Source organism: Salarias fasciatus, chromosome 22, assembly GCF_902148845.1.
Source record: "Salarias fasciatus chromosome 22, fSalaFa1.1, whole genome shotgun sequence".
Taxonomy (NCBI): Eukaryota; Metazoa; Chordata; class Actinopteri; order Blenniiformes; family Blenniidae; genus Salarias; species Salarias fasciatus.
This window is the reverse complement of record NC_043765.1, coordinates 24604136-24676224: the sequence shown is the minus strand read 5'-3', so window position 1 is coordinate 24676224 and position 72089 is coordinate 24604136. Positions and strand designations below refer to the sequence as shown.

At 42.6% G+C, this 72089-nt stretch overlaps 3 protein-coding genes across 5 annotated transcripts in view; 1 reads left to right on the top strand and 2 right to left on the bottom strand.

The window, feature by feature from the left end:
- Positions 1–2001, bottom strand: part of LOC115409272 (hippocalcin-like protein 4) — a 23137-nt gene extending 21136 nt beyond the window's left edge. Inside the window, exon 1 of the mRNA XM_030120374.1 lies at positions 1856–2001. The gene's annotated coding sequence lies outside the window, so the exon portion shown is untranslated. The remainder of the gene's footprint in view (positions 1–1855) is intronic.
- Positions 2002–22556: 20555 nt separating this feature from the next.
- On the top strand, positions 22557–52864 carry LOC115409269 (PQ-loop repeat-containing protein 1-like). Of its 3 annotated transcripts, XM_030120369.1 has the most exons (5): positions 22557–23135; positions 23864–23997; positions 25364–25414; positions 35575–35791; positions 51873–52864. In XM_030120369.1, the coding sequence occupies exons 1-5, from the start codon at positions 22933–22935 to the stop codon at positions 52081–52083; spliced, it is 816 nt and encodes a 271-aa protein (XP_029976229.1). In that variant the 5' UTR covers positions 22557–22932; the 3' UTR covers positions 52084–52864. The 3 variants fall into 3 exon arrangements, with proteins under 3 accessions (XP_029976229.1, XP_029976230.1, XP_029976231.1); XM_030120370.1 differs by lacking the exon at positions 25364–25414; XM_030120371.1 differs by lacking the exons at positions 35575–35791; positions 51873–52864 and adding an exon at positions 27977–29065.
- A 10159-nt stretch (positions 52865–63023) lies between these two features.
- Positions 63024–72089, bottom strand: part of LOC115409262 (potassium voltage-gated channel subfamily G member 2-like) — a 26386-nt gene continuing 17320 nt past the window's right edge. Inside the window, exon 2 of the mRNA XM_030120353.1 lies at positions 63024–63882. Coding sequence (XP_029976213.1) covers positions 63055–63882 — 828 coding nt within the window. The 3' untranslated portion in view covers positions 63024–63054. The remainder of the gene's footprint in view (positions 63883–72089) is intronic.

The following is a 72089-nucleotide window of genomic DNA, read 5'->3' as shown; positions in this document are numbered from 1 at the left end:
TGACGGGCGGGACCAATCACATTTACATCCGGTTTCAAATATTCAATGTGGAGACGTCCTGCTGGACTCGCTTGTAGTCTTCAGAACGGCGGTTGGGAACTCTATGGGTGACGTCACGAAAGGTCTGTCCATTTATTTACTGTCTATGGTTTTCACCTAAGTGCTAAACATGTTGCTGCAAGCTAACATTAAAGTTATTCCTATTTTAATATATTAATACACAAAATTGTTGACATTAGCCATATTAAATTCGGGTCTAATTGATTAACGTGTGGATTTTCAATTAAATAATGTGATTAATAAATTAGATGCTGGTAATTAATTAGACTTTTTCCAAGTCGAGTGTCACTACTAATGAAAACCTTATTAATTAAACAACAATTTTAAGGAGATTGTAACCTCAGTGGTGACAAAAATAGGTCTGAATATCCTGGAGGGAAGAACCGGCATAATCAGGCTCTTCTGTTCAAGATGAATTTTGAATAAAATGTGAAAAACAAACTTTAAATAGGATAAAATGAAAACAGCAAGCCTTATATTGTGGAAAAAGTAGCAAATAATGACATATTTTTTGAGAAAAGCAAAGAATTAGTGTAAAGTAAGTGTTCTGTGAACTAAATCTGCCTCTAAAATGTCTTCGTATGGAGAATTGAGCAGGTTTTTATAGTTAGCCTGGACTGACCTTTAATATGTATCATGCTGTGTTTACATAATGGGAGCTGTGACTCATTGGGCTTCACTGGAGGTACCAAATGCAAAAGATGTCTGAATGATAAAGTGTAAGAGCTGTGGGGCTTTATGGGAGCCTGTTTGTGGCACAGCTCCCTCCTGAGATGTTCGAGACACTTGAGACGACCTGACAATTACCCGCAGCCCACTGAGGGGGTGAGAGTGCGGCGGCGGCGCTGCAAGGAAAGCAACAAACACAGATAGGAGCCTAGAGGTGACCGAGCGGTGAACTCTCAGGGAAGGAGCCGCCGCCGCGACCACCTGTCAGATCTGAGAGAGACTGGCCATTTCCCGCCTCTTCGAGTGGATCAATGAGCTTGTAAATCTGGACGTGACGCCGCGGCTCATCCCCGACGACGGCTCGGCGTCGCCCACAGGCCGCCCGCTCATCGGCGCTATTGATCGCGTTGGGTTCCCGGTGGCATCCAGCCGCACTGGATTATGCAGATGGACCCAAACCAAAACCAGCAGTCCTCCTCCTCCTCCTTCGCCGCCTCCTCCTCCTCCTCCTCCTCCTCCTCCTCCTGCTGCACTCACACAGGTCAACCAGGAATGACTTTGAAGGCGACAGCGGCATCGAGTCCTGCCCCTGTCTCGAGGTGAGGGCTACCACCGGCGCTCAGTGAGTCCAGTTGTGCGCCAACGCAGGCGGCTTGCATTTTATTTCCCTCATCCTGTAATTGCTCCAAAAGCATGAAGGGCATTTTTAGCTCTGACCCCCTCCGCCAACCACCACCACCACCACCACCACCACCACCTGCACCTCCACCTCCCACCTTGCAGGCTGCGTTTCCACATCCCTGCAGGACGATAAGCCACCACAGGTAACCCATGCAGGGGGGAACTTCAGATTGTCCTTGAGGGAAGCGCCGAAGCCTCCTCATCTTCCTCAGCAGGACACTCCACGACTACTAAAACACGCACTAGAGCCGTCACACTGACCGGGCTCTGAGTTGGATTCCCCCCCTCTTTTAATGCAGGGAAAAAGGGAAAGAAAAAAAACCCTCCTCAATCATTGTTTCGGTTGAGTTAAGAATTAAGCCACACATCTGACTCATTCCCCAACACACACACACATACACACACTAGTACACATTAACACACTGTTTACATGCCCTTCACTTACCCCTGTAATGTTTGGCAGAAGAATTAAGCTCCCTCAAGCTGGAAAAACAAGGCTTATCTGTTTCTCTGGCTTCCCAGGTTATTTATCAGCAGTGTTTCTCCCACAAACAGGTGAAAATAAAAAAAAAAAGACAAAGCCACCTCGGTAACTACTCACCTCTCTCTCTCTGTGGAAGAAGATGAATGAAGCGCTGCGTCTCCCCTGCCAACACATTAGCATAGGACACGCCCACCGAGCGTGGCGATTGGTCCGCGGGGCGGTCGAAGGCGGGCTCTCCTCCTCTGATTGGACAGACTGGGGTGTCAATCAAAGAGCCCCGCCCCCAAGCTCGCTCTAAAGGGAGATAGAGAGAAGGAGGAGGAGGAGGAGGAGAGCAGCAAATGGAAACCAACAGCAGTAAAACACCAAATGAAAGTCTTTTAATTTTTTTTTTTAATCCAGATATAAGACAGTTTGAGGGGTTTTTTTTTCCAAAGGTGTGAACATTCTCACTCACTCTCGCATTCATCTTTCACTTTAATATTACACCTGTTCAGGAGTGTTTCACAATACTAATCTGCATTAAATGAGTGACTGAGGTGCCATCTACACGATGTTTTAACAATAGGAGTCACAGAGTTTGCCATGGACAGTCGACCCAGCTGGATTGTTCTTACAGTCCCAGGAGAATGTGGACCTGGAGTCATGACGCCCACACGTTCCTAATGTCCAACTGCTGAGCATGTGCAGAAGAAGGATTTAATACTTGCACCGGCACGACAGCAGCATCTAAAGCTGTGGTTCTGCTGGAGGGTCTTCAAAAAGTTCCACCGTGGTAGCCATTTTCAAAAAACTGCATTTTCAGTGGCTCCCCAAAGCGCAGTAAAGTTTTTTGATTTCCTGTGTTAAGAAACTCTACAGGATCCAGATAGTTGTTCACTAAATTAGAATTCAAAACTGAACAGCACACACTGAGAAGGGTAACATTTTCTGCTCTTGGTCAACAAGGCTTTGCACACCTGATAATGTGGATGTTGGGAATTACAGGGGAAGCTCTTTGAAAAAAAGGCTTTAATGGAGGCTTTACCCATCCATCTAGAGAAGATGTGATTTTTATTTTCACATTTAACTTTTGAATATCATTAATGAGTAGCCTTTGCTTTTCTTTAATCAATCAAATAGAATGATAGTATTTAATGGGATTTTGCCCATTCACAAAAATCCATTGAACATTTCAATTATTAAATTCTCACATTTCTTTTTGGATGAATTATGTTGCTGTTTTGGCCCAGTGGCACAAAAGTGTTTGTATCGAGGAGCGTTGGGGTTCAGATCCCTCTATCAAAAGGTCTCCAATCTATTTTCATGAGCAAGGCCGTCAATCCCCCAGCATCCTCAGGACGGAGGGAAACGCAGAAATTCACTGTTCATCTGGACGTCCATTAAGTGACTCATTAAGTGACCTTGAGTCTGCATCAATAATCCAGCATAGCAGTTCTTACACGGAGATGAACTTCTGGGACACAATTCATCAAATCTACATGATTTTTCAGTTTTAGTGAAGTTTCATATTCACACATTTTTCATGAAATGTTAAAATTGTTGTCATTTGCATTTGGTGCTGTGTGTGTGTGTGTGTGTGTGTGTGTGTGTGTGTGTGTGTGTGTGTGTGTGTGTGTGTGTGTGTTCTTGTATTTCTATCCTTGTCGGGGCCAAATGTCCCCACAAGGATAGCAAAACGTGGAACGACGTGCCTTGTGGGGACCTTTTTCCAGTCCTAAGTAGGAGAAACAGTGTTTTCTTGACCATGTTGTTGTTACTGAAAAAAGTAAAAGTGCAAAAACATTTCTTTAGGGTTAGGCTATGTTGTGGTGTGGGTTAGGGTTAGGGTAAGGGTCAGGGTTAGGGGCTAGACATGAATGGGAGTCAATGGACGGTCCCCACAAGGATAGAAATACAAGACTGTGTGTGTGTGTGTGTGTGTGTGTGTGTGTTTTATAAAACCATAAAGGTTATACCCACACTCATTGATGAGTAAGATATAAATATTGAAGCTGCATTAGGAAAATGTCACAGCTTATGCCGATGATGGTGTGATAAATGGCAGCAGATGCTACCTTCATTAGAACAGCTGTTTTGATTGATCCGCTCAAGCACTGACATAAAATCCCCTTGACTGAAACCATAGTGTGTTTTTGCAGTAAACTACAGTTCAAGAAATTGATTTTATCTTTTCAAGATGGAACATTGGGTCATTTTGAGAAGGATAAGCAGTGTTTTCAGAGACAATACAATGCTTTTGCCGTATAAATAAATATCTAAAACACAAAAAGAGCTTTGACAAAGCCCCCAAATAAAATTTGGTTTGACTAAAATCTGCATCCAGTGCCTAAAATAAATGTACCTTTTTATCTTTTCTCTTTTATTGATTTGTTTAAACGGTAACACTTTACTTGAAGCACCCGGTATAACACATTATAAGTAGTTATAAACACTCATAAATGATCACAATGCTTTATAACTCACTACACAGCATGGGGTTAGGGTTTGGGTTGGGATTAGGGTTAGGTCCTGATGTTATAAAGCATTGTGATCATTGTGAGTGCAGTTAACTATAGTTATACAGTGCTATAATATACTTAGAAAGTGTTATACAGGGGTGCTTCAAGTAAAATGTTACCGTTTAAACAGTAAAAAAAAAAATCCTTGTCTTTCATATTTACTTTTGAATTAATATTTTTTCTAATAAGTGAGAGAGAAAGGGTCAACTTGATCCTAAAATAGACATGAATCTGTCTTTCCTGATTCGCTCATGAACGGAAACGTTACTTCAAGTGGAAAACTGTGCCTGCAGAGAATTAGCTGGTCTTTTTTCTGTCATGGCAGGATCTGATAATGTCCTACATGGTTATATAATGGTTTCAGCTGTAGTGCATGTATTGATCCCTGTGGTTGGCAAATTGGTTTTACACATTGTTGTTATGAGCAGAACAAACTCTGGCCCCTGTTTTCAATTTGAGTCTACATACTTTAAAAAAAACCAAGACAAATGCACGGTCACCGATTAACAGAGGACACCTTTCAGCACTGCAGAAAAATGGAGTAATGTTCATAAGGGAGTAAACCGTGTCACGCTGTGATTAGCCAAGGTTAGCCGAGTTCTTTCAGAAGGAAAAATATAACCTTAAGCACAAGGTTAACGTCCATCACTCTGCAAGATCCCTGTAACCAGCACTTATTATATTCTGTGGGCATTGTGTGTGTGTGTGTGTGTGTGTGTGTGTGTGTGTGTGTCCTTCAGGCCAAGGTAGCCATTATTCACTCTGAAAGCGGCCCAGATAACCAGATTAAACAACCCGTCTCAGACTGAATGTATAGAATTACACCCTGACATGAAGGGTAAAAGGTTAAAAGAGCTTCAGAATTACAGAAACTGACTGTGATCTCCATGGCTCTGTATTAACAAACCGGTCCTGATCTGCAACAAATGACTGATGACACCTGGAAGGTTTGCTTTAACGGCTCTTGAGGAGAGCTCCATCTTTCAGTAAAGTGCTGAACCATTGGGTAGACTGACATATGAATAAAAATTGTAGATGGAGTCAGAATTTCGATTAAAACAACCAAATATTAAATAATAACAGACTTACAATTAGATGTCATTATAAAGACACATGTCAGTTGTTGTGTTTGAAAGAGAAGTCAAATTTGGGGTTATATCCCCCTCCTGTTCACTCTCATTTCCCTCCCAATATGGGAACATGTTAGCAAAAAGCACTCCATTTTTTATCACTGTAAATAAGCTATGTTTACCATAATAAAAACCTTCACCTATTGGTTGAATTAGATCACATGGGTTTTTAGTAAATAAATAAATAAATAAATAAATGTTCTTTCAGATTAATTCATTAATTAACCAGACAACAAGTTTCAACATTTGGACATAAAAGATAAATAAACCACTGTAAAACCAAAATAAACCACAAAAAAAAAAAAAAAAAAGTATCTCTTAGGGGTCCTATGGGGGTACTTTGGTAACAACCCCCCCTCCCCCCAACCGTGCCACCTATGCAACTGTCTCTGTTTTTCGGGGCGGCGTTTCCTCAGGCCAGCACATCCAGGTGATTCAGCACCACCAGCAGTGGACAGCTCCGGAGAATGTGTTCATGGTTGAATGGGGCGTTTGGCGCTCATGGTCAACATAAGGCTACATGACATAAGCACCTGGAACACCAACAAATAATATTGAAGCGTTACGACACTGAAGTAAATACTGGGAACTACTTTTTCTTTTGAAATCACTACGCCCAGACGCCATGTTTAGTAAGTAGTTCCATCTTAGCAATCTTCACATAAACAACTCAATCTCGTAATTTTGCATTAATATTTCACAGCGTAGTGAATGTGCGGATTATAACGTGTCCACCAAAGTGTTTTGGGGTTGTTGGATTGTGTATTTGATGAGTTTGACGAGGGGAACCAAAAATACCATCCACTTCCATTGTGTCCGTCCTGAAAACCTTCCCCGACTCACCTCTGAATAAACAACAGCTCACCCTCGCAAAAAAAGTAAGTATGCTGTTCGAAATGACTAAGGAATTGCGCTAAATGGGCCAATTTGCCAAAATGTTGAAGTATCCCTTTAAATGTGTGAATCCTAGTGCTTCAATGTGGCAATCGGTTGCTCAGTTCTTTTCAAGATCACAGTACAAACACCTCCGGCCCAAAACGTGTGGAGAAGGTGGAGTTCTTTGAAGGATGCAGCGTCTGGATTGAGACACAGTTTAGATTAAAACCAGTGGAGTCCAACTGTGATCCGGTTTACCTCACTACATTTTCATAGAAAAAACCTCTTGTAGTATTTGATGGTCTGTATACACAGCAGCAGTGCTACAAGGCAGGGAACATGCAACTTTTTGGAAATGCGTCAACCCCATATCCATGTAAACGGGAGGAAATGTAACTTGTTATCGATGCCAATACCGTCAACAAGTGACCTGACATGCGGACTACGTCATTTTGAGCATTTTGGACATCGTCTTCATAGCATTGCTGTGTCAACGGTGCAACTTTTCAGCAGAGATAACATAAAAACACTGTTTTCACTTGAAAAGTTGTGTATAAAGTGTCTCAGTCTTTCAGTATAAAAGGGAACAAAGTCTCGAGGGCAGGTACTTCTTTGCTTCCTTTCTCTATTCGTCTTGCCTCCGCCCTTCTCCTCCCTGTAATTTAAGGATGTATAATTGAAACCACATTAATTGATACGTAATGAATCTCCCCAGCCTCTAATTGAAATATGCTTCATTGAAAATGGCATGAATATAGTATGAACCTTTTTACTTCTATGAATATTCATGCGCTGGTGCTCGTGTGCGGCCGTCAGTAACAAAGGTTTGCCGCTGGAGACAAACCATCTCTCCTCTTCCTCTCTTCATCCCTCCAGTCTTCCATCTCCATCCATTACCGAGAAGCTCTTTCTCCAACTTTTCTATTTACACCACAGAGAACAAAGTCATCCTTTATGGGAGGGAAAGACAGAATTAGCTTGATTTGTTGGTGGAAAACCTGTTGTCAAGGTCATTCTCTAATAATAACAAGACAGACCTGGAGGAGTGTGAGTGACAGCAGTGCAGCTTACTCCCTCAGCGACGCTGATATAATCTTATTCATGCTAATTGATGGGCGAGTTGGCAGCCTGATAATGAAATTCAAGCTTCCATTCATGTGCCGGTGAGCGTCCAAGGCTGTGCGCGTGCGGTGTGTAATCTGTGCAGTGGCGGCGGCGGCCTGTAAACTGTCTAATGGACCTTTCCACACTCCTCCACCCGCATCCTTCCCCCCCGCCATTCCTCCCCTTCTCCTGTTTCCTCCTCCCTCCATTTCCATCCTCTACCCCGACACTGGCGCTCCTTCTGTCCTCTACTCTCTCCTCGCCATTTTTATCCCCGACATCATGTCAGTCTGTCAGTCATAAAATGCCACGGTGGTGAATGTGGTCTCGGATGATTTTTGCTGAATTTTCCCTCATTGCTGAAGAATGAGTGAATTGTTGAAGGACAGACAACTGTGTAAACAAGTAAAGACTGAATTTCTATGGATTCCCTCAAAATTCAAGAAATCTTTATGTCCGCTGTTCCCTCCTTCATAAAATTGGACTTTTCCATATTTGATCGTTAGATTATCCAGCATTCTTCTCAGAATGATCTTGGAGTGAGGAGTGAAGACGTTGATTTTCAGCATGTGCATGTGTATATCAAGGCTTTTTATGAGTTCTTCCTGCTTGACACCGCAGCCGTGGAAAAGCTTCATCCAACCTTTAAGTAAAATAATTGAATTTCAGCTGCTGAATTCTGGTTGTTTTTGGGGGGTTTTTTCATCTGAACCCAGACAGAGCACCTCACATTAAAAAAACAAACAAAAAAAAGTCATCAACACTTTTTCTGATCTTGAATTTTGAATGTTTAAGGTATTTGAAGAATCAGCAGGAACCCTGAGTTTCCGATGTTCAGAGTTTCTGCACTTACCAGGAGCAAAAAGGAAAGGCAGGACCATTTTATTCACGTAACACAGCTCAGGTGCAAAGCAGCTCCATGATTTGCATCAGTAAACATGAGAACTGTGATAAAAGCAAGAGTAGAGAGTAATGGCAAAGGGTTAGATGTGATGAAAGCTAATGTAATACAAAGTCAGATGGATGGATGGATGGACACTTCGTCAGGGCTGTCTTTGATTTGCTCTGACACTGTAGACAAATAGCATGTTTTAATCCAGCTCCTATAGTTTGGTGAAAAAAAGATGTGATTTCATATGATAAACGTTCACTTTGGATTAAAATTGTATTAAAAAGAGAGAATGTGCAGCAGCCTGTTTGAAAACAGCTTTCTCATGAGTCGCACTCTGGCGGTAGGTGTTGCTTTTGCATGTATCCTCTGTTGCACTGACGCCTGTGCTAGTTAGCTTAGATAACCAATCAACTGAGACTAAGGTGTGAGAATCATCAACACTTGTGTCAGAAAGTTGCAAAAACTCAAAACACCTGAAAAATCTGTAGAAGTGCAGTTTTTTTTTTTTATGTAGCTTCTAGGATTTACCTAATATAAAGAAGTCAAAGTCGAAACTTAAACAATGATCAGAAATTTCTCAGACACTGCAGGAGTCGGAGACAGAGCGGTTTATTCTGATCATAATTGTTATCCTCCTTTGTTTTCGCTCCAGTCCGTCGTTACCTCTTCCACCGTTTCACTCCACCTTCTCGTTTGCTGTCAGGGGTGACAGGAGTGTGCGAGGAGTAACGTGGAGAGGAAAGGAATCTGCCCTCGCAGCTAATTAGCAGCCGTGCTAATTAAACACAATCTGAGCGCCATGCGCGCGGATCAATGCGGCTCAGTCGGTCGGCTTCACGCCGTCCTTCCACCGTCAGCTCCATCGTATACCGAACGCCGCCCCTCTCCCTCTCCGTTCTTTCTCTAATCTCGGTAATGAGATTAGGGGAAATGTCTTGAGATGACCCCTGCATCACAGGTCAACATCTGCCATTTGGAGGGTAGAGAGACCCGGAGAAGCTGGCGGCCTCGGGCAGTTTCAGTACTCCGCTCAGAAGTCCCAGAGCTGCGTGAAGCAGGATTTCAGTCCTGAGTTCAATCCCATCGTTCCCGAGCGGCAGGAGGACCGAGGGAGACGTTTTAAATGAGCCGACAGAAATGAGAATCTGCAGTCAGATAATCAGTCGTCTGATGAGATGATTCGTTCCAATGAGGCTTATTTGTCTCCAGTCTGCAGGAAAACCTACCATCTAATTACCAGGACAGTACTTTTGAGCTATCGTCCCAACATATCTTGCAACGTAAGGCACATTTCATCCACAGATATACTTTAATTGTGTAATTTCTGTACTCTTTACCCTTGAATTTAACATCTGTAAGCATGTTAGAAGAAGATAATGCTCACTGTGTCCGTGGGTGACCGTCGCCGATCATACCCATGATGACAAACGTGATGGAAGTTTACTATATTTTATCAGTTGTAAAAAGATTTGTTACGTGTTCCTGTAGAATGAAACCTGACGGATGACTGTCTTTTCACTTAGTACCATCAGGAATACTTGGAAATAGCCTCTGAGGTCAGAAACAGGCCGAACACTTTCTTGCAATAAACTGTCCATTAAAGCCCTGCTTCACCCTTCCTCTGCTGGTATGAACTTTGTTCTTTTTTCTTTTCTTTTTTTCCCCCAAGCTGCTAACGACTCTCACCTCTCAAGATGGAGTTCACGGGTGTTAATGGCCTTGTCTTTAGGCAGACCAATGGATGTACCACCTTGGGCACTCAAGCGCTTAATCATGAGGGGGACAAAAAAAAAAAAAAAAAAACGGGAGCCGACAGCGCGGGGAGATGAATTGAGGTGAAAAGGACGAGGAGGGGAGGGCAACTGGGGAGGGCTTGGTCGACTGTGACGATCACCCTGCGAGCGGACAGCGATTCCACTGCAGCGACTTCCTGCGGAGGGAGAAAAGTGCGAGGAAGAAAGAGAGAAGGGGAGAAAGTAGTGACGGGTCTTTAATTAACTGTACTAATGAGAAGTGAGGCGAGGGGGAGGAAGAAATGATGAGACCTCATGAAAACCTGACTGGGTGACATTAACGTCAGTCGGTATTCAGAGTAACTGAGACAGAAAACGACACAAATATTTCTCTGGTGCTTCTGGGTGATGGGCGTGATCTACCCATCATGCTGCACCAATAACGAATCCTTAATTAGTGCTCGTGTTGGGTGAGGGTTAGTTAGCACTGCCTGCTAATTTGTATTGGTAAAATGCACAATGCGATCGACAGATCCATGATCTGCACAATGCAACTGGTAGCTACAGCAAATCCTCCAAATGTGCTTCCTGTATTAACTTCTCTATCTATGGTAATTTAGTTTTTCTGGTTTGTTGAGACTTTTTGAGTTGTCATCAATTCATAAATTGCTAAAGATGCCAGCATGCAGATCATAGAGCATCTTTCTCTATCTGATGGAGTTTCAATTGAATGTAATGACTAGTTTGTTTCACCACTGGGCCTCAGCGAATACTACAATATTACAGTCATTTTCTCTTTAACAAGACATTGGTGAAGTCTGAAATCAAAGGTCACCAACCGGCAGGCAACTGGCGGGATCATTCCGTATCGGATAAACCAATTGAAAATTATCTATGACATATTTTCTTTTGTGTTCAGGGTATTCCGTTTTTCCCATTCCACAGCAAGCCCCTCTCATGAATTATTGCCATGTGTTCAGTGCCCCCACAAGCTCAACCTGACGAAAAGTCACGTAAACAGAGACAACTTTGTTCAATTGGATGCTGGAAAAGTCACAGAGATTCAGCCAAGTGAAAAATGTAATCGATAGATTTGTATTTACATGAAATCAGTCCATGGCTGTCTTCGGTGTTCTAGAAGACTATAACAATATAACATAATAGTTTCTTTTTCAACCAACTTGGTTTTTGCTTTGAGAAACTCAAAGTAATATAATTACCCTTAAAAGGAGACAAGTAACTTTCAGTAACTTGTGGACTTGAACACTAGCCCTGAAACATGGACAAATGGTTAAACCTAAATTTAAATCTGTGCTTCATGGGAATTTGTGTCATAACAGTGTTTGTCCATGAGGTGGCAGTGCTGTGCCATTTCAGCAACATTTTATTTTACTGTTATACCCTGTTGATGAATTTCTTTACTTTTAATGTTGCCTAAATCACTGTGTATTAGCCAGACTTGCAGTCACCTGTTAACTATTTGTCTTGCTGCTTCTCTGTGTGACTCGATGCACCACCTTGTGGTGCAAACTTGTATTGCAAGATGTAGCAGGAAGAAGTGAATTGATAAACAATCCTGCTGCTGGCTCTTGTTTGGTTGATTATGTTGAATGTATTAAATTTACCATAAACAACAAATGTGAGCTATTTTAATACAGAAATACAACGGTTTTCCAAAAGAATAAGTTTCAGGCGAGCAGCGCTTTGAAATTTGTAAAGTGAAATAGACTTCATACAAATATTTACATATGAATACAATCACGCTCACATGTGCACGCACACACACACACACACACACACACACACACACACACACACACACACACACACACACACACACACACACACACAAACAGTTACAGACACCTGTTCACACACTTGCTTTTCATCTCCCCAGCCTGTCTATTTCCAGAATGGCCCCCAACCTGCACACACATGTCACTGTATCACTCTCCCTCACACACACACACACACACACACACACACACACACACACACACACACACACACACATATACACACACAGACAAAACGCACCTGTCGGAGGAGAACACACATTTCACTGCCATGGCTACCTCGAAGCTGACCCAGTTTCCATGGTGACAGGGACGGGGTCGGTTGCCGGCTGCCAATCCCCAGGACATACCCGTGGCTCAGTGACAGAGAGAGAGAGGGATGGAGAGATAGATAAAGAGAGAGAGAGAGAGAGAGAGAGAGAGAGAAAGAGAGAGAGAGCGATGGAGAGAAGGATGCAGACAGAGGCAGGAGCCACATAGAAAAATAATGAGTCATCAGGGAAGTTGGGGTCATGAAATAAAGGTGTTACAGACAGAAAATTATGATATTAAAGGCAGGAAAGAGAATCGGTGGTGTATAAAATATGTAAAATGAAATATGCGAGGAAGGAGTGAACTCCTTTATTCTTTCATTGAATCAGGTAACAATAATGAGCCAACATGAACACTTGTGGCCATGCAGCACTGTGCGCTGTGGATACGAGCTAGGGTCACATCCTGGCGGGTTATTTGGTAAATAATGTGCGTCTGTCTCTAGATGTAAGTATCCTCTTCAGTTTGGCAAGCGCGAAGAGAACTCCAGCCTTTTGATGGAGTTTGTTGGTGGGCGGTAACGAATGAGGATTCCAGCTCAGTTTCAGCTGTGAAAGCAGAAATACTTGGCAACTTTTCAATTCATAAAGTACAGAGAAATCAGCTCATTTAGTCACGGTTTGATTTCAACAGCGAGAGCACAAGAGCTGAAGAGCATTAGCAACTAGCAGCCTTGGTATTTTTGTTCTGTAAAGCGGGTTGAGGACAGTTCAATTGATTCACAGAAACCGTTTGTTTCCTTTAACAGTGTTTGCACGTTAAAGACAAAACACCTTCCTTCATTCATCTCCAATACCAACACCAACACCTTTCTGGAAAGAAGCTATTAATATTAGCATGCTAAGACATGATCAAATAAATGAGACTGATAAAAAGTTTTGGTATAAAAAACTGTTGGATGAAAATGTGAATGAGAGCACGGTTGTATGACTGTGAGAAAAATGTTGCCTATTATATTCAGTACCAAGAGGCCACTAAAATGTGATTAATTGCAATTCATTGGTCACAGCAAGTCTAATGAATCAATTTCATGTTTTTTTTTCATTGAGTTTCATCAAAAAAATATAATTCTGCCACCATTTCTACTTGAAATTTCTCTCATTTCCCACTGGAAAATGTGCACAAACTCTTGCAACTGTGAGAAAATTGACTTGGAGATGAGGAATTTTCAATAACAAGAAAAAGTTTGGTGGAGGAGAAAATCATCCTGCATGTGTGAGAGACGATGGGAGTGAAGCTTCGTCCCCTCACTTCACCCGCAGACCTTTTCTCTCTTTTTCTATTCCTGTAGAAATAAATGTATTAGAGCAGACAGGGGGTGATGTATGTTAGCAGAACCTTTAAATAACTGCAGAGGTAAAATTAGTCGCCGCCCGTCTGAGGCGGCGGAGCTGAATGCGAGAGCGCTCTCTCCCGGCTCCCGCGTTTCCCGCCACGGAGATAACAGGTGGTCATTTTGTGGCTTGTTTGTTTGTGTCTGCAGGCGCAGAGGTGGGGTGGTGGGGGTGAAGGGGGGGTGATGGGGATTTTCACTTCAAAGGCGGGCGAGAGCGCCGTGCAGATTAAAGCACGCCGGGAATGAAAGAGCCTCGGGCGGCGAGTGACACACAGGTGTCCCCCGTATGTACGTGTGTGTGTGTGTGTGTGTGTGTGTTTCTGTGTGTTTGTTTATGTGGCAGAAGAGGGAGCCTACGTCTATTTTTACCTCCTTCATCTCCCCTGGAGACCTCTGTTGGGCCTTGCTTCTTTTTGGTGTGCTTGTGGGCGAAAGTGCTGTTGACAGAAGATGAAGACGATCTCCGGGAGACAAGATCTGCTCTTCTGAGGATGAACGGGCGTCTGCAAAAACACGCCGCCATCTAGGACCCTTTGCAGCGTCTAGCATGCTTTTAACCTCTAAAGATGAGAACTCAGACGATTAGAAATCAGCAAGACCTACTTGAGAAGAGTGAGGCATTTATCTCAAATTATCAAACATTTCTGCGTGTCTGTAGGCTGATATATACCCCTGCATCTACAGTATAAACACAGCAGTGTGTAGACTCTGCGCAGTCTCTTCACTCCTGGAGGTTCTGAAACAAGAAAATGCTAATTGTAATTACATCCACCTCATATATCGATACCTGAGGCTGCCTGGAATCAACCCAGATCCTGAATGTCCTGACATGACAAACCACTATTCCACTATGTGACTGAATCGATCGACGGATTCATCCATCTTCAACACCTGCCTCATCCAGGTGAGAGCCCCTCCTGGAGGAAATCTATCCCAGCTGACTCTAATCATCAGTACGTCCTAGAGAAAGTCATCACAGGACAAACACACACAAATGACCACTGATGTGCAATCAATGATATATTAGGGTCGTCAATACAGCATCAGGACTCAAGCATGTATTTGGCTCATGAGATTTCCTTCAAGGACATGCAGGCTCTGCTTTAAAGGCTTTGATCCAGAATAATAGAATTAGTGGACAAATGAATGTCTGTAGCTGAAGGCAGAAAAAGTGCAAACAAGTCTGGGGTACTTTACAGTCCGATGTGAGTCATCTGAAGTGTTTGATGGAGACTTTATAGAAGGGCTGCATTACCTGATATTGTAACAATCTGACTGAACTATGGCAAATTATGTTTTTGTGCACTATGCATTCATGTTAGTGGAGAAGATTTAAGTGTACTTTATAGCGTCTCCTCATATCTGAGGTAAAATTAGACTGATGTTGTTGCTTTTCGTCTCTTTCTGCATATCCTTAACGCTGTGCAAATTTCTGTATTGGTACCGTGAGGATGGAGGTGACATGAGTGTGAGAAAGAGAGAGAGGAGAAGTGAGAACTGGTGTTTTTTGCTTTCCTTACTGACACCCGACTTGCTGCTATATTGTGTATTTTCACAAATATCAGAAGGGGAACCTCCGACATCAAACGCACGTCTCGGTGTTTACCGTGGACAGACGGGTGGATGGAAGACGAGAGGCGGCCACTTTAGACCGTTGACATTTACCTTGTCTTTCACCTTGTAAGTGGAGTGTGTAAAAGTAGCGTTGGGGAGAGGGAGGAACAGGGCGGACGGTTGTGTACACACACACACGCACACACATGTGTGGTGACACAGTCTCTGAAGTGCTTCCCCTCATCAGAGCCATTAGAGCCCCCACTTCCCTCTCTGCCGCCCACCCAGCGTGGGTTACAGGGTCGAACCTCTCAGCCTCCCTCCGGCGCTCGGCCGCCGCTCTCCGCACACCCACTCACCACTCCACGGGCGAGGGAGAGGAGGAGGAGGAGGAGGAGGAAGAGTCCGTTCAGCAGCGCCAGCTGCTAAAGTAGCAGCGTGCGTCATTGAAAAGTCTCCGCTCGCCGTCACACTCGGCAGCAGGCGGCTAGCAGCCATTAGCTCAACACCCCCTCGTTCCCTCGCTCACCTCTTGTCTTGGCTTTCTCCCAAACACACACATACATACACACACACACACACACACACAAACAAGCAAATTCAGGTACACAAAAGTGTCTCTTTCAGCTCGAGTCACCATGGAAACAGGGTCAGAGGCATTCTTGCTCTTTGGCTTTGGAGGTCTGTGTATTTATTTTCACATAAATACTGTCTTCACGTCGCTGAGGACATCAGGAAAGTCCCACTTCCCAGGCGGGAACACTTGTATAACACGTCTTCGCATTATATGCCGTTCCATACACTTGAATCACAGCTGTTTTTGCAGCTGGCAAAGGCCGAGTGGTGCGTGCATAACTGGGAAATGGGAATGCTCCCATTTCGGAGTGGGAAAATTACATTTGAATGCTGGGAAATTTTAATAGTCAGACTGGGAAACAGTTCTGAGAAGCTCATGTGGCATCACTCAATGCAATGTGGTGTGTGTCTGAAGGATGTACTCTCTAATAAACAAAAGAACCAGATTTCGTCCAGCAGACTTAGCTCAGTTTATACAGTTAGCTTACCACAGAAACAGAGACATGATAACTATCAGTTAATGACTGGAGTGCTGTACCCATGTGCTCATGTCTTTCTGGAACATTACACTGATTTACATTCATTTTCTGCAACACAGTATATTTCTATGTCATCACAAATACCAGTTGAGAACGTTTCATTTCCCAGATGGGAGCGTTTGTACAGTAAATGAGTCGCCCAACGATGTGCCTTTTATTCTCCTTGTAGATGCCAAACTGTAATGGTTCTCAAGGGACTGGGAAGTGTGTCCAATGCCTCTATAAAGTGGGAGAAATGTGCCTGAATGTTGAACTTTAAACCATTAACTGGGCCATTTGTATTGGTTATTATGTTGTTTTGGGGAGCTTAGCAAATGTATCATAACTCAACAGAACAGGGAACAAAGATTATCAATGATGCATTAAGAGATTAACAAATATTATTGGAGTTAAAGTAAATCACACAGATTTCAAAAGCTAGCTACAAAAATAATTGTTCTTTTAAATGGAATGTGACATCTATCAGTAACTACAGGTTTTTGTTGTGTTGTATTATTTCTTGGGGGGGCTTTTTTTTTTTTTTTAAACAAATGCAAGTGAGGAATTTGTCACTTCCCAGTTACCCCGAAAGCACCAGAAGCTTTTGTTATTACTCATTAAATCAATAGGAAATACGATATGTCCTGCATATGTCTAAATGCAGGTTTGTTCATTTGAATATTAACTTCTTGAAGTACCTGTTTTGTGGGATTCCAGTTTGAAAGCTTTTTTTTTTTTATTTATTCCACACAAATTTAATGATTTTCATCACAGTGACTTTAACTATTTTCCCACAATGCCAACAAGTCTGCATAAACTTTGTAAATAGATGTATACACACAAACACACACACAAACACACACACACACACACACACACACACACACACACACACACACACACACACACACACACACACACACACACACACCACAGTGATGGAGCAACAGTGCATACAATAAGACCGCCATCTACAGCGCAAACCCTGCACATGCATCCTTCCTCAATCACTTCCTGTTATTTGTCTTTATGTGAGGTATGTGGTCTAAAAATACAAAGAAAACTGCTAAAACAGCCAGAAAAGCTGGAATGACAATCAATGGATAAAATAGATGAAACTTCTCTAAGACTACCTTCTTTTCAGGAAAATAAAATGGATTGCTAAATAAATCTCTAAAATGGTTATGCAGGAAAATCCATGATAAAAATCTTTTAAAAATGGCCACAAGAGTTCAAAATAGAGTAAGATATATTGAAATTGTTGTGCTCCAGACAAATTTTATTTGGTGTAAAACAAAGGAAAATATCATTATCAGCTTTAAAATTTCCTTCAATTATACGTTTTGCTGACAATCATTTCTTTTTGTAAGGTGTCCAGAGATCCATGCGCTGTCCCATTACTTCCACCCTACAGTCTTAAATGTCGTGTCATGCTGTTAAAATTAGACAAATTGAGGACAACATTGAGCAGAGATTATCTACTTCATATGCAGTGTCACAAACTTTCAGCTGAGTCTTAGTATATTTGCAAAATCCCTTCGTTATGGACAATGTGACGGAAGCTTCAGCACCATGGACAGCGACCAGCAGGCTGTAATGAGCAGCTGTGGCCGCTAGAGGGAGACTCGGGTTCATCTACAGAGGTACAGGCGCAGTGAATAACCTCCTGAGGGACGAACTGGAGACTGGATGTCCTCTGTTTCCTCCGCTTGAATTAGAGGTGACACAGTTTTGCAGTTCCTGCGCCACATGCGGCCTAATCTGATCTTAAATAGTAAATTCAAAGCAAAACAAACAAAATTTATTCACAAATCTAAAATTTGTTCTTGGTTTTTAAAAGTGTTGTAAGCACTTGAGAGCAGTGTCAGTTTCAGGGTCTTGGTCTGGAATGTCCATAACATCTTTTTTTTTTTCCTGACCTTAGGGTGCTCTGATTTTGGTCTCGACTCAGTCTCACCCCCTTAAGTCCTCCTGAAGAGCAGTTTTGGCCTGAAGCCTGCAGCATGTTGAACAGTCCTGCAATGGATCTGAGTGCCAGTATTACATTCTCTCCGCAGCAGCCAGAAGAACTGTGTTTGAATCATTTAACACAACCACATTTGAAGGCAAAGTCACCATGTAAGACAGAATGACACTTTCTAAAAGTTTCACTTTGTATTTTTGATATTACTTATCAAAATGTCTTTGTTAGAATCTAAAGCAGCCGTGACTGTTACAACTCATTTCATCTTGCTCACACTTAAATTCATTTCATTGTTAAAATAAATGTTTAACCACTTTAAATTAAGTAATTTCTCAGTAATATTGAGAATAGGCATCCCCTTCACCATCACCTGCAAATCCACTGCTAGTTGAGAAAACGGCTGTTTAATACATGAAATCAAAAGCCAGTAAGACATTATCAGCATTTTTTTAAGGCTTTATTTGGCTATTGCATGTTAGAATTGGTGCAAATAATAGATATGATATGGCATAAGTACAAATCATTTTCAAGTCATAAATTAGGTGCATAGAGATTATTAGAGGTGCAAACAACATTTCTGCAAACAGATGTGCAACATGTGGCCAAAGCTAAAGACTCAATCTGTGCTCAGATGAAGACTGAGTGCATGTGTGGTCCAACAAACGTGGTGAGAATTTTCTGAATGGTGCTAAAGTTCATCGGGCCTCGAAAGGTTGAGATATTTACAGAATTCCTGACAGACTCAGCTGGTTTGGAGATTCGAGTCGTCTTGGATTTCCAGATTCTGGCAGTCGAGTAGCTACTAATATGACACATATTCCTCAAAATGAAGATCCATAAAAAAATGTACATGTTAACAGTGATTTGAACCTGTGAAATATGATTTTAAGGAATCATTCCCACTTAAAGATATGAATGACTGACACTCGGAAAGATCAGTTTTCCCTAAATGTGTACAGGTTTTCTGCTATTGCACTAGCTTTGGTTGACTCAAAGAGACTGACGTGAGGTAGCAATGATTAGAAAGAGTGTGTGTCAGCTGCAAACATCTCCAGGTTAGAAGGAATCCTTCACACCATCCTCCAGAGGAGAGGTGGCACATTCCTATCTGCAGGTAATGCATCTTTAAATCAACAGCACCTTGTTTTCTTGACATTTTAGGCACGAATCGCTGCAGGTGTATGCTCCAAACAAGTTTGTCTCCCTCCGTCGCAGGTAAACTACTGAAGATAACGTCTTGAATTCTTGACATTCAGGAATTTTGAGCTCTTTACGTCATAATTCTTCTTCTTTACCACACGGTTAGCTAGTTTTTCATTTAGATTGGCAAAAAAACAAACAAATCCGATAGGACCAAAGATTTTCACTTGCTACATGGCAATGACTTCAGTCTCTACTGAAGGGTACCTTTCTCCACCGTACAGACTCGGTGGTGTTCTTGTGTTTTAAGCTCAGCACTTATAATTGTTATCCATCATGTTTCCAATAAACCACAGGGAGCCATTGAGTTTCAAGATATGTGTCCATCATGGGTGCGTCGAGTCCAAGGCGTCGGTTTTCAGATCGCTGGACGCCGATCCGCCCGGTGGATCCGGACGTCACTTGGAAGCGGACTGGGCCTCGTCCATGCCGGCCTGCGTCATGAGCTCCGACACGTTCTTCTGCAGGTCGTCGATACGCATCCCCATCTGATCGAGTGCAGGATTTAAGAAAATAAACTGTCTTCACCTCACAACAGGATGGGGTGGGGGGGGGGCTTTTACTACCCGGAGCCCACAGAGTGTCTAGGACAGCCCCTGAACAGTGGAAATGAGTGTCTTACAGCCAATCTGCTCAGTTAATAGATAATAAATAATAGATTAATGTGACCATTAAGTCATTCTAACTCTCACTGTTGAGTCACGTGACCTCTTTCTGAAACAACGAGGAAAAGTTGTGTAGAAAAAGGATATTTTGTGACTCCAGTTGTTCAGACATGGCCTGAAATCTCCCCTGCAGTCGCTGCATCGTCGTTTCCATCTGTAAATCACACAATCATGTTCAAAACGGGGGTTTTGTTGTCGTTTTTTCAGGTTTTATGTGAAACCCTGTGACAAACTCACCGCCTCCGTCAGGTCTTTCGCTGCTTGACTCTCTGCTTTTGACATGGTTTTCCTTCATTCACGCTCCAGAATCACAATCTGACGCCCGCAGACTGAGAGACGCTTCAGCTGAGTTCCATCAGGGAGAGACAGAGCCGCTCTGACCTGGGAAATATCCCCACTTTGATAATCTGACAGACTCTTTTAACTTTGTTTAGCTGACGAACCACTGGATGTCACTTCCGGTGCGTGGAACTTCAAAATAAAAGCTTGGATAGCAGTGAAATTAAATAAAGTAATCTACTGATTTCTGTCTTTGATATTCCAGCCACAAAGTAAAGATGAAAATGATCATTTTAATATTTTTTTTAGTTAATTGCTTCTCTTTCCAATTTTCCAATATCTACATTAATGTTAGTCACAATTTTTAATTCACAATCTTAGAATTCAGAATGAAACATATTTAAACAATCAAACTTTATTACAAGAAAAAAAATTCAGTAAATATTAAAAACCAAGTAATCAACCCTCCCTCAATAAAAATTTTAGTAATATTTAAAGTAACGTTGACTTGGACGGTGTGGGTGAGTGCCTTTGTGGTTGCAGGGGAGAACTGTGTGTGTTCCTAGTATTGCTGTACAGACATCATCTTCATAACGTTGCTGTTTGAACATAAAACTTGCCTTAAACAAAGATGTAACGTCAATTTATTCTCTTGAAATGCAGACGAGGGCCTCGGTCTGTTTGTGTGTATGTTGTTTCAATCGTCTGTCCCACAAGAAGGGAAACAGAACTTTCATTCTGAAGGTCCATGTGTTTGAATCTGCGGAATTCTGTGTCTGACTTGACTTTTCCAGCTGTCGTCAGTTTGTATGCAGGGTGGGACACGAGGAGAAGCTTCCAGTTAACCCTTTGAGGCCTGGATGATCCCTTCACACCGGCCTCTGTGCTGCAGATGAACAAATCCTTTGGTTTTTATGTAAGACTTTATCCTACTTACCATGACAGAAATCATCCACTGGGGTTACATAACTCACACAGAGCCTGTATAAATCTTCATAATCTGGATTTTTCGTGAGCCTGCACTGACTCCTCTGATATGATGAATGTGCACCAGAACCAGAGGGGCCTGGTAATGTGGACTGTGGTGCCTTAAAGGGCAGCAGCTTCGTGTGCCGGTGAATGCCACCGAAATAGCACACGCTGTATGAAATATTCAGGATTTAAGCAGCACTCGTCGCTTTCTCTCAGGCTCCTCTGTTAATTGAAGTTACTCTTCAATACAATATTTATTGCCTGTAGCAGGACTCACATTGGGCCTCCGGACACGAATGAGCTGGGGCATCTTAATTGTGTCCCTGGGGATTGGGAAAAATTATTATTTTTTGTTTGTTTTTTACAGATTCACAACAGGAATATTTGTATAACTAACCACTGAAACAATACTCACTTTGATTATTACACGTAGGTAATTCAGACGGACTGAGTGCTGTCAGAGAGCTTGAGGCCTCGTTCACAAGATGCTTGAAGTAGACACTCAATTTCTGTGTTTTGATTTCAGAAAGACTTTACGTTCTTACAGCAATGCTGAAAGGAGGATGTCCGTTTACACAGAAATTGTGAAAACAATGTAGTTTTCATGTTAGGCCAACAGTGGGTGCTGTTGTTTCTTTGTGTAATTAAAACGACCCAGGAAAATATGGATTGGTTGTCACGATACTCTGGAAACCACCATTGCTGTTATTGTCTATTTGCACATGTGCAGTTCAGAAAAGTTGCATTTTATACCTCTACACTGAGACATGAACTTCTCAAAATGTGTCGTTTTCCCCTGTTTGCACAGAGACGGAGCGTAACTCTTCTTTGTAAATAGCGTTTCTTGTGAGTTTCTGTCAAATCCATTCTTCCCATGGTTAAATTACTCATTCAGTCTTGTATGTATTAATATGTACTCATTTGAGATTCATTATTCTATGCAATCTATTAAATTGAGAATAATAATATTATCAAGAGTCAGTGGTAGAGAACCATCTTGATTCGACTGAACATCTTTGTTTAAACCCGTAAAGTCCGAAGATACAAAATTAAAAAAAAAAATAAAACTCTGAATTTTGTACTTTTTCTCGGGGTTCTATGAATAATATTTTTAAGAGGCTTGTTGTCTTCCTGTGGCCCTAATCCTCTTGCGTCGCACTGTAATAGTGCCGTAAATCGGTCGTCGTTTGTCGTGTGTCGGAGTCGGGAGTGAACCATCTTGATGACGTAGAGGATCTTCGCGTTGCACCCGTACCGGAAGTAGGAAGAAGAGAAACAAGTGGAGAAAAATAACATTTGTGAGACGAACATTTATGATTTATCTGAGTTTTTCCATCACTGTCAGTTGATTTATTTAAGATACACGTCCAGAAAGCGGCGGAGTTTCCTCTGAGGAGTAAACAGCGAGCGGGTTACCGGCTGTGAAACACCCGCGGAGCGCCCCGGAGGATTCTCACCCCACCTCCGGCTTCTCTATCCGGCTCCCGGAACCGCGCTGCCCCGGCAGTGATGGCGTGGCAGTAACCGGGGAACACACGCATGTTTCCGAGTCCACACCGGGAAGCAGAGCCGGGGGAACACCTGGTGGTACCAGAGCACCGGGGACACCGGAGGATTCGGGGTTCGGGATCATGGAGGACGAGGTGCTGGAGCAGGTCCTGTCCGTGGTCAACACGCTGGTGTCGTGGATCGCCGCCGGGGCCATGGTGTTCGGAGGGGTGGTCCCCTACATCCCCCAGTACCGGGACATCCGGAGGACCCAGAACGCGGAGGGCTTCTCCACATACGTGTGTCTCGTGCTGCTGGTGGCCAACATCCTGCGGATCCTCTTCAGGTGAGACGCCACGTGACCCTGATGTCTGCGGACCCGGTGGGACATTCCTCTGAAATCAGCCCTGACAGGTGAACTGAAGAGTTCACACCAGATCTGGCTCCACCTGCTGAAGAGCTGGAGGTCAGCTTCTACTGGTGGACATCCAAGAAATCCTGAAACTTCTGGATTATTGTTCAAAGTTGTGTTGATCAGAATTGTTCAAACCATCATATTTAACGCCACAAACTTTCAGAAGTAGTACAGTTAAAGGTGCTGTAGGCAGGATTTTGCTAGTCAATGCTAATTTTTCTGTGTTTTCTTTGGATTAAATGTTAGAGTATCCATTGATAATCCTTTAGGGGTGTAGCATAATTGCACTACCGCGAGGGCGCAGCGTTTCCATCTGTCTCTGTTCTGAGCTGAAAAGGAATCTCGACAGCTCCAGGTATCTTTGACCAATCAGAAGAGCCCATGAGGCTCTAACCGTGATTGGTCGAGGGGCGTTCGTCGCACGTTCTTGTGGGAGGGGCTGAACTTGCGTAAGGGCGTGATGTCAGAGAAAACAGGACAGGATTGGCTGTGCTGGGTTTCAAATCGCCATCTTAGATGGGTGAAATCGCTGTCTAAGCAAGATGGCGGAGATGTGGAGTCCTGCCTACGGCACCTTTAAGATAATAGAAAAGTTAATTCCTGTGACTTCCATCAGGGTTCTGAGTTTGAATGCTGTTCTCCCATCTCTCCTCGCTCAGATTCGGGCGCTATTTCGAGACGCTGCTGCTGTGGCAAAGCATCATCATGATCGCCACCATGCTCATCATGCTGAACCTGTGCACCGACGTCCGCACGGCCACCGAGCTCAACACCAAGAGGCGCTCCTTCATAGGTCAGAAAGCTCTTCCACCCAGCAGGTCCCGCTCAGACGCTCCACCGGCGGGTGCTGGAGTGTCTGAATCCGGTGAACCAAGGCAGAAGACATGAAGTCACTTTTAAGATGAAAAAGTTAATGTTGAAAGCAGAAATTGTTAAGGTTCTATTTTGATTAACATGTTTCGTTTGCAATACCATATTTGTGCACAGGATGGTAGAAATGAGCCACTTTCACCAAATTCCAACCTGCTTTTTTCCCACATCAGATTTACCTGTACCTACTTCTTCTGTTACTGTTTTAAAGGCAGGAGGAGTTTTAGAATGACTCACTGCACCATCTTGTGGCACAAACTGGAACTACACATGCAGAAGCTAACCGCTCTGTTTTGTTAGTGTTGGTCAAATTCTCAGGAAAATTCACCTCATCTGGTCATTTTTTTGCGCTTTTTTTAATGTGTTTTCTGTGCCAACATGTTACTGTTATTGAAACCAGCTTTAAGTTCCACACGTTGGTCCAGAACTAGTTATGACAGTGGATCCAGATCCGTCCGGAGGGCTGAGTGAAACAGAGCTGTGTCCATCAGGAGTTACACTCCACTGTCTTACACCACAAAATATTTCAGTCTGAATATTCCAACGTCCTTTCAGATGTTCGTTAAGCATCTCTTGATGTTCTCGATTCAGGAGAAGTAAAGGTGTGCAGTCACTTTATGGTGATGACACTCTGTCTATTTTGAAAATTTATCAAATCAAATCAAATGAAATCAAACTCAACATGTAGCTCCACTGATGATTTCTAGAACACAAATTACGTGTCATTCTGTGAAGTGTAATTTTTTTGAGTCAAATTGACAGATGTCCCGCCTCCACTCTAGATCTACCACCTGTCAATCAAACGTTTCTGCTGTGCTGCTAATAACAGTCTTCAGGTGTACAGCATGCATATAATGACAGGAGCTTTTAATCATCAACAGTCCTCTTCAACTTTTTTTTAGATGATTAAACAGCGTAAAATATGCTTTAAGAAGTTTTTTTGACTCCATATTATTCAATTTAGTAATTTTTTGCACAAGAGCACAAGGTGCATTTTTAACTTTTTATTTGTATTTGTTGTGAGTTATGGGTGTGAGGTAGTGGAAAAAGTGCAAAAATGTAGATGAAACAAGAGTTTGAATGGAAACACTGGAGAGAAAGCCCAGTTTTGTGAAAAGTCTGCCTCTTATGTGTTTTACTTTTCATGACGCACTCGATCTTCCTTGCACGTAAACAGAAGGATCCTTTAGTTCCTGTTTCTCTGGACCAATTCAGATCAAACATGGTTTAGCTTTTCTTTTCCCTTTTTTTGTTTTTGTTTTCTTCTTCACCTGTGCTCTTGACTGTAGCGACAGACAGTAAGGACGAGGAGGTCAGAATCCCTAAGAGGCTCTTTCTGGGTACGTACTCTCCGCCCCCTGCTGTGCTCTGCAGTGAAACGCCATCAGTGGTAGTTCATCATCATCAGCCCCCCCTCTTCATCCTCCCCCCTCCTCCTCCTGTGTGTCTCATGCATGCAGCCCGGGCTGTACTAACCCACGGCCACTAACCCCTTCACGAGTCCTTGGCGTTCGCCTCCAGCGGCATGAATCTGCTGTGTGTCCACGCTGTGAGGATGTCCGTGTGATTTCAGTGCATGCAGCACCGAGCCGAGGTTTACCTCCAGTTTAGACGTTTGACTCCAAGGCCCCGTTTACGTCTTCAAGTGAAAATGGGAAAACTTTTGTCGCTTTCCGGGTTTAGGTTTACGCGACAGTGTAGCCTGGAACGTCTGGAAAAAGACTCCCGAGGTGGAGCTCCGACTCCATCTCCATGGTAACGGGGGAAAAAAAAGCAAGTTTCTGAAAAAGCTTCATCTCCCTGTGAACAGGAGGAAAACACAACTTTTCCGAAACACCACTACTGGGCAAAAAAAAACACACTGTGGAGAACAGTTCTTCTCTGAGTAGATGGACAATAACGACCATCACAGCGTCCAGAGTGTCGTGACTCCCAGACGGGAGACAGTTAGAAACTGATACAAACATGATGAAAATAATACATGGATTAATAAATAATAAAACTTTTTTTTTTTAATCACGCGGCAAGCAGCAGAAGGTGCAGTTTTATTTTTGGGTACTTTTCAAATACAGTAAAAAAAAAAAAAAAAAAAAAAAAAAAGGTCCATCTAGACGTCGACAAAGATTTCAGTTGACTTTCCGGACGAGAGCAAAACAATCTGCAAATATTGCAGTTATCCTTTCATTGTTTATTGAAGACAATTTCTGTGAGCTTTGTTTTAATTTTCATTTAATATAAGTTATTCTTTTACAAAAAAAAGTAAATGTGTTACCATACCTGCCTCAGAAATAAAAAGTTTAGTTTGATAAAGCATTGAAATGAACAGGAATAAGAAAAACATTTCAGTCACAGTTTGTCTGGAAAACTATTTTATTTAAAAAAAAAAAAAAAAAGCCCTTTATAGTTTGATAGTTGAGCATCAATGTAATAATGTTCCATCTATGTCGTCTGTCTGTAACTCGTGGCCTGGCATGCTAACTCCTTCATGTTCAGGGTTTCTGTTGTTGTTTTGTGAAAAGCAAAAATGCAAAAAAATGACGCATTTTCACTTGAAACATTGTAGTTTAAACGGGGCCTGAACTTATTCCTCCTGTTAGAAATGTTACCTTTATCTTTATCCTGGATAAAGAGAAGCATCAGTGTACGAGTGAATTTTGGGGTGAAAAGAGTTTTCCTTGGAGTTTCCCAGATGGTTTTTGGGCCCTAAACATTGATCAGTTGATGCACGTCATGGTCTGAGCCACACGGTGAAAGAGAGTTAACACATGAACATTTCCACCCAACCTTGTGAAACTAGTTATTTTGAAGTTGTGATTTCTGGAATATAAATGTTCGTTGTGCTCTGGGTTCAAAACAGTAGAGTATTGTTCACACTACCAGGAACACGAACAAGCTGAGCATCAATAAATGGACTCCTGCAACTTCCTGATACTTTCTTATTTTTGCATTGCTCAGCCTCTTCTTTTAAATTGTCCATTTAGGTCAAAGAAATTCCTAAAAGCCACATTGATGGGGAGCTTAAGTAAACTACTAGTGAGACAAATGTGTTGATGAAGGTCATATGAAAAAAAAAACACAACAAAACTGACGTTAGGTTCTGAACCTACTGAAGCTTGGTTGTTTTCTTCTTTTTCCAAACTGAACTTTGACGAGTTGCAATAGAAAGAATCGACATCATAACTAGGTCTTTGAGCGTCTTTGAGTGTCTGATAAATCGCTATATAAAACCAATGCATTATTATTGTTAGATCTACATTGGCTTGTTTTCCGTCTGTCGCTGTTCGGCTTGTTTTAACTTTCTGCTCGCGTCTTTTAAAGTTTCAATATGCAAAACCAACGTCTGTTGAGTGAATGACGACTGTCAAACTGATGCATGCTAACATTTCCTGCTCTCACATGTGAATGCGACTGCAGCTTCTGTGATGGCTTATTAATGCTGCGTCAAATTAATGCTCCTCTCCCCGACCTCTTTTGACGACGTACGGAAGGAATCTGAGTGTCAGCTTTGTGGTTGAGTTGATCAGTCGATTCATAATTTCTTCATGAGTCAAAGTGTCGACTTGAGTGCTCTGATCAGCTTCCATCAGGAGAGCCTGGTTGAGGTTAATGCTCCCACATGAGGTTCAAGCAGTTCCTCAATCCAGGGTTTACTTCCTGTTTACATCTGATCTGAAAATGTTTAACAGCTACTGATGTGACAGATCGGATTTCTCCGGAACATCGATGTGAATACAGACGTCTCAGTGCTCGGTACTTGAAAAAAGTAGCCGTGAGTTGTGCGTCAGTTTTATTAAATAATTTACTGTTGGCTGTTTTTACCCTATTTACATTTTATTGTTTATTTTCCTTGATTTTTCCGTTTTCTTAGATTTTTTTTCCTTTTTCTTTTCCTTTCATTTTAGGTGTTTGTGTCCGTCTTTCACAAGTCGCAGCTGTTCTGTTTTGATCCGTTTTTCCCCCTTCGGCTGTTTTTAGCCTGTAGATTTTTCGAAAATCAGTTGTGGGATGTAAATGAGATAAAAGTGAAGACAAAATGTTTATTTCCCTTCCACTTCCTGGAAGCTTCATTGATCCTTGCAGACCTGAGCGTTTCTGAATTGAACCCTTGTTGTTCCGTCTTTGCCCACTAGATGGCAGTAGAAAACCACACATGCTTGAGTCGAGCCAGCAGAGTTCCTCCAGCTCAGGGAGCTGCGGGACTGTTGTCATGTTCCCTGATTGCTCAGGACTGATGTTCTGTTGCCTTTTCTTGGATGTTTTGAATCAGAGAGATTTAGCGATGTCCCGGACAGACGCCGTGGCCTCGTGTCGGTTGTGTTCCGATGTTTCCACGTCTTCAGTGCGTTGCTGCCGGTGACTGCTGCTTGCTTCTACTTCGAACGCGCCGATCGATCGGCGAGCGTTGCCGACTGTCATTAGAGCTGACAGAGCGCCGTGTTCTTTGATCGCCGGTCCGCGGCCGCTCATTGATCTGCCGGTGGGAAATATCGGGGGGTGAGCATGTTACGGCTGCTCTGCTGCTGACGGGACGTGTGAAAGCACACATGCGCTCAGAGGGAGGAAACAACGGAAGGTTGATGCAACATTTGAGAGGAACAAGAGAAAAAGAAGTTACAGAAAGTCAACAAGTGACTTCAGGTACAAATGGAACAAAATCTATTCCATGTTTTAAAGATTGAATCCCTGCGGCCCAGGTAATACTTTATTGCTCTTGAGAAGCTTCTCAGCATGATGATGCCACCTCCATGCTTCATAATGCAGATGGGCTGCATTTAGTTTTTAATTCGGAAATGTTATTAGATACTTTTTTGATGTTGTAGTAATGGTAATTTCTTTGAATTGAAACCCTCCTATTGACAGTCGGCAGTGGGATTCCAACCTGTGACAGTACAAACACAAGCTCACTTTCCTAAACTGTTTTTAGTCAACAAAACAAATAAATATTGTTCAAAGCCATGCGTTTCAAATGTGACTCGTCATCACTCGACCGTTCGATTTGTGTTTTGTAATTGATGCTTCTGAGCAGATGAGATCTTTTTCCGATAACTTCAAAGCCCAGCTCACTGAGATGAAATAATACATTAGAATAACACGTATTGTAGTTAAATTAGTAAAGCAAAGATTTGTTGAATTTTAACCTCAAATTGTTTTTGCAAAGTTGCAGAAAATCCATCTTCTGGGCCATGATTCACATTAGAAAAGTCAATACAAAAAAAACACGGGATCCGCCACATTTTCCATGAAAACTGAAAAGTATCTTTGCGTTTTGGGTATCTGTTTATACGACAGCGGAAACAGGAGAAAATGCAAGATTGTTAATGTTTCTCGCCCGTTGTTCTCCTCACGCGTGTGTGGTTTCTTAACCAAAACAACCAACAGCACCCTCTAGTGGCCCGTCATGCTAACTACATCGTTTTCAGCGTTTCTTGCGTTTTTAAGTAAGAGCACTTCATTTTCAAACAGAACCAAATGCAGTCACTTGGTGGCAGCGTGTTCAGGCTGTTCAGCAAATTGACAGTTTGTAGAGTTTCTCTAATTTGTCCAGAGTGCCTCCGTTACGCTCTGAAAGCCTTAATCACAGCTTATTTCTTCCATATCATTATCCCACCGGGCTCCGCAATCAGAACAGCTGGACGCTGGTTTTCAGAGTTTTAATAGACCTTCCTGGGATGGATGAACGAGGCCGTGCCTCTCTGTAGATGCATCGCTGTTATTTCTGATCTTATCTCTGAGGAAACGTCCTGTAATTCAAAACATCTCTGGGTTTGTGCTTCGATCTGGAAAAGACATAAATCTCTGTTTTTTTTGTTGGGTTTTTTTGTCTCGTGTGTAGTTTTTTAGTTTTTTTTTTTTTTGGAGGGATCTGGGTGTAATAGCAGCTCAGTGCGATTTAATACGGAACGCTGCCTTAAGGAGATTAAAAGATCAGATCGTCGGGCCGTGTCAGGAGGGGAAACGCTGGCGATCACTCAGGTGGAGGTAAAAGGATTTCCTCAGGAACGCTGAGCTCAAGCGCTTTACGGGAAAATAAAGTTCAGACAACTTTCACTCTGTCTAATGGGACCTCCGCTCAGACGTTTTTGAGCTTATCGATTACTCGGAAGAGAAAACGGGTAACTGGATTTTTGAGTCTCCAGGAAGAGAGATCCAAACCGAAGTGGGTCTGTGTCAAGACAACGACGAGACAGGGAGATTCAAAAGACCTTTGTGTTTGCAGACGATACAAGACTTCTTGCCTTCTTACCTGGAGGAGCATAATGCCAGGTTTATGTGGAGGGAAACAGAAATGTCGTTGAACGCTTTAAAACTTAGGATTTTTTTAAAGCCACACAACGTTTCCAAATGAAAAATGGAAAACTTCCGTTCCGTTTAGACCTGTGTTTTACAGCCACTAGTAGGCTACGCCCTGAGTGATTGTCAGGTGTGCCGTGGGAATTTTTCCAATTTCAACTGATTGATCTAATTTTTTTTTTTTTTTTTTAACGAATTGCTGTGAACTGCTATGGGAAAATACATAGACCTGCCAACAGTTAGCAGGAACAAATTAAACTGAAAATATTTAACATATAAAATACAAAAGCATAAATGCTAATTTTATATCATAACATTTTCTCACTCATAAAAACAACGAACAGTGATCCAAATTTTTGAAAACTAAAAATTGAAACAGGAACCAGCTACGGAAGCCTGAGAGGCTCAAAACACAAGTTCCATCCAGGGCTGAACTACAAGGCGCCACCTAGTGGTACATGGCTGTTAGAGCAGCGGCAGCACAACAGGTACACCAAACGAAAATACTCATATGAGTGAAGCACTGAGGGAGGCGAACAGCGACAGCTTGTTGGACAACGGCCGCCACTCAGACTGCAGTGTCAGCTGGAATTGACTTTTTGTCTTTTTTCCTGACACCACAGGGTCTGACAGGAGAATGTACTTAGAAAGGGTAATGCTGAAGAGGAGGGAAGGAAATTACAGAACATCATTCAATGTCAAATAAACTCTGTTTTATTTGTTTGCCTGTGTGAACACATGAGGAAACGGGACTTTCATAAGAAAAACCATAAAGGTTAATGAGATTCACACCGAGTCAGTTGTGATGGGAGAATCTTCTGGATCTTCTGTCAGATTATAAATGCTTTATTTTTTCATTGTGTTCATTTGATTGATTCTTGACACTTGTTAATGCTAACTACAGAGTTTTGCTTTTGAACTTTTACCTAAAAATACTTAACTTTTTACTTTTTTGTGATTCTTTCAATCAAAATTGTGTACCCTGACTCAAAAAAGGTTGAAGACACTTGTTTAGATGACAACCACGTTCTGAGCTGCCGAAAGTGCAAATTTTTAAGCAACCCTCTGAGTCTGTCTCTGTGGAAACTGGGAAAGCTGAACTTTTCTGAATCGCTGCTGCAGAACATGTACATCGCAGTCACAGTAAATCAAGGATTCTTTCATAATTTGAACTTTTGAAGTGCTTCTCTAATAAACTCTGCATCTTCTATGCTCGGTCTGGTGTGATCTCTGCAGAAGAAGCTTGAGGTGACATTAGATTTTGTCAAGTCAAGTTTGAAATTAGTGTTTCCAACTGTTGAGGGACACAGGAGTGCTCTGCAATTTTTTTTTTTTTTTCTCGTTGTTATGGGTCGTCATTTTAATGCTAAACCATGCAAATAAAAGTAGGGAGTGTTGAGAGTAAGTGTGTAGTTAAATGTTAACATTGCTCAGAGTTTGGTAAGTATGTTATACTATATCTAATAAATTCGATGCCATTGAAAATTCATTAGCTTGTGGCTAAATTAGCATGACGTACTTGTGAAACATGCAGTTCAGACTGAATTTGGTGTAAGAGCTCATTCATTACATGCCACAGTGCTGTGTGTTTAGCTCTGGCCTATATTCCGACAAGCTGCTTAACTGGGTGGAACATCACAGGGTTGTTAGCCAACCAGCTAGCTAGCTAGCCAGCCAGCCAGCTAGCAAAGCACGGCGCTGGCAGCGTTTCCTCGGCTCCTTGCCAGCTGCTATAAGCGTATGTGTGACACGAGCCGGGGGCCCGGCGGCGGCGTGACTCGGAGCCAAACATGACACGTATCGCTGGTGCGTTGCGCGTGCCTTTAGCAGCCCGGTTGGTGTCGGGCGCCACTCTCTTGCCACCCCCCACCCCCTACCCCCCCCACGCGTGCTGCTGTTATCAGGCGGCGCCAGCATGGCGCTAGCTGGCCCACATTTTCCATATTCTGCATCCGCTGCAGGCAGGGCTGCTCAGCTATACCATGCGTTTGGACCTACAGGCTAATCTGTGTTTTACAGTGAACGTAGCGGCTCCCGGGGGATTTTCTCAGACTTCACTGTACTCACAACAGAAATGTATGCCCCGCTATACCTTTTAAAAAGCTGTAATAGCAGTCTTTTGTTCGGCACTGTGTTGTGCGTGAGAGTTTTTTTTCTTTTTCTTGCTCGGTTATTGGGTTTTTGTCGTCTTTCCTTGCGGAGGAGCTCGGTATTCATGGGGCCAGGTGATCACGCCATGCGTGTTCATCTAGAAATGCCATCTAAATGTCAGAACCGTCCTGCGTTATTTTCTTTGATGAAACAATGCTTCGCTCAATCACGGACTCCTCAAATGTCACACTCGGGCGTCGCTCCGTATCGAGCAGGTTCGTTCCGTTCACACGGGATATTTGGGGAAGTTCATTCAAAACCTCGCCGGATGTCTTTGTGTGTTTCCTGTCCTCTGGAGCAACTAACAGTGTGTTTCTGTGGAGATCTCGGATGTGTACAGTAGATAAGGGAAGGCCTCATTTAAACGTGATTAAGCGAATAGGCTCTATTGCTTTTGCGTCTTGGAAGAAATCCCATTTGAAGATGCGGCGCTGCAGCCCTGATCAGATTTCCATCCTCAGCTCTCCCGGCCTCTCCTCCTCTCGTGAATCTAGTAGCTACATGTGTCCCTGTCCTGGCCTCAGTACCGTAAAGACGCAAAGAATACATCACATGTGTTTGAGCTTCAAAGAAACCAGCGTCGGACATGTTTCCCTTGGCTTATCGGATCTACAGCTGAAGCGAAGCCCGAGGCAATCAAGGCATCGCCACCACGAGATGTTATCACGGCACAATTAGCATGAGCTCTGCCGCTGACGGCAGGAAGCCGGCGTTATTGTGCTTTGAATCCTTATCGAATAATTTCCATGGAGAAAGGAGCGATCGGGCAGATAACAGGATTTAAATCATTCATCAGTGTCCAGGTTCCCATTACTAAGACGTTAAAAACACTCTAACTCGGGTTGACCGTCTCCTTCCCTCAGGGAGGTGGGCTTTTTATTTTTTTTCACAACTTTTCACTGCTGCCATCTTTAATGAGAACGAGTCCAAGCAGAGTGAGGTTCAGATATTTGTAGACACGACGTATAGCTTCTTTTCACGATTGTGGGAGTGGTGTGACATTTCGCAGCTCGGGTGTGAAATTAGTTAAAAAAAAAAAAAAAGAAAGAAAGAAATCACAATAGCGAGATATTTTCTTTTACCTCCCCTTCATTAAAAAGAGAACTATTCCTCACAAGCTCATCAAGTGTTTCATCATCAAATTATGAAACCTGTTTCTGTGTTAAATCTGACCTGGTTGTATTAGACCGTGGTTTCCAAAGTCTTCAGCTAATATTTCAACGGACTCCTATCATGAAAAGTGTACTTTTATGAGCTTGTAACATTGTTAGTGTGTAATTATCGCATAACACTTCAGCTAAGTCGGTGTTTCTCTTCATTCATGCGTATTTGAGTAATTTGTATGAATATTCACTCCGAGCTCTACCCCTGCGCTGTTGCTTTAGACTTCCATGTTAAAAAAACACGGTATATAAAATTACTAATATTTCGCAATATAAAAGCATTCTGTAGTGTCAGGGGATCTTAAATAGCCTATTACTGACTGTAGATGACTTTGGCAGGCTTGGAAAAGCGTGACACGGCTCCTTTAATAACCTGGTGGAAGCTAAAACTTTAAATACCCAAATAAATTACTGTATTCTAGTTCCAACTGTCTTAAAAATATTATAACATATTAAAAGTCCTTGTTCTTCTTGTTTTTGTTGAACTAAGGCCGAGATCACACAACGATGACGAGATCTCATTCTGTAGACGTCCACGTATTTTATGGTGTATTTTTTCCAGTTACTAGACTACAGCCCGAAAAATTCCCATTCTTACAAAACAGGTTTGTAAAGCACCCTAATAAATTCTCATAAAAAAACGTTCAAGGTCTTTCTTGATGTAAACTACTTCAAAGTTTCTATGAGCTTCTGTAACTGTAAATTTCTCCATGGTGAGATTAATGAAGTCTATTCTATTCTATTCTATTCTATTCTATTCTGTTCTAAGTTTAGAATGTGTTGACGTTAACAATTGACTCTCAATCCCTAAAAGAACTTTTTAAAATCAACTTACTGCCCAGATACCAAGAGGAGTTGAGGTTGTTCTGTATGACAGCAAATGCAATCGGTTGGATTGTTAATCCATTCTTCAAATGCTTCTGTCATTTGTGATTTGCCCTTAATCTAAAACTGATGGGAAAAAAATGGATGAAATGAACCGAGTGCAGACAGAGAAGGCTTTGTACGTTTCCAATGTCAAGCATGAATAAACCTCAAACTAGAAGGAAATGAACAGTCATGGTTGCCATGGTAGCGCACGATGGACAAACCAGCCTACCGATTTTAAACAACACAACTTGTGCTGCCAGATAAACCTTAGCACAATTTGTAGAAAATGAAATCACGGTCCATCGGGCCAGCGATGGGTTTCGGGATGGATTTGACTCCATGCTTGGAAAGCTTCTTTGCACTTATGGAAGAAAAGCTGATTTTCATATTCAAAGAAGCATTTCAGAGGTGTTCTTTATGGTGGCTGAACACCAGCTGATGAGCTGAAGTTGAGCGAAGCGGCATGAAAATGAACCTGGAAGCTGGTAGAACATCTAAGACCTGGATCTAAAGATTGTCAGCATGGCTGGTTTGGATCGGGGATGTTCGTGTTCAGCGAGGCGTGAAATGTTAAAACAGACTGCGTGATGTTGGTAAGCACCATGTGGCTGGATACACTTGTGAATTACATGCAGATCATTTATGACGACGTCAAGGTTGGAACAAGGACGTCTTAAAAAGGTTTGCATACTTTCAAAATTCCGCCTTGACTATCAAAGAGTCGGCTGGATTACCATTCAGAAAACTTTTCGCGTGCATCCCTAATCCCTGTGTCTCCTGGTGCTGGTGCTCACAATCCATCCCTTCTTTTATTTTTTTTTTCATTAATTTGCAATGCCAACAGGGAGCTTCACGCATCGACACTACACAGTTCCACCTTTAGGTTTTAGCCATACCCTTGCACCTCATGTAACCATTTTTCATTTCCATGCTTGTCATTCTCGCCTCGGTTGCTAGTTTTCATGAAGAAATCGACATTTCCCGCGACTCTCTTGTAATTTAAATTTTTTTCCTCCTGATTTTAGACTTTGATTGGAGTTACTTCTGGCTGTGGACTCGCTTTGTGGACTACGTGCAGTGCGTGCTGGCCTTCACGCTGGTGGCGGCCTACATCACCTACCTCCTCCTGGACTCGGCGCTGTTCGTGGAGACGCTGGGCTTCCTGGCTGTCTTCACGGAGGCGATGCTGGGAACGCCGCAGCTCTACTGCAACTATCAGAACAAGTCTACTGAGGGCATGAGGTATGGGTCAAACTATGGAGGCGATTTTAAAACCTTTGTCCTTGAGAGGTCGCAGATGAGTGTTGAGAAGTACCTCACAAATTGGCCGCTGTTGAATTGAGGTTTTCCTGTTCCCTTGTTGAAACCACAAGCAAGTGACCAGAAAAAGGCGTGTTTATGAGATCGTTATGCTTTTTCTAGCTGGAAAAAACAAGTTTCATAACTGCAGGAGGTTAAGTCATATTCCGTCTTCATCACTGGACCGCTAATTATACAGCATATTAATGGCCGTGCCATTCAAAGCTCATATTATCAGCTCCGTCATCTTCATTGCTCGGGTTTTCGCCTTTAAGTGATCCAATCTCATTAACTTCTCTTTCCTGCGTAAGATGCAAATTTATAATAGAAAATTCTTAATCAAGCCTCATTCAGGGGCCCTCTAGGACAAACATCTATTTTCATTTAGAAAAGTATTCTAGGGAATTGTCTGATGGAGGAGAGTCTGGAGTGCTGGTACGCTGCTTTTCTTCAATCGAACAAGCTAAATAAATCCTCGTTACATCTTTTCTGGACAGTTACAGAAGAGAAGGCTGAGCGACTGCTAGCTACTCATGTGAGAGAGCCTAATGGCTTCAAAAGAAGGTTGACTCTGCTCGTAGCTGCTATTATATAAACCACTGCGTTGCGTCAATAATGTAGGCACTGGAGCTTAGTTTCTGCCTTCGGGATTTGTAGCGTTTGAGTGATCTCACAACAGAATTTTGTCTTGTGTTGAGCTTTTAATTACCTGAAGAAGACTTGCTTTAAGCTGAATATCACTCTGTTGCTCACTGAATGTGAATGGGGGAACACAATTTTCAGCTGTTTCTGCTCATGTCTATAGTCGGTGGTGTTCATAAAACATGGAGCTAATCAGCAAGGAGCAGGTTTTGAACTGGTTGACAATACAATACCTAATACAGAACAGATAACGCAATTGCTACTTTTCAACAAAATGTAGCTGTATCGACATGTGATCCAGTAATGTGTATGCTGCTGCATCTACAGTACACGTAGTGCAGTGCGTAGCCTCGACTCAGCCCCTTCAACCTGGAAGTTGTGCGTCAAGGTCGCATGTTCCAGGAAGTAGTTCACTGCCATAATGCCAGGGGTAGCAGAGGGATCGGTCCGAACCGTGTGAAACTCCGCAGTGCTTATTTTCCAGTCGTAACGAGCAGCAAAAGAAAACACTAAAACGATGTGCTTTTACTAAACGTTGTATAAACGGGTTTTTTGGGGGTTTTTTTTTTTCAAGTATTCATGAAAACGAATGAGCTTCTTTCTTTCTCTGCTCTGGATTTTGGAAAGCATATATTTATGGCTTTCTTTTGCACCTTTAAAGTGAATTTCAACAACCTCCGTGCAGGTAAAGAAGGACTTTTCAAAGCCACTACCAGAAGATCCCGACCCCTCGGTTGGGGACACGTTTTGGCAGAAGCCTCTTTTCATCCCCGCCCCACCTGGAATGTGTTCAGTTCTTTACCTCTTGCCATCTTGACCCGATGTTTTCATACGTGCCTCACACCATGAGCGGCAATAACGGCTTAATTGCATCATGCGGCAACACCTGTGCGCCAGCATCTGCTCCTCGTACATTTTCTCCACTTCTCATTTGAAGCATCCGTCTGCACAGAGGCCAGAGGCACCAATCAGGACGGCAGCTGAGCTTTGAACGATGATGCAAAGAGGTGGACGGCGCAATCACTTGACGTAAACACACTTTAAATGCAAAGCGGTCATTGACCGTCTCTTTCGCTCATCCTGGGCCCAGTCTGCGGCGAGGCAAATCTGAACGGAATCAAAACGGGAGTTTGTCGTATCCCTGATTAATGATAATGTCTTTATCCTGATGAGTAATGTTTTATTTATGAACGCCACTTCCATCACAGGCGGCTCCGAGGGCGTCGCGCCGCCGCTCGCACCGAGCGATGACTCCCGATTATATTGTCTCACATATGATCATTAACGCCGACACGTGCTTATTAAGTATTCCTGGCACCTGTCGGGCAGGAAGTCGGGATCCTGACAGCTACTGACAATCGACCCCTCCGAAAACCGTTGTGGTAATGAGGCTCGTCGTCCAACTGTATCTATTTCCAAAGTGCCATTTTTTGGCTGGTTTAAAAACAAAAGATTTGCCATAATTACAGGGTTTCGATTGATTTCGGAAAGCCGATCCACTTTTCCAGCAGATTCTCAGATGACTCACGCAGAAAGCTTTCCCTGATTTTACAAGCTGCTTTAATTGAAGCGCAGCGACGACCGGAGTGATATGGAAGTTTTCAGATTGAGTTTGTCGTACACACAAGGCCCGGTGATAAAGGGAGGAAAAAAAAAAAAAAAAGGCTGCCTCTCTGTGTGAGTCCTGCCTGGGAGCAGTTTCTGTTGCCCCCGCCCGTCCCCTCGCTGCTGGTCGGCTTTCTGCAGCAGACAGATAACGGAGCTCCAGCAGGGGCTGCCTGTCCACTTAACCGGCCATGACAGCTCCCTCACTGGGCCTTTCTATACCCTCTCTGTCCCCTGCCTTATTTATTTCTGATTTCCTCACGCCTCCCACCCCTCACCCGCTGTCTTCCCACACATACTGTACAAAAAAAAGCCACCTGGAAATGTGTGGTTGTTGATGAGGCGATCTCCACTGTTGTTTATTTTCTGTATATCGCTTTTATCACTTTTTGTTGACCCTACTTTTTCTGTCTGTTAGCAACAATTCTTCCCACCGACCGTCCAGACCGCCCAGAGGCAACGGTGGGAAACATTGCGTCTCCAAGTTGGCGCCTCTATCTGCGCTGTAGAAACTTGTGATGACCACTTTAACCCAAGAAATGTGATTTTTAGTGAATTCCTGCTCAACTGTCTGCATTTTCCTGACTCCAAAGAAACCTAACTGACCAAATGTTTGTTTTCCATCAAATTGATCCACAAAAGTAGAATTAAATAGCTTTTTTTTATTGCTATTTGGCAAACTTCAATGCATTTTTTCTGACAGTCTTTACAATGTATAATGGAGGGTGTGGTTTAGTACTTCCGTTAACTCTGGTTTACAGCCACTTTATGAGAGATAAGTCTGCAATCTAAGCTAATAATCTCACTTTTGTTCCATATTCATTACACTTCACTATCAAAAAGTCCAATTCCAAGAGACGTATCTATTCACTGGCTCTTAGATTCATGGAGAATCGCGCCTATATGCACAAAGTGTGTTCAAGCCACACGTTAGGTCATTACAATGAAGCCTCAGAGAAGCTAAGATTTCCATGCTAATTGCAGAACAGTAGCTACTCTACCAAGTTGGACTCAAACCACTCAACAATCAAACACTGACATTAGCTTTGTCAGCCTGCAGTTACAAATCAGCCGCATGCAATCTCACACATGAAGCCTGTCAGCGTGAAACAAAGGGTAATCAAGTGACACACGGAAAGTCATTAAGGAATGAAGAGACTCATTCAGGAATGGACAGAATAAGAGAGATTGCAGCACTTGATCAATCACTTTCTTGTATAGAATTCATCAGTTGCCATTCATTATCAGTGGCGTCGTCACTTGTCATTGTTGACACCGTATAAAGTGAAACTGAATTGTTTACGTGTCCCATTTAAAGTAAAAAAAAAAAGTAAAGTTATGCATCAGGAAAAAAAAAATCCTACGACCAAGAAAACCCCAGATTCTATCCCTCCTTTTAGTTTTTCATTTTCCAGTTGATTCAGTTTTTGTAATGAAATTCTACTATCCTGTCTGTTTGTTGAGCCATAAACTCCCACACACCAAACCTTTTACACCACAGTGTAGCAGCAATTCGATGTGTGGGCTTTCTACTCCGTGTAACGCCAGCCTGTGCGAACAATGAATGTGTGCAAGTGGAATGTTAAGTGTCTTTCACTTTAAACACAGAAATCCTGAAAATTGCATTGCTTCTACACATCTGCATAAAGTATGATTCAACTGACAGCACAATTCGTAGCAGTACGCGGTAAATGGATTTCACTTAGAGCATATTAAAGGTACAATATTATACAGTTTTTCAACAATTTCGCGTCGGTGTCAGAGGTCCAAAGTGTTTTGTCCCAAATTCCAGTCTTGGTGCTGAATTTCTGAGTTGCTCTTCCATTAAAAAAAAAGCCATTAAAAGTCATTTTAGCGTTAGATGGAACTTTTAAGTAATCCTCCAAATTGCTTTAATTGTATTCACCTACTCACACACGCACTCACACGCCCATGGAGGGAGCCGCCATGCAGTTTGGGGTTCATTGTCTTGCTCAAGGACAATCTGACATGAAGACAAGGAGTAGATGGGGAATCAAACCTGCAGCCTTCCAATGGAGAGACAACCAATACCAACCGAGCCACAGCCATCACAAAACACATTATATTTGTACATGGATGCTTCCTGTGTGCACAGATGGAGAACAGCATTATGTCTCATTTCTTTAATTGGTCTTTGAGGCGATTTCGTGTTTTTTCCGTGTTTCTTATTTGCAGTACGCCTTGTTTTGTACTTTCAGAAAAATGTGCGTCTATTATGAGCTGGCAATCCCACACAGCACTGATATGCTTACATAAAACATGCTGTATGTTGTGATTTCAGATCTTTTTTTAATGTGTGCTGTATGAGAATGGGTTTGGGGGAAAAAAAAGGGCCAGAGGGATTCTAGATCTCGAGCCATTACACGAACGGCGGAGGTTTGCATCGGCTCTTTTGTGTTGCCTGCGTGGCGCACTCAGAAGGCAGAGGACATTGTCGTTTCCAGCTCTGTTTATTGTTTGTGTCCTCTCCTCCCCGTGTGCACAACCTGTTGAGTCTGGCAGGCCGTTGCTAGGTTACTTTACCCCGGCGCTGGAGTAGCCGGCGCCTGCCTGTGTGTTTGTGTTCGTGCAGGGATACAAAGAAGGAACCTATAAAGGGACGACGTGTCGAGCTTTCACGTCGGCGGTGTTCAAGGCCAGAGCTTGCGTAAAGGGCCGACATGAGGTTTGCGGGCATTTTGAAGGCAGTTTGAAGGGGTGCTCATTCATTTTGCAGAGGGAAAGGTAAAGCGGAAGGTCCTTTCCCGCAAGTGCACGAAACCGAAAAGGAACCCGTCACGCTGACTTGTCCCCCAATTATATCCCAGTCAACATGCTGCCGCTCTGACTGGAGCGAAGTTTTGAGTGTTCCGAGTGAGTCCTTCCACATGCCTGTATGTTCAGACTCACAGCAGGAAGCTTCTCCGGTGGGCAGGAGGCAGAGCCGATTTAGGGTGAAACTTGGACTGAGTCCACAGACCGGCATGTCTGACGTAAAGTTTTAAATCATCAAGTATGAATGGTGTTGAGGTGGACAGCGAGGACGAGGCATTGGTCCCACGAGAGCCCAGTTGGCGCCGTTTGATATTCCTCCACCTTTAATTTCCCCCCAGCAGGTTCTCTGGTAGCCTCCGTCATGATGTCTGACACCCGTAGCTGCTCGGTTACCATAATGGCTCCTCAGAGGTTTGCATTAATGCTGCTCATACATTGTGTATGAGATGGAAGCACCGCTATCCATCCAGGCCCATTCCCAATCGGTTTTTCCTTTGGTGTCACTTTACTGTTCTTGCGCTCTAAGCTTGTCAAGCTTTCATTCTCGCAGATCTCATTGGCAGTTTAGAAGGTGGAGTTGTGTTTGCATTAATGTATTTAGATCAAGGCCGTCTAAACTTTATTCAGTGAGAGACAAATCCGACAATGTGAGTGGCCTCCATTGTCAGTGAAGCGTTTTCATTCTGATCAGGCTTTCGCTCTGATTGTTTTTGCCCGTGTGAACACAACCACTGAAAAACATTATGAGAAGCTCCACTTTGGCTCATGCTGCACTTTTCATCCTGTCGATAATGGCAAGGTCACCACCCTGTCAAGAAAGCTCATTTCAGCGGCCTGTATCTGCAGCCGCTGTCTTGAGCCTTCACTCGGAGTTCATGACCACGGGTCAGGGCGGGGATGTCAACAAACTGGTAATCACACAGCTTAGGTCCCTCTTTACCGCAACCGTCTGGTACTGCGGCCACGTTATTACTGCAGTCGATAGCACCGTATTCCTTCTTCTCATCAGTAGTACTCAAACGTCTACTCTGGGTGTAGTTTATTTCCCTCATCCTAAGAACATGCCTTCATTTTCCATGGATTCGGATTTGAAGGTGTTGATCTTCTTTACCAGGCACCTCGGTCACCCTGTGGAATTGCTTGATCTCAAGGTAAGCAGACACGGCTCTGAAACCGGGCATAGAGACAGAAAATCCCACAAAAGGGCCAAAGCAACGATTCTGCCCAAATCCCCTCCCTCAAAATATCCAACGGGATATGCAGCAGCTGTCGGCTCTTCACCAAATACAGAAAACCCTGTAGGGTTGGTAAATTCTCAGACCTCTTTGATATGTTGAAGGAGAGGTCGTTCTGTTCCAGGAAGATTCCCTCATAGTTCTTTCTCAATTCAAGATTCATTTGGTCTCAGCGCTGGCGTTGAGTTTTCCAGTGCTGCCAAGACGAGTGATACCCTGATAATTCAAACACACTCCTGCTTCCTCTTTGTTTACAGCTGAGAACAATCCAAGCTGCTGTCTTGGTGCGATTTGTAGGCAAGTAGCTAAACATCACTACATCGTCCTTGAATGGGCTCCTTTTAAATTAGTATGTAGGTACGTTCAAAGAGCGTCTCTGAAAACCAGGCCCAGCGTCTTTTTGAAATTTGCCCTTTATTACCATCAGAGGTTTTGGTTTGATTGAAACTAGTCCAACAGGACTGCTCCGAAAACTAAATGTCACATTTGAGAAAACTCCAAAGGCTGTGAACCAGGCCAACGCCCTGCATGCTGCACTTTGTGATAAAGGCCGTCTGAATGTGTCAAAGGCCACGCTGCGTTTGTAGTCCACCTTTCTCCCGTCCGTCATGGTTTCTCAAACACACACAGGTTCTTTTCGTGAGTTTGTTAGCTTAAAGCCAGTTGTGATTGAATGGCTTTCGTCTAGAACTCATTAACAGACGTCTTTCAGTCTCATTATTACTGTTTTGGAGCAAAATATCACCAATGCCCTATTTGTCTCCTCAGATCGGGAATTTAAACTGGTTTTAATGCCTCCCAAAACAAATATTCACTAGTACAGTCATGTCTTTCTCTTTAAAAGTTGGAGGTACACAGTGTTATCTTTATCCCAAACTCGCAGACACAGTGCTGAGTTTGACAGGGCTGTTTCTGTTTGAGTGCGAGCTATTGCCTGTTTGTTTATATTCCTGTAAAACTGCTGATGCACCTTTGTCAATACAAGCCGGCAGCCTTCAGTGGTAATGATATTTGAAAAAGAATGTGTGTCCAATCCTCCCCCTCAGTGTGTGCTTGCGTAAGCCGTCTCTTCAGTTTAGCTTCCCCAGGTTTTTGTTTAACCTCCGCACCTATTGCCGTTGTAAAATTCAGAATTCCTCCCTATTCGGGAGAGATGAAGGGAAAAGTTACAATTGAACATTTTTTGGGGAGACGGTCATTCTAGTTTGATTCCTTGTTTGCACAACATTTTCAAGTGAAAACACAAGACTTCTGTTGCATTTTGGGAGCCTGTTTTCTCAACAATGAAGCTCAGAGTCTCTTAAAACAAGTTTTAGAAAACGGCTCTCAAGGTGGAACTTCAAAAACGCTCTCTCTGTGGAAACATGGGAAAATTCAACTTTTTGAAAACACTTTCACTTTGTCTTTGTAGAAACAGGAAAAATGCTGCTTTTTTAAAGCATTCCAAATCCATCCACACAACATTTCTGAAATACTGCTTCTGCACATGCCTTAATCTGTGTCCTGATGTTTTACCTTAAAAATTGACATTATCATGTTATTCAGATCTTTCTAAATCCTGCATTCAAATGAGACTGGATGTAGAACCAAGCGAAACTTTCTGGCAGCAGAGCTGCAAATATTTGTGAAAGTAGGTATTTTATGTGACGGTGCCAGATAAAAAAGTGTGTGTGTGTTTGCTCCTGTGCGAGCGTGTCACTGTGCTGCACGTTGTGGGGGCCGAGCAGAGGGTGTTTCTACATTAACAGTTTCCCAGGCTGTTGCTATTCTTCTATTATTGGATGGTTCCCTGCCTGGAGAGTCAGAGGTACAGGCTGATACTGAGCAGCCTGCCATAAAACAAATACAACATAACAACACACACACACACACACACACACACACACACACACACACACACACACACACACAAGACGGAGAGATGGGACAGCCAGACAGCCAACGGCAGCCTTATAAGGCTCCTGCTCCCCGACTGCATCTCGATACACTCAATAACAGTGCCAGAGCCTCATTCAGCCGGCGGGCTTCTGTACACACACACACACACACACACACACACACACACACACACACCATGTCTCCATACCTTCAGAGGACTTCACATCAACTCATGCATTTCCTGCACACTCAGTTAACCTACAGCAGCTGCTACTAATTCCAACATATCTTTGCATTAAACTTGAGTTGTGTCACTGACACCATCACTTCCTGCTCAGTCCAGGTGTGTGTTATAATTATGAAGAATAATGGCAATACACAAGTAGTGTTTCAAACCTTTCCTTGGAAATTAGATTGACTTGTACTTATTTCACCGCAGACTCATTTTAAGCCTTCGTCTGACTTCCAGATGTGTCCTCACCTGGATTAATGACTTATGCATGAATGCTTTAGACTTCATCAGGATGAATCACTTTTGGAACAGTGAGTAAATACACACAAGTCCATGTAATGTAACTTAAACATACTCATACTCAACCTTTATGTACCATACATTAATGAATTCTTAAAGACTAAACTGATCTCATCTAAACCTACTTCCTTTACATTAACCTCCAGTCGATCACTTGAAATGTGAGTAAATAGGTGCAAAGTAGGCAGACAAATTCTGTCTTTCTTGTACATTCATTACGTGAGTAACTGAACCCAAAAAGACTTATCTCTTCGAGGAAAGACTGCAAATGTCTGCTTCGGCAGGATGCCTCGACATAGAAGCTATAAAAACATTTGGAAGGAGAGTGTAAGGGATGAATATTTGTTGACTTGCTTGTTCCAGTACATCCCAAAGATGCTTTGTGGAGGCCGTTCGAGTGAATAAAACTCATCCTGATGTTCTACGAAGCAGTTTGAACTGACGGTAGTTTGGTGAGTGAGTCATCCCAACTGGAAGTACCTTCAGAAGATGGTACTCTTTGCTCATAAAAGAATGGCAATGACCTGGTTTCAAGACTGATCAGTAGTCTTGAGTTTTTTTTCCACCTATTCTGATTGAATGTGGGAGTACGACATTCATCAGAATAGGCAATAGTTTCTCTATTTTCTCAACTTTGGTGACTCCAGATGTACCGTCAGATTCTCTTCTCAGATGACCACTATGACAGAAAAAGGTGCATCAAGTGGCGTCATCAGAGGTTTACCAGCAAGCATTTAGTAAATTGCTAACTTTGCCACACTTTCTCAACAACGACAAAACTATGACCACAAATTAACATTCTCTAAATGTTTTACTCGTTTCTGTTCCACAAACCCAGTGCCAGCCGTGCTCCCAAAAAATCTTTGTTATGTAACATGAAGGCAAACCGAGTGTAATCTTGGCACTCTGTGAGGAGAGAAAAAAAAAAAAAAACGCTGTAAGAAAAGATTGTTTGCTTGCCACCAAGATAGCGTGTCCTTTTTAAGTAGTTCAGGGAGATGGTACTCTCCTACGTCTGTCGGTGTCATGTAAAATCAGCTCGTTACAGCTCCTGACGGAGCCTGATGTCTGCACTGAGTGAAATATTTAAACCCGAAATGCAAGATGGATGTGCATAATTTCATAAACATTACCTCCCACAAATCCACCAGAGACAAACCGGTTAAAACCTTCTCTAAGAAATGTTTCCAGGTCAAACGAAGTTCGAAACATGACTTTGTACTTACTAGCTCAGATCACTGTAAAATTGGTGGTAAACAGTTTAAATTCATTGCTGGATTTAATTTTTTGGGGCCTGATTTTGTTTATCTAATGTCTTCAATGCACATGATGAAACATTTACTGCTGAAATCTTGCTTTAGTGGTCACGATGAAGCCTTCACATAGAAAAACCAAAGTATTGGAAAGTTATGAGACGATGATGAGAAATAAATCATAGTTTTGTCAGTCTGTGGAGTAGAATTGATTCACTCCAATGTTTTTTTCAAGCAGGTTGCTCAATCGTAATAACGAATGGTAGGACCAGTATGGATCAACTTTTGGTTTCAAAACTCAATATAAATTCTTGAAGACTGAGACCCTGTCTGAAGTGGGAGCACATCGTTTTTGCGGTTTCGTTTGTCAAGAAAAAAGTGGTTTACACTGCAAAGGCAAAAATGCTTTTATCAATTAAAAATAAGTTCTAAAATTCAGTGAATAACACACAACCAATGTAAAAAGTTATAGAATATCTATTTTTTAGTTCAGCATTCAGTGTTGAAACTATATTTTACTATAATAACTTACTTTTATCAAGAAATCCTTAAGCTAGCTGTAGTACATATTTTGGTGCTTAGCAAGGTTAGCATAAGTGGCATAGTTAGCATAATCATAAAATTTGAAAGTCGAAGTAATAAATGCTAATTGTACTGAAACCTTCTTGAAGAAATAAGTAAATTGCCACATCGATTATTGATGCACTGAGACTATTTTTTTAAAGTGCTAACAAGTACTAACCTTTAGCTACTAGCTGATACAGAGCACCGATAAGAGTATTTATGTTTTTAATTATTTTTATCAGTAGACCTTGATGTCATGTACCATATCCGGAATCTTTTATGCTCTTTGACCTGATACTGGTATTGTTATCAGTGCATCCCTAACATTGATGTTTTCAAAGTTTACTTGGTTGAAACTCTTTCCTGTTATTAATGTCGTGCTAATCTTTTCGCCTGATTCGTTCATCGCGGCTTATGAAGCCGATAAATAAAAATCTGCTCAGACCTTTACTGTGCGATTTGATATAGAGAGTCTCGTGGCTCACCAGACCTTCTGCTCTGCTTTTACATCTCGAGGGAAAAGTGACAAATAAGTAGCCAGCTATGTTCGCACCCTTTCCCCCCCCCCAACCCTCCCTGTGTTCGCTCTTATTAGAGAGCCAACAGAGGAATCGATCAAATGAGGAACCTGCTCCTGTCGTTATTACCTGCAGATACACATCGTCATAACTGAGCCGGCGGTCGCTGAGAAACCGGGAGGGGTGTGGTGGGGTGGGGTGGGGGGCTAACAAGATCCTGTCTGTAGCAGAGGAGTGCGAGGACAGTGATGAGGGGGGCGACAACCCAGAGGGTGAAGATGTGGTGGATAGAGGGAGATGTACAGTATAGACTGAGACGATGAAGCGAAGGGCAGAGGAAAGCAGGAGGGAGTGGGGAAACATGCGAGGATGTGAGATACAAACACCTTGTTTGTGTTGAGTGTGTTTGCTTTCTTCTTTTCAGACGAGAAGGGTTTGGAACATGTCTTTGACGTGTTTCGACGGTACTCTTCTGGTACAGATAAAATAGGTTTAATGGCTGAAATGGTCATCACAACTCAACTGACTAAACCGCTAAGACGTCACTAATTGTCAAAATGACTATAATAGGTCATTTTCACTCCTTCATTTGGTTTGGTTTGCTTTCAGACTGCACTTTTGAGAGCGGACCGAACAACCGGACAACGTCATGCAATCGCAACAGTCGGTTGTTTGGGGAAATGTTGCCCCAAAAGACCACTGATGATTTTAAACGCAACACAAAAATGTACCTTTTTTCTAAGAAGAAGAAAAGATTGCATTAAATATTCTAATAGTTTTTAAACTTTTACTTTTCCTGCTCTTTAGCACTGTGAGATTGTTAAAATTTGAAGTGCAAATAAAATGTATGATTTTTATCATGTCTCAATAGCCTAAAAAAGAAAAAAAATAAAGGCTTTAATATCCAAAACAGCCGCAGTGGCTAAAATAAATACTTGAAATGCAACGAGTAAGGTAGTTAAAATACAGAGAGATCAGAAAAGCTGGCTGGAGAGACTTGAGATCACTTCTCATCCCTTATTCACATCTGTTAAGAGGCTTAGAGGAAACCAGAGACTGTTGGAACAAGAAGGTCACGCTGTCGCTGCCGAGGGAATCAAACCCTCGCTGCTCTGTCAGACGGACCCGGGACATGCCATAAAACTGAGTTCTGCTGACTCTTGACCTCATCATGGATTAATGGTTGTGACCCTAATATGCAATTACAGCTGAGATCGATCCGTTTCACATCTGCAGAATAAAAAGATTGATCGGATACAGGATGTGGGAGTAGAAAGGACAGGCTTGTTTGGTCAACCCAAGAGACAAGTTTGTACTTTATGGTGTATTAGTTACTAATTCTACCAATTCAGGATGAGAGGTTGAAGATTAACCTGACGATCAACGGTCCATTTATCCTCAAAGTTAGATATGCTCAAAGCTTTTCATCTGTATTCTGCCTTTGACTAACTTAAATTTAAGAAGTGGCAATTAAAAAAGGTTTATTTATTCTTTCGTGAAAGTTTTTAGACCCCTGAGCTAGTAGGCTGAAGTTACTTTCACAATCAATTGAAGAGAGCTTTCGCCCAGCAGAAGCTAAAGTTAGTCGGAGGACAAAGTTTCCCTGTGGAGGCAGAACGATGCAGTTCCTCCACACCAGGACAATAAAACTCCCACCGCGAGCTGCAGCTGGGAATAACACAAAGATTTAAATTCGCAGCGGAGCGCGGCTCGGTGACAGGCTTCAGCGCTGGATGAAATAACGCTGACCGAGCAGCCTGACACGCCTGAGCGAGAGGATTTCAAACGTCTCGGCGTGTGTTCGCCTTGTCGCAGGCAGGTTGCTCCGGGAAGCACATCTGAAGCATCCTGCATTAGTGTGTGTTTCACTGTGTGTGTGTGTGTGTGTGTGTGGGTGAGTTGTGGATGCAGTGCTGGCTCAGTCCTTTCTTTGTCAGCATTGTCTTCAACATCCCCGCCTCAAGCCAAAAAAATAAAGTTTTTGAACTTGCAGCAGACAAAAAAAAAATAATAAGACACTGAGTCACCGTGAGCTCAGCGGAATTCAATGGGTCTCCTTGAGAATCCAGACCAAGCTCAATGGGCCCATCATGTTACCTGAGTGCAACTCGCACAACGTGTTTTAATTCTATATTCCAGTGCTACAGCATGTACGCAAAGTTGTGTATTTGCGCCCCAGGGCTCAGTTCTCCTGCGTTCCTCCCGCTCTGGTTAGACTTCCTTTTTCCATCTCATTAGTCGGGTTCGCAGCGCTTACCAGCGAGAGGACGGAGACGACGCTCAGAGGAACTGTTCCCGAGTCCTATTTTCTCCACTCTGTGGCGAAACGGTCTTTTTTTTTTTTATATGTATTTACTGGAACTCGTGCCGCGGATCGGCTCGTAGGCTCTTATGAGTTTGGGTAGCTCGATGCGTGCCACAGGAAGTGGAGCTTGATGACAAGTGCGCGCCCTGAGAGCGTTCATTATTTCAATTTCCCATGGTTGTTATTGTGGCGAATTTCTAATTCTCTTCGCGTCTGCACTGATATTGCATTCCTCTGAACCCATTTCCTGCCGTCGTTAGCGTGCGCTCCGGGTCACCAAATTGAATTTGAAAGGGTAAAAAAAAAAAACACGTCGGAATCAGATGCGAAAGCTCTCCAGGGCGCCTCGGCGGTGGCCAATTTGGACCACAGCCGCTGAGCCGGGTGTCGGCAGAGGCGAGTGGGGGGGTGTTGACAATAGTGCTGTAATGAAAGGTGAAATGAATTAGATGTGTTTCTTTGAAGAATGACATCCGCAAATAAAAACCACACTGAGGTAATTACAATTCCTGTCTTACGGTCTTTGTTTGCCTCCGGAAAGCATCTAATTTGCAGATGACATCCACGTCGTAACAGTCATATTACCTGCAGGCAAGTTTGTTATGAATGAGTGTGTATTATAAGTGATTTCACAGACTCCTGGCGACTAATTTCTGTTGGCAAAACTTTTAATTAAGACCGTGTTTACACTACTTTTGAAGCGGTAGTGTGTTGTTTTTGCATTTTTGTTTCAGAAAACTTTTACGTTCATGTGTTCAGTAGCAGCGTTTTAAAAAAAACTCTCTTTTCATCCATTTCCATGGAGATTAAGTTGAACTGTTACTGAAACGTTCCACCTTCAAACGAAAAAGTTCCATTTTCAGTGGCTCCGAGCATCGTTGTCATGTAAACAGACGCCTAAAACTCAACAGAAGTTTTACTTTTTGGAAATTCTGCCGTGCTAACGGTAGGGCTGGAACTGAATCGCCAAATATCTGGTCGAGGCAATGCAGCGAAGGACACAGTCCAAACCTCTACATTGTGTCATCAATAATCTCGAACAAAGATAATCTCATCAGTTCCTCCTCAAGACCCTGTGGACATTTGCATAAGTCCACCATTGATTTATTAATCTTCCCCAGTTTTACATCCATCCTCACATCGACCCATTCCTTCAAACATCCATAACCCACCCATCCATCCATCCAGACATAATTTCTCCCTTCAGTCTTCTAGTGTTCTTTTTTTTTTTTTTTTAAGGCAATTAATGTGAAAACAACAATCCCATATGAGAAAACTTAGATAAAGGTTAGTGGGGAAGAAAAAAAAACTTAAGTAGAAACCTCTTCCTGACTTAAACCTTCTTAGTTTTTTACAGATAGTGAAGAAGGAAATAGAAGTCACAGATTGAAAGAGCAATCTAGTGGATAACTTTTAAATTCTAAACATTTGGACTTGCTGAATATTGAAGTTATCTTGGAGACATTTATGCAAAAAATTGACTTAAACTAATGACGTAGCCTCAAGCTTTCCCGTCATCTTACAGATTCAGTTTTGTTTGAATGAAAACCATAATTGTTAGTTTTTCTGTTCTGACATGAAACTCTTTTTACTTGAAAAGTGAACTGAGCCGAGGTTTGAGGAAAAAGGGACCAAGTGAATGAAGGCGGCATTATTCTTTCTATATTCATACTTACCAAAATGTGGACTTTTTATTCTTTAATTTGTGGGAAATATTAAGATATTCTTTCAAAATGATATAAATGTATGAGGAAATTGGAAAGAAACATGAGGTACATATGAGGAATAAAAATATCTTTGCAGTTTTAATAAATCTCAAAGTGTGAACTTATAGCAAAGTAGATTTTTGACACATGAACACAAAAATCTGTGATATCGAGGGAATATTTATTAGAATCTTGAGGTTAGGGTGACCTTGACATTTGTTCCCTGAAAGTTTTAGGAGGCGTTTTTAATCATTTAATATGAAAATGAATGAAAGAGACAATTGTAAAGTCACGTCGACCTCGACCCTTAAATACCAATTCTCATGTTCTCACCTGTTGATTAATATTGGTGCATGTTTAAGTGTGATGGAATTCTCTGGAAGCTTTGTTGATATTTCTGGATTATGTCTTGTAGACAACAAAGTTTAATCATCCCATCCTCAATTTCAGTCGTATCATTATGAGGAATTTAATGCGATATGTGAGATCACAGTAACCTGAACCTAGTGGTAGCATTTCAGAAATGTTGCGTTTTCCAGGTTCCATGGAGACTGAACATATTTTCCATTTCCCCACATTTGCCCTCTTTTCAACGGACACAGGGCATTTTCATAAAATTGTCCTTTCTGTTTCTGTGAGCACAATGTAAAGTAAACGGGCACCGAAAAACACAATGAAAGTTTTGTGTTTTCACCTGAAAATCACGTCATGGAGAACTGGACTAAAACACCCAAATCTAAGGAGATTCGTTTTTAGTACATACAGCTTGTTGTTGGAATAAATGATCTGAAAGGGAGGAAACAACCAGCTTCCATTCTTTAAGATGAAACCAAAGACCTTTGATCATCAAAATCTACTCGGTTCTTGTCAACTTTCAGGTACTGAGTGTGAGTTTTTGAAAATATTCGCCACCTTTCGAGGTTTTAGATTGGAGACACTGGGGATGTCTTTAGGTTTTCTCCATTCCAACTATAAAATGTTCTTTTTCTTCTGTCCTCCTTCCTGCTCTAGTATCAAGATGGTGCTGATGTGGACCAGCGGCGACACCTTCAAAACAGGCTACTTCCTGATCACCCAGGCTCCCGTGCAGTTCTGGACGTGCGGCCTGCTGCAGGTCTTGGTGGACGTGGCCATCCTGTTCCAGGTGTACTACTACAGCCGCTACCCGCAGAAGCCGGTGTCCCACACCGTGTCCCTCACCACCAGTGCCAAAGCCCTGTGAGAGCGCCCGCTCGCCGCGGACCTCCCGAAGGGCCGAGACCAGGAGCCGCCGCGGAAATGTGTAAACATGAGAACCAAAGCACCTTGACACAACGCAGGCCGCTCACGTCCCGGCCTACACCAACATGTAGAAACACTCATAAATAAGGCATAAACACACCCGGACGTTTATGGCGTCCGCTGAAGGACACTTGCGACACACAAAGCCGGATTTGGATTATTTATTACCCCGGCCCCTCTCGGTGCGGCGGCCTGCATGCCTCTAGGAATGCGGACCTTTTCAACCCGTGCATGTGGAGAATACTACGCACGCGCCCGAGCGGTGCACGCGTGGACCGCACTGCTGTCCGGGCTCGAAGGAACGAAACGTGTCCTCTGCGTGCCGCCAGTGAATGTTGCATGGATCCTCTGCCTTAAAAGCACACACCCTCAGCTTGCTGCAACACCAGCAATACAAATGTTACAAGTCAATCGTCAACCACACATTACTGAATGTACAAAACAGCTTTCCGTTGTTTGACCTCCCCAGCACAGCGGAGAAGTGCTGGCCGGCCTACCGCTTGTCGGGCGAAGGATCACAATCTTATGGGGCGGAGTTAAGACAATAAGTGTCAGGAAAGGAAATTGAATCTTAGTTGGCCGGGATTATTGTACTGAAGCAGTTGATGGCATTTTGCTCATAATTTCCTTCTCAAGCCAGAAATTCTCCCAAAAAAAAAAAAAAAAAAAAAAAAATCTCTTCACGCAGATGACATTACATTATTCGGTCAGTGCTCTCATTTGTTTTGTTCCCATTGGAGCGTCCCAAACCCAATTGGTTCAGGATACCTAAATTTCTGAGCAATTGTCAAATAAAAACTGCTCTCCTGTGGTAGATTTTGTCATACGTAGTTAAGCACACACTTACTATTTTAGTGTGGTTTGAATAGATGTCGATAGTTAACGCAACAAAAAAGGAACAAACATGACAGAAATCAGTATTTCGTGGGAACACTTGAAGTAAAACCTGTTCTTGTCATTGCAACGGCACACTTTTTTTTCTTTTAAAGAAATTTAGCAAAAATGTTGTCGACCACCTCTCAGAACTGAATCAATCAGATGTTTTTTGGTTGGTGTTTGTCGACAGTATTGTTGAATTTCTTTCGGAGATGCCAAAATCTCTTCGTGTTATGCAGTTCTAGCACGCTGTAACATTCCGTTGATGCAACTATTGGCTCGCCATTTCTCATCGAAGTCCAAGGCTTTGAATTGTCTGAAGGAAACCTTCTGAAAAAAGTTGGACATTCAGGCTAAGAAAAATCTTCAGTTGATTCCAGCTCACCTCCGTACCTCGGATGAGAGCGTGAGGGGAACATTTAGCACGCAAGTTACTGAATTACTCGTATAAAATTTGACCAAAATCCCAAAACGTGCAGGAAAATATTTAACATTTGTTAATGTGAGTTGGAACTCTTGTCATGTAACTGATTGAGATTGTTGCATTCATCTGTATTGGGAGAATAGAAAGGACTCTTACCCTGACCTGGAGGGAGTTATGCATTATTCTACATGATGATTCAGGGTTGCAGAGGTTGTTTTTTTTCTTTTTACACAATGCAGTGCAGTGATTTTTTTATTGCTCACATCAAGAGCCAGGAGGGGGTGGTCGATGGAGGTTATCTTTCAGAAGAGTTTAAAAGCACTGAACTCAAGGCCATTACTGATTTTATTTAACTGAAACTGTTCTTCATGAGAAGCCAAAAGTACATATCTGTATAAAATGGTCATAAAGAGTGATCCGATCTGCATCTTAGTTACAGGTATGTCCAAACACGGAGAAACTAGCATCATATGAACCGCTTCCAGCGAAGGCTGATTGCAGCAACTCAGCCTTTTGGACATATATTCAGGTTTTAGTTGCTCCAAAGCCATTTGGGAAGTAGATTTCCACTGTACTGGGCCTCATCTTGGCCAGAAGTTTCAGCTCCAGGCCAGTGAAGTCTCTCAAATTGTGCCAGTATTCCTTAAGTAATGCTGCGGGTTCAACAGTTCAAAAAGCTGTTCCTGTAGACGACGTTTGATGTCAGTGAGACTTCTGAACTGCCGTACTTCAGTGTCAGCCTGGCTGCACGCCCATTTTTCTGTGAAGTGCTCGACAGAACTGGATGGTTTCTGATTAAAGGCAGTTTTTAACCGTGGATCGGTGAATCCAGAAAAGAAAGCTTTACTCTCAGTGGAGTCGGGGCGGTGAAAAGGCGGCACGGTGCCCTTCAGATATCAACAAATGCAAAGTTTCTGCTTGGTTTTGATGCAAAAAAAGTAATAAATCCCCAAGCACATGTTGAGAATGTTTACGTTTCAGTTCAGGTCTGAAATTTGGACTTGAGATTTGCCTAAAATCTTACAAGCGAATATCTATCCCTTTAAGAGAGAGGAAAAAAAAAAATGGTGGTTTCTGTCGCACATTTTATTCAAACTGATATTACAGCTTTGATGGTAACTCAACCTTCTTGTACTTTTGTATCACTGATGATTCCACTTTGTTCCGATCTGCCGTTAAGTTTTCAGTCTTGGTGTTGCGCACTGACCTCTAATGTTACTGAAACAGTGCATCCCCTAGTGGACACATTGGGAACTGCACTTGATCGCAGTATATTTTTTTATGCAAGTTCCTAGAGAAAATTAAAAAAAACTTCTCACCAACAGTTTTTTATTGAAGGATTTCAAGAGGTTAGAACAAAGCAGCTCTACAACCAAGCGGAAAGTCTTTCCAGTGATCACTACTGACTTGAATCTGCTGGATTTCATAGCCGTCTCTGCTAGACCGTCGAAGACGACCAGAAAGCACAGAAATAGACTTTCTCACTACAACCACCGACCATTTCCAACAGGAGCTTCTTTTGCCGAAACATCTGAATAAACCCAGTCAGAACTTTATTCTGCTTCCCTCTGTGGCATTAGATTGAACTCGTCATTGATATACTCTCTATTTGACCAATTTCATACTTTTTCTCGCCATGTTTGATATATTCAGTGAAGGAACCCTTCAAGGTCGCTTTATGACTGCGCCATTCTTCTCGTCGCTTTATGCTCCCGCCTCTGCAGTGGTGTGTATCATATGGAAGTTAATTGCTGTGATGTGAGAGTGCAGCCGTGGTTGCCGTTATGAATAATCGATGACCAAAGCCTCTGGTAGTAACGTCTTCGAGGACTCGAACGTTTCCGTTTGTCGCGTCAGCGTCGGACAGCGCCGCACTGCTCTTTATTGCCAATCCAATCGCACCTTGGAGTCCCGGCTGTTGGCGGCCAAGCTGCTCCAGGCAGGTTATTCTCACCAGTTCTGTTTCTGGAAGAGTTCTTCTGTGTTACTGCTTTTGTTTTTATGGTTGTTTTCCTCCGCTGGGGAGTGGACGGATGCCAAACCGGGAGGCGTCCGGCTGTCAGGCCTGCAGTGAACTGTGCACTGGAGCAGACCTGATTCTGTCCTCCTCTGCGAAGCTCCGCCGGGACGGGACACCCTCTGAATACCGCTGTTTTTACAGCTCAGTTGCATCTGTTTTCCTCTGAAGCTGGTGTAGGACGGTGTGCGTCGGGACTTTGGATAATGTTCTCACGGCACGTTTCCGTCACGTTTAACGAGATCAAACACCTCAGAGTTCATCCTGCTTTGACAGTTTCACTGCCCGTACCTGGTTTTGTGTCTCTTTTTTTTTGCATTTCCATTGAGTCGTATGAAGGTATTTTAAAAACCGCCATGTTTTCCTTTGTTTCTGTTAATTGTGCAGCAGATAAGTGGGGGAAAAAATGTTCTAATTTTGATGCAATCACAAGATTCAGAGATTTTAGCTCAAAACATACATCAGTTACATGATGCTAACTTTAATTCAAGATGGGTTGGATTATATCTGCGGCCAAATACGTGTCAATTTTTAATGGTTGTATTACAATGAGATCAATTCTAATCTATCTGCTGCACTCTCACTCTGTTAATGTACCAAAAATGTCATTACACATGCAGTTTATTTTCGGTGTTTCATGTTTTCTGTGAGTCTGTTGAATAGCTACACCCACTTTGCTGCTGTTCAAACACCTCATTGTCAAACGTGTAACGTCTCATGTCAGCCAATAAACACGACACGGAGAAAAACCTGCAGGCTGCCTCTGTTTACTTGTGATGGAGAAGTCGGCGTCGGTCCTGCAGACGTCGCTCCGTCACACCCCGCGGATCTGAGAGACGTCGCATGTCGAGGGAGAGAGAGAGAGAGAAGTTCCAGAGCTTCAAGCCGCCTGAATCTGTAAGCAGTGATAAGCTTGTAATGGGAACGGCCCGGTTCCTCCGTGAGGAGGAGGAGGAGGAGGAATGAGTCGGGTGAAGCGGAGGTCAGAGGGAAAGTTTGAAAAGACGCAGAGCTGCGTCGCTGTAGATCCAATCCTGTCTGTGTGTTTCTGTGTTTGCATTCGGCTGTGAGGAGGAAGACGTCTGGTTGTTTCAGTCGCTGCGACGAAGCGGCTGCTCCAGTAAACACTGCTCAGTTAAAAGACGGCGCTGCGTTTTCCTACTTAAATGAGGACATTATTCAGGGTTGTGTCTTTGTGTCTTTCCTCATTGCTCTGATGCCCGTTTACAGATGTCTCAACTCTCTGCTTTAAGCAGGGGTGTCGTACATAAGGCCTGTGGGCCAACATTGGCCGAAACAGGCTCTCATCCGGCCCAGCACCCATAATGCAACAGCTGAAGGAGATGTGTTTTTTGAACATTTCACTGTGTTTTGCATTGAAAGGTTTCATTAATATTGGCTTCATCTTGAGATGCCTGTAATTTTTGGTGGTAATTCTTGGGTTTTGTGACGATGCCAACATTTTCATGAAGTCATTTCCCTGATTTATTTAAAACTTTTTCATATATGCAAATTTCAAAAATCACAAACTTGAGGGTTGAAATGTCTCCAAAGCAGTTCAGTCAGTGAAAGTTTGATCAAAGTTTGATGGTGATGTTAGAGAAAAATATGACAAAAAGAAATAAAGAGTCCAGCCTTTCATTAAAATCATAAAATAACCTTTAGTGCAAAAACAAAGCTCTAACAGTTACAAGGTATAACAGATACAGCAGCCATGAACAATAACAACCCAATAATGTGAAAAACATGAAGTCCAGCCAAAATGAGGTGCAGTGTGGTTTGATCTCTGTGAGGGAGGCTCATTATCCACTTTGAAAACCTCCGGCTAACAAGGAGCCGATTCAGACGGCTCATCATGTTAATGTGGCAGGGCAGACACCAGGAATCGGATTTCAACTTAAATCAGTCGTTTATTTAGAGACTCTCTCGTCAAAAAGAGACCAAAATCATTATGTAACAATGAGCAATTTAATATTAAAAGACAGGATTTACATTTTTACTGCTGACAGATTTTACGGTTCAGCTAACACTGGGAGAGTTTACTAATGATCTCCTCACAGGACTGGTCTCCATTCTGGTCCTGTTAGATCTCACTGCTGCTTTTGATACTTTTATTTGTTGCATCTTACAGAAGAGACTGGAACAGACCATCAGGATTAAAGGGACAGCATGAGACTGGTTTTGATCATATTGATCAGACAGGTTCCACTTTGTTAATGTTCACGATGACTCTTCAGCTCAGATCAAAGTTAAACATGGAATTCCACAGGGTTCTGTTTTAGGACCTATGCTCTTCACATTATACATGCTTCCCGTAGGGAACATCATCAGGAAACATCCATTGCTATGCAGATGATCCCCAAATCTATCTATGAAGCCAGATCACACCGATCAACTTGTCTAACTAGAGGCTTGTCTTAAAAATATAAAAACCTGGATGAGTCAGAATTTTACGGTTTTGAACTCAAATAAAACAGAGGTTATTCTATTTGGACCAAAACATCTAAGAGACCGATCTATAATGGCTCTGGAGGGTGTTACTTTGACCTCCAGTAACACTGTGAGGAATCTGGACAGTCTGCAGAACCTTCTTTATTCACTTCATTCACAAATGAATCCATGTATTTGTAACCTCCAGAGTAGACTGGGTCTCAGAGTAACCATTGAGTCAGGCCCCGTTAACGTGACGTTTTCAGAACATTGCCATGAAAACACCAAACTTTTCTCAAATTAAAATGCAAAAACCTGAAGCATTGTCATGTAAATGGGGTATTGATCACAATTTGAGTGAAAATGAGTGAAAATGCCCGTTTTATTCTCAAGTAACTGTAAAGGCTGACCCCTGACCCCTGATACTCCCCTCACACTCTCTTTGAAATCCCCTCACCCGGGTGGAGTACCTCATTGGTGCAGCGTTAACAGAGAATCGAGCCAACAGCACTCCTGGAAAACGTGCTTTTTCTTTTTTTTTTAATTTATTATTAAATCAGTACACGGGAAAATCAGCCACAACAAACGAAGCACACCACGCGCTGCTTTGAGAGTTTAAGAGCGTCCTTGTGTATAATAAAATTGGTAAATCAAAGCCCTGCCAACGCGGGACCGTGTTCATTATAATCTTTATTGCATTTTTCAAAAGACTCCTCGGGTATGCGGATTCATGACGCAAAGCACAAATCCATTCAAATTGGGTTTCTATTCAAACACCCCTCATCAAAACAATATTTCCATTAAAAGCCAAATAGCGCAGATAGAAGTGGAATTGTTTCACAGTTTTCAATGATTCGTTTATTCAGAGGTCCTAACAAACCCGCACTGCACGTTAAAGATATCAAACCCTCATTTACACCCACAAGCACTGTTTGTCCCTCTGACGTGGCAATAATTCGCAGAGGAATGTGTTGTTTTTAATGTGTCACTTCAAAGCTCAGAGCATTAACTGGAAGGGGAATAAAGTGTCGCGTTTTGGGGTTTAAATGAGGAAATGAGTGAAAATGGTTTTCCTCAGGTTGGGGTGTGTTGTGTTGACAGCATGAAGGCGGGTGCAGACGACTCGTCCGCCTCTTTGAAGCACAACAAAGTGGAATTAATTACTCTTAATGAGTGCTTTCCTCTCCGAGTTCCATTCAGGGATTACTGTAAGTTTTGTTTGTTCTGCTCACTTCAGTCCAGCTGATCCTGACAGGGACGAGCGGCACAGATGAGATTCCTCTCAGCTCCGTTTATTTATTTCCTATTAAAATCTACAAAGCTTTGACCAACCAGCCACCGTCGTGTCTAAAGGGCCGATCTCATTGGAGGACAGGTTGCCACGGCGACTCGGGAGACCAAAAAATGGTCGGAACCAATTAGTCTCTGCGACAGTCACCGTCATAACAATCCAACTTCATGTCTGTGTACTCTCATTGCTAAAGTTTACAGCGTGTTGTTTTCTGCGTGTATGTATGTGTGGTTTCATTACAAAACAACCAAGAGCGCCAACTCATGGCCCACTATGCTAACTACATCTTTTTTAAAATAAAAACGCAGAAAGGATCTTTTTTTTTTTCCACTGGTAATGTTGTGTAAACGGGGCCTAAAGAGACCCATAAAGGGCGAAACACACCAGTGAGACAAAATGAAAGATATGTACTGCATTGTATCGACAATAATGACAAACAAAAAGTGTGTTTTTTGTTGGCAAGTGAAAAAATGAACACGCTGAAACTGTCGCAGCATTTTCATTTTAATCTCAGCAGAAGTCTATGTGAAGAAAGAAGTTTTAGTTTAAAATCAGATGCAGCTAGATAGGATAAAATATCATTATATTTGGGGTTTGTGTGTGTTTGTTATATTTCTTTCAGCTCTGTATATCAAACTGCACTATATCTAAATTGAATATATTTGTATGTTGTACAAATATATTGTTTTCTCTCCTCTTCAGTTTCCACACAGTCTGTCAATAACTGTCTCTCCTCTCTCTCTCTCTCTCTCTCTGTACCTTCCTGCAGGTTCTCTGACAGTAAAACTGGAAGTTTGACACCTGTGAAAGAATTACTTTGCTGTTTGTTGTCCTATCCTGTTCTGTCTTCCCATCCTCTAAACCACAAGCAGAAAGCTGTCACCTCTGATTTCGGTTCTGCACAGGGGGGTTTCTATTTATTGTCAGCAATGTTTGCTCATGGGGAAGAATTGTTTGCTTTTTCTATAATTTATACTTCAGTTTAAGTCCAGTCAGCATTTGAAAAATGTTTTAAAAAACAGGTTTGTGTGTGGGTTTGTTCTCAGGTTCCATAACAGCCACGTGGGCTTCATGCAGTATTTCACCTGGTGTTATCTGGGCTTTACCCGGGCTGCATGCACACGGCCCACCTCAGACCATTCTTGAAGTTTTAATGGGGTTAAAATGTGGGTTTGCATCCTGAGGTTTCATAATGGTCCCATGTTGGCTCAATCCAGTATTTATGTTGGACTGTTAAACATTTCAAACATTTCTCATAACTGACCGAACTGTGACCCATGGAGGAAGTCCACATGAGGTGAACCGACATGCGACCCTCACAGTTCACCCATTTGGTACCCAAGTAGCCCATGTGTGTGGAAAACACAGATACACAGAGTCAAAGACGGGACTGGAACCAAAGAGTCATTAAACTATTAGTTGAAGCAAAGATTGTAAAAACACGTGACATCCACGTTCCTGCACTGAGCCGTAAACTTCATCCATCACTGCTCTTGATCAGTATATCTGGGAATCACAGCAGGAACCAAATAAAGTCAACTTTTGAATTGATCCCCTTATCAAAATAAGTCCCTCGTAATTAATCCATCATATCTCAGCCCCCAATGATTAGCAATAACTCAATAAGTCATTCCAGCTTTTTAAGCGATCAGCTTAAACTTGTTTGCAGAGATTCTGAAATCTGTGTTGACTTAGTATTAACATTTAATTATCACATCTTAGTTTAGTTTGCTCAAGCTTTGAGCCTTCTGTTTGTTGTCTTGGAAGCAAAACTATTCAATTAGTTCCTACACTGTTATTTATTTGTAAAGTCAACTCAAGGTTCTTTCGATTCTCGAGTCAGTCATTCTGTTTGATTAATCACCCTCTTTGTTAACTTTCCAGTCACACTCAGGCTTTCCTTCTTTGTGGAGACATTTTCCTGTGAATGGAAAACGAGGCAAGCTGAAGATGACTGGATGCTGGGCAAGTCAAGTGAAATTAAAACAACTTATTTACAGACAAAGGATGGACTGTCAAACATGGTATAACCATTTTAAAGTAGTATAATCACCCGCCTAATTATGTGCAGCTAAAACAAGCCTTGATCGGTCAGCGTGGTCGATGGAACAGCATGAACTGATGGTCCTCTTGGATCAGGGGTAAAACGTCCACCGTGACATACGACCAAGTCCAGTTGACCTGATCTAATAGCTTTGAGACTGCAGTAACTCTATGAAGGTGTAAATGTGGCGCCTCAGTGGGACCGTCCATGACCCTGTCGATGGTTCGCTGCTTTTTCTACTACTTTTGATGGATACTGGCCTCTGCAGACTGAGAAAATCCCACAAGAGCTGTAGTTTTGGGGGATTTTCTGAGGCAGGCACCCAGGAATCACGGCTTGGTCAAACTCACTCCGTTTCCTTATCCTTCATCCTTTTCTCTAAGAGAGAGATTGATTAATGGGAATTCATTTTAACCTGTTACTGCTTTAAAGATGGAGCATTAAATAATGAAGTGCTGTGCCATTTTCATGGATATTACAAGAAAAAAGGAATAATTGCTTCTATTGGTGAATTAGAAATTCAACCAGCAGCTACCCCAGCTAGTTACCTACATGTTATACAGGAACTCAACCAGGTGTTGTGACCTGTTCTGACCTTGCTTTATCAATTCAAACAGATTCAGTGGAGTCAAAAGAAAATATGAGGAAATGCGCAGAATGGTGGTTTTTATTATGGCTGTTTTCCTGCTACTTGCTCAAATCTGCACCAAGCATGCTATGACTTGAGAATCTGTTGCTAGCCCAAGGGTCTCGAGGGTTTGCCTGCTCCTGGGTTGTCACAATTAGACTCGTATGTGTCAACGACTCCAGAGCAGACCTGTTAAACTGCCCAGTGTTCTTCTGTGAAGACTCCTCGCTGAACGAGAGCAGTGACGATTGGTTTCATTGTAATCAGCAACGTGAGAGGAGGTCTGTGTTGGATCTCAGGGCCAGTTTACACCCTAAAGCACAGACGATGTTTTCTCACTTAAAATGTCATGTAATCGGGGCCTCAGAGGAAAACCAAGGATCTATAAAAGGAAAAGACTTTATGGTTAAGCTAGCAAGACTTGTGACGACATTAGGAAAAAGTTAGCTGACATTTTTAAATCAACTTGCTTCTGAGTCTAAACAATCAAACTTTAAAACCTTCAGTGAACCAACAGTTCTGCTAAGAATTGCCATTGAATGTACTTAAGTGGAATCTAAATCATGCATAAATGCTACCAAGAAACCAATCGTCTTGCCAATTTCCAATTAAAAGCCCAAGCTCCCAGCAGACTGTAAAAAAAAAAAGAAAAAAAAAAAGGTGGGATTGTAATTCATTGTGTTTTGATTGGATGACTCCTGAATAGCTTGGCTCCATTGTAAGTGAACGTGCTGACTCCAGCAACTTCGTGCAACAGCCCCAGCGACATTTGATTATTTGGCTTGAAGATATGTTAAAAAAAAAGAGAGAGAATATACACGGTCGTACAGTACTCCTCTCCAACAGACTGCGGGTTTCACATCTCAGCCAACAGTTTTATTTCGCTCAAACGCAGCTACACGAGGAACATGAATTATTACTCTGAGGTCTGAATAACAGCATGTTTTCGACGTCCTTGTCTGAATCGCAGTGAGGGTTGTGTCTCAGTCAGTTTTCTTAATCTCATTTGACTTGTGTTGTTTAATCATGAATATTGTATTGTTACCCTCATTTCAAAGTCAGACTGATGAGGAACAGAGATCTCTGCCGCTCTGCCGAGCTCGTGAAAGCCGGATGATCAAAGCGCAGATCCGCCGCCCTCCTCCGGCTCCGGAGTCTCGCGGCTCGTCAGGTGTCTCGGCCTCCCGGCCAGTCAGAGAGGCTTAGGTCTGCATGGACGCTCTGATCTCGGCCGCCCTCTGAGCGGCCATGGACTTCCTCCGCTGAATGACGGTGGCGGCGGCCTCCGTGATGCCGCGGTAGCTGTCCGTCTCCTGCGAGTCCTCGCTGTTCTGCGACTTGGTGCTGTCCTGCGAGTCCAGCTTCTGCTTCAGCGCCCGGCTCTGCTCCTCCTTCAGCTCCACGTAGGAGCGCGAGAAGGTGTGAAAGATGGACGTGACGGGGAACGCCATGAGGAGGATGCCGCTCAGGATGCTGCTCAGCGCCACCACCTGGCCGGGGATGCTCCGCGGCACCATGTCCCCGTAGCCCACCGTCGTCATGGAGATGACCGCCCACCAGTAGCTCCCGGGGATGCTGGTGAACTCCTGCTTGGCGCCCATCTCGCTCTCGGCGAGGAAAACCAGCGGCGAGAAGAGGGCCATGGCCACGCACAGGAAGAGCAGCAGCAGGCCGAACTCTCTGGTGCACCTGCGCACCGTCAGGCCCAGCGTCTGCAGGCCCAGCGAGTGGCGGGCGAGCCTCATCACGTAGAAGATCCGCAGGGCTCGCAGAACCCTCAGGACCAGTCCCACCTTCTCCAGGTAGTTGTTCCCCGAGCCCGTGGGCTTGCCCCCCACCGACATGGAGTCCACGATGAGGGTGATGTAGTAGGGGAGGATGGCCACCACGTCGATGACGTTCAGCGGCGTGCGCAGGAACGTCCACTTGCTCTGGGTCTGAATGAAGCGCAGCAGGAACTCCAGGGAGAACCAGCCGACGCACACCGTCTCCAGAACAAAGATGTTGTGGCACCTCTGGGAGCACTCACCCTACAGAGGAGAGGGAGAACAGTCGCGTTAGGGATTGTGTTAGGTTACGCAACGGCAACAGCACCCTTTGTAAGTGGGACACGTCGTGTCCAAAAGTGTTTCTGACAGAGGCAGCAGCACGGAGGCAGTAATTAAGAAGGCATTTTCAAAGAGCGCGTCTTGGATCGTGGGCTCGCCACTGACAGATATGTTTGGTATGTCAGATCTCGCAGCGGAAAGGTGAACCCGTTCTCTGCCAGGAGAGGCAACTGATGAAATATTCCCGAAGCGCAAAGCAACATCGTAATTATCTGATCCGGCAAACCTGACTGACTCTCGCATCCAACCCGAGTGATCAAAAGGTAAAAGGTGGACAGAGCGCAGATGATATCACGCAAAGAAACCGTCAAATCCGGCTGTGCTGTGAGTTTAGCAGATGAAATATTCACTCTTTAAATAATTATTTTCTCAGGACTGCTGAAACTGCGTTCATAAATATTTGAAAATGTAATTATAAGAGATTACTTGGGTATTAAGTCAAAATCACCCCTGGAGGAGACCATGAAATACAGTGTATGGGCTTGTTTTTCATTTTGCCGCCATTACCGAGTGTTTAAATCACCAAACATAAAAATAAGTTTGCTTTGCTGCAGTTTCCTACCGAATTATGACTGCTTGCAATACAACCATCAGATATTATAAAACTGCAATCAAAAAGCTTCAGATGTGATTCTGACTGATGGTTGATGAACAAAAGGAAAACAAGGCTGACTATGGAAGCGTTTGGATTGATGGATCAATCTCTGGACTTTCACCTAAAAGATCATAAATTTAATATATAAGAGCCATTAAAGTTATTTTAATTCAGGGACCAAATATTTTTCTCCATAAGTGAAAAAATCCAAGTTACTTCTGGACGTTTTTATGGGCTCTTTTTGTAAATGTCTAATCATACCTGCTGCATCATTTCTGCCCTTACGCAAGTTAAGCCCCTCCGACGCCCCTCGACCAATCACGGTTAGAGCCTCATGGGCTCTTCTGATTGGTCAAAGATACCTGGAGCTGTCGAGATTCCTTTTCAGCTCAGAACAGAGACAGATGGAAACGCTGCGCCCTCGCGGTAGTGCAGTTATGCTACACTCCTAAAGGATTATCAATGGATACTCTAACATTTAATCCAAAGAAAACACAGAAAAATTAGCATTGACTAGCAAAATCCTGCCTACAGCACCTTTAAGACAAACTGCGCATGACTTTGATGCTAATGCTAGTATGCTAAAATTCAGGTAGCTAATTAGATGCAACTGATCCCTCAGCTGCCAGTACTGCTGCCATCTTGGTCTTTATTTCTGAAAATGTGCAAATTAGAAAAAGAAACAACTGGCAGATGATCATTCATATTTATTTTTACACTTTTGCAAGATGTCATAATTAAAAGATCCCAGTGTTGACCTGTGAGTCTAAACCTATCCCCACATAGGACTGGGTGTCTGGAGTCTTTTCAAGAAAATTCTGCATGAATAACAAGGTATACGATAGAGGGACGAGTTGTCAAGCAGGATGACAGTTGATGAAGTCAACCTTCAATATCACGTACTGAAATATACCATCCATCCTTACATAAACTTAAGTACCATTTCAAAAATGATATATACTTATACAAGTACTTAAATTCCAAAAATCCGTTGCTGTGAACCACGCCCACACGTTGATGCTCCACACATCTTCAGCAGCCGTGAAGGCTCCAGTGTGCTCCTGCGCCTAGAGAACACATGACACTGTGTGTAGCATCTACTGGTTGAATTATTGATCTGTAACAAGTACAAGTAGTCCGTAGTGTATCGGGCCTGATCCCGAGGCTAACAAGTGGTCTGACAAGGCGTTTCAGTGTGAGGACGCACTAGTGTGTGAAAAGGACATTTAGCGATCTGTCAGGACTCTGTTTATCATAACTGTGTGAAAGTAGAAAAACATGAGTATGGAGGCAAACTCTCTGCCTTTGCGTTTCAGTCAGCCTCATGCATTTTTAAGCACGCACACTCGGTTTTGTATGTGGCACAGCTTTTGCCCTTGAGATATCAAACTTGCTAAACCCATTAGTGGCCATGTAAATGACTGATCGACAGAGCTGGAGCTGCAGTTTTTTTTTTTTTCCTTCCTCCACACACAGCAGCAGCAGAGGCAGTAAACTGCTAAACTGAGTGTTCACAAATAAAATGAGGGTAAATTGCTTGAACTTCCCCTGCCGAACTGTATACTGAAGCAACACTGCATCAGTGCCACGGGGAGAGGCTCGATAGCTGAAAAATGACCCTTTCTGACAGATTAAAGTAGCGTCAAGCATTCTCCATGCTGCAGCAGTGAATAGAGACGTCTTAAAATAGCTGTTACTGGCGAGTACTAAAGCAGAGGGCTGTCTACCCAGGAGACAGGGATACGGAGATTCAGTTTATCTGAATCGTTTTACCTCCCTGCTGTCCGCCATGCAAGGACTTGGTAGTTTTATACCATCATCTTCAAAACTTTGCCATGTAAACGCAAAACTTTTCTGAAATGGAAACGAAAACAATGCCTGTTCACTTGAAATGCTGTCATGTAAACTTTAGTCTTGGTTATTATGGAGATTCCTCAATTTGTTGTGGAAATTGCAAATCAAGTTTGGGATAAAATCCGGTGTTTTCCGTGAGCGGTTTGAGTCTTATTTTTGTGCCACTCAACCAAAGAGGGGTTTGTTTGGGTCAGTTAAATGGTTACATGAAATTGTCTGTGTGTGACGGTCTGCCTTTGTGTTTTAGTTCTGGGTGAAGGAGCTGCTGTCAGGTCCAGTCTGCCTTTCAAACTGAGATAGAATCCAGTCCATTACGATGGACGGACAGATGGGTGGGTTGATTAAACTACCCAGAGTGTAACTTTTTACTATTTTGCAGAAAAGCTAAATGATACATAATAAAAAATAGCCAAATTTTCAAAAAGAAATTGTAGCTTGATGAACAACATTTTCAGCCACCACAGTATTAAAACTGCTTAAAGTGAAATTTAAATGACTCTAATTAATGGCAGCTCAATGCATTTGGTTCAAAGTTGGTATTTAATTTCTTTTTGTAAGTTTTTACCTATAGATTCTGTCCTTGTTGTGTTTATTATCAAGATCAACCCATTACGTGATTGAAATGAGGCTTATGGTTAATTTTTTGATCGTTTCACAGTATAAATTCTGACAATATTAAGGAACACGGCCCGCACACATGAAACCTGGACATCCAGCCAGTTTCAATTTTTCAGCGTTAGTGAAAATCATCACCTGATGGGTGTTACTTTAGTGAAGTCAGAGTAGTAAGTAAGGAAGTAAAATGTGTTGTATAGCACTTTTCACAGAGCAACCGTCACAAAGTGCTTCACAGTGGCAGAGAAAGGATCAAGACATAGGAACAGAAGATCATATAAACAGAGCTTGCTGCATAATGCATAAGATAAGAGATCATGTAAACACTGCAGCACATGGTGTGTTGGTGTTGATAAAGCCATGTACCAGTTTGTTAAAAACCCTAAAAGGAAAAGCTCTACATGCAGTTTCTATACATCTGCCTCCATTCACATCAAGGCAAATAGCAGCTTAAGTCTCCCTCAGTGAATTCTCAGACTTCAATATGCAGCTGAATCAATCCGAACATGAGGGAATGGCTTCTTTGGCTCAGCACGGCTCCATATTCCCCGGCCAGCTGCTACCAGGCCCAAGGTTTGAGAAATGATTCAGTAACTACGAGGTTAAGAGCAGATTGTTAGCTTCACTCTGCGCTGGACTTTCAGCCAAGTTGGCTCAGAAAATGATCAACAAAAACTGTCTTTGTTCAGAGTCGTCCATTTTTCTTTTTTTAAAGACGTTTGGAAAGACTACAGAAATACTCAGCTGAATACATGTTTTGTAAAACAAGAGTGTGTCTGTGTGAAAGTGAAGCTCCTAAAAATGTGGTGTAGGGGAAATGTACCTGACAAAATCAGCTTTTACGAAGTTAATATGAATTTGAATTCAATATTCTGTGAAACATGTGAGGACACCTCACTCCAGAGATACTTATGAAGGAACTAAAGGCATGATGAAGTAAAACAAATAACTGTTGGGATTTATGCTTTGTTGCTAAAAGTAAACCACTGAAGTATCAGATTACAAAAAGGTAAAAAAAAAATCACTGGAATTAAATGAATTAATTAAAGTTCTAGGTCCCATCATAAACAGCTGATATCAATATTTTCAAATCGCTTCTTTAATTTAAGTGCAAAAAAAGTAATTGTTAAGAGTGAATGTTTCTATTCACAAATCATTATGAAGTCCCTGAACGCCACCGAACTGCTTCGTTTTCACCGAGTTACCAAAGTATGGGAGGAAGATGTTGAAAATGATGTTAATTTCATGTTGGCCACTAGTGGGTGCTGTTGTTTGTTTTTGGAAAGTTGCGTTTTCAGTGTCTCCGAGCATCGTTGTGTAAAAAGGAAACCCAAAACTGGATGTGTGTTTAAAGAGGTGCAGAAAACCCGTGCCAGCACAGGAAGAACATGCAAACACCACAGAGAAAAGCCTCCAAGCCAAACTGACTAAGAAAATGCAAATGACATATTTAATCCCATGGCAGCGAGCTCTCCCCCTGGTAAGTGACAAATCCAGTGCTAAGATAGACAACAACACAAAAACCTGTGAATCTCTACAACCATCTCCAATATGGTCAACTGTTCTGTTTCCATATGGCGGATCAGGTTTTAATATCTTGAATTTGCTGAATCTTGTCGTGCTCAATTCTCCTTTTAGGGAAACGACTGAGATTGTAAACGTCTTTAGAGACCCATATGCAGCCTTGTTTCAGAGGCTCTTACAGAACTTTTTAGATGTTGGCACGGTGACAGCACACACTTCCACGAGGCTTAAAACAGACATTCGTCACTCTCTGCAAAAATCCTACTTTATTCATGTTAGTTTGAGCTTGCTGGACGAAAGGCAGATTGCACGGAGGACCACAGAGAAAACTATGAAAGGAAACCTACACGGGCAAAGGGTGAACGTGCAAACTCCATACAGACATATTTCAACGTTTGGGAAAGATGAGTTTACTGGACACTGTAAGTTTTGATATTCTATGAAGGAACAAGGTGTTGAATTGTAAATTATGACTCTGACTTTTCTTTCTGATGTTGCATCACAGTGACCTAAAGCTTTGTCCTGGCCTCGACACCTCTGTTGAGTGATTGTTGCCTCAAATAACGAATATATATTACTTTGTAACTTGACCAGTTCTGCAGACGCCATGATTAATGACGCTGCTCTTCGGCTCATTTGGCATTGTTGGGCAGACACTAACCAATCACCAAACAAAACAACCAGCCAACAAACAAACAAACACATAATAAACCAAACAAACAACGCATCAAACAATCAGCCAACAAACCAACCAACCAACAACCAACACACCAAGCAAACAATCAACCAAACATTTAACCAACAAACAAACAAAAAAGCCAAACGGCCAACCATACAACCAAACAATCAACCAACTAACCAACAAACCAACAGAAAAAAACAAGCAAACAACAAAGCAATCATATTTTATCGATCGCCTAGGTAAAATTCCTTTTTCAGCATCTATCCATCCCACCATCCCGTTTCTAAGATGTGGGAGGGGTCAACGGTTCTGTTGGGGGACCCATAGTGGTGACCTGTCCTCTGGGGGAATCGAACCTGCAACATTCTCACCCCTCGTTCACCACTACCTCAGTTATCGGCATGTGTCTTTGGTTCCAGCTGAAGACAGCTTAGTGTTCGTTCCATTAGTTTAAAGTCTCTAAAGGATGAAAGCAGAGCGGCAGAAGCTGAGGGGTTTGATTAGCAAACGTCTCACATTATATATTTCACTATTGGCTAAAAGTGGAAAAACAATCACATGTGAATTCTAAAGCTTTTGATGTTCTCATGTTTCAGCATTCAGCTGAAGACGGAGCCTCGAGCCACAAGCCGCACATGAAGCCAAAACAAACGAAGCTCAGAGCGAGTGTGTTTCACACTCCCTCTGCCTCGCTGCTCCTCACGTCTGTTTGTGTAACACGTTTTCCACCCATCCCGTCTCGTTCTTTGAATCCGATCAGCTTTATTTGTGTTGTTGTTTTTCCGAAGGCTTTCAGCCCGAGTGCATCTGCGCCTCCCTCCCGGCCTCTGATGTACGCAGATGCACCGCAGAGGATCAAATTAAATGCGCGCAATTATCCATCTGAGTGATCGGGGTGCGCCGACCCCGTCACAGCAGAAGACAGGCATGGAAACCGAACGGCGCAGGAAGCGACGGCTCACTTCTGATCAGCAGAGATTAACCGCAGAGGGTCTGATTCAACAAGCAATACCGATCCCAGATGCTTTCACCCTCAACACACCAAAGCTTTTAATGGATCTCTTCACCGCCGTCATTCCCTCAACGCGCTGGGAGTTGGAATCGGGCTGCTACACTTTTCCTCTCACTTCCAGAAATATATCTGGAAATGGCTCTCCACTAGGGAAGAGTCGTATTACAGACTGGGAGTGTTTGATTTTTCTCAAGGTAGTCTCACACAGTCAGGCAGTGTTTTATTTCAAGTCAAGGTTACCAAATGAAGAGATGATTAAACAATTACCACAGAAAATGACTACAGTCTCCAGTTGAAGCCAATTTTAATGATCCCTTCGGCCGCAGTAAATTGTTGTTTTATGCTTGGACAAAAACAACCATGTCCGCCTCCAGAGAGTCATGGCTTCCAGTTTTAGGGTTGACAACCACTGCAATAACAATCCAACTTCATCGTCTGTGTACTGAGGGCTGAACGATTTGAGAAAAAGATCTGAATGTGATTTTTCTAACAGATATTGCGATTTCAATTCGAATCACAATATTTGTTCATGTCAAGCTTCAGTGCAATATCCACCATGCACAAGAACAGATTCCAACTTGACGGAAAATTATAACTTATCATCAAAACAATAAATGCTGTTTACTCTGAAGCAAGGATGAATGTTAAAACGTAAGAATTGCATCCAACATGTATTCATTGCAGAGAAACACACACTTTCTTTAACGTTCACCCCCATTGTGGATGTTTATTGCTCATTGTTCCTGTGTGCATGTGTGTGACTGGTTTCATTGCAAAAACAATCAACAGCACCACCTTGTGGCCCAACATGCTAAATACATCGTTTTTTGTGTTTCTGTTAAACGGACATCATTTTGAAAACGTTGCCATGTAAACTCAAAACTTTTCAAAACTGGCTCTAAATACCACGGAGGCCCTGAATCAAAATGATGTTTTCTTGTTATAAAACAATAGTGGAGCCACTTTTTGTAGAGAATGACAGAAATGCCAAAAAAAAAAAAAACTTTTTGTTGTGGCACAAATAAAGTTGGTCTTTAATCATCTGAATGAACATCGGCTTAAAAGTTCCTTCAAGTAGATAAAACTGTGAAGGTAGTATTTAAGACAACCTAATTATCCCTATCTTTCAAGCTGACGACTGTACAGTAATATTTGGATTTTTTTTGTTAAAGCTTCACCAGAAATTTCTGCCAATTTATTGCTCATATCAAGCCTGGAATCCACGCTCAGATCCATTTCTTTCTTTCTTTTTTTTTAATTTGTGTGAAATTAGCATATTAACATTATCCGTCTCCCCGTCAGCGCCGACCACTTCGTTACTGGAGGGTCACGGATGGAGGATGGAGCCAGCTGACAGCGGGTGGGGGGGGGAGGAGGGAGGAGGGGGGGGGGACCACAGAGACAGGCATGCATGTTCACATGAACACCGGCTGCCAATTTAAAATCACTAATTAACATAATTAACGTGTGTCTTTGGGCCGGTGGGAGGAAGTCGGAGCACCTGGAGGAAACCCACGCACAATCATTTCACTGCGAGATTACGGCGCGCAGCAGTGTCGTCCTACACAACCGTATAATATCTATCATTACACACCAGGTTCACAATAGATCCCGTTTAGATTTAGAGATGGTGGAATTATGAGATAAGAATGAGCATCAACAGGAATCTGGATCTGAGTGCTGGAAATATGGTTCTATAGATCTCAGTCTGTTGATGGTTTTTGATGGAAAAACACACAAAAAAAAGAAAAAAAAATCAATTTGAGGCTGTTTATGTTCGGGGTGAGCAGATTGATACAAATATTGATAATGTCTGTATTGTTATCGACCCATGCCAGTCTGATGGG

Bases quoted from the DNA above. Each gene is read 5' to 3' on its own strand.
- LOC115409269 (XM_030120369.1), top strand. From the start codon at position 22,933: ATGGAGGACGAGGTGCTGGAGCAGGTCCTGTCCGTGGTCAACACGCTG. The intron at 23,998-25,363 runs GTCAGAAAGCTC...TCTTGACTGTAG, and splicing joins CAAGAGGCGCTCCTTCATAG to CGACAGACAGTAAGGACGAG. The intron at 35,792-51,872 runs GTATGGGTCAAA...TTCCTGCTCTAG, and splicing joins AAGTCTACTGAGGGCATGAG to TATCAAGATGGTGCTGATGT.